At 48.2% G+C, this 72089-nt stretch overlaps 1 long non-coding RNA gene across 1 annotated transcript; it reads left to right on the top strand.

The window, feature by feature from the left end:
- Positions 1-49631: 49631 nt before the first annotated feature.
- LOC134477146 (uncharacterized) lies at positions 49632-65537 on the top strand. The gene is made up of 4 exons (XR_010049058.1): positions 49632-49819; positions 52669-52731; positions 56839-56975; positions 65367-65537. It is a non-coding gene; the product is annotated as an uncharacterized LOC134477146 (long non-coding RNA).
- Positions 65538-72089: the final 6552 nt, after the last annotated feature.

Raw genomic sequence — 72089 nt, 5'->3', positions numbered from 1 at the left:
GTGGCCACGAGGTTAATGGACGTATCTTGTACCCTCTATGCTTGAAGCTGAGGTCAGATCTAGGATGTCCTATCCAAAATGTGCTTGATTTTCCGCCAGAACTGAAGACAGGACTTTCTGATTGGTCCCAGATGCAAAGACTGGGAAGTGTTTTTCTGCACATGTGTCCGGCCCATGTGTGATCGACAGGTCGTGCCCACTTGCCCAGCCAGCTGGCCACATCCTGATCTCCTGCCTCAGCGAGGTACTGTCTGCAATGCTGCAACTGTGGAACCACACAATTGAGTTTCTTGTCAATGAGCATTGGTGGGGTGCTCATTTCCCTCTCCAACGTAACTGCTGAGCAGCTGTCAGAGTCTACTATTGCCGTAGTGCTCCATTCTGCATTTGAGTGTGCACTGCAGTGGTTGGTGTTCAGTATTCCATTGGTGTCCGCTATGCTGACAAGTTCTTCACTGCTCCTCCAGGCACAAGGTCAGAGACTAGTTCTCCTCCCTCAAGTGTGACTCACTGCTAATAGTGAAGGTAACGAGGGAGGGTAATCCAAGCAAAAGTTGTAAATGACCATAAATGTAGCTTCCTCTTAGCTATTTTTCACACCCATCACTTGCTCTAGAAGAAACCAGCTCCCGTGCCCTGAAGAAACTCAAGAATCCCTGTGTCAGTCCACACCATTAGGGGATGAGAAGTGAGGACTTCTGCTACCAAGCATGTCAGAGCTCTGACCTGGACCCCCCAGCTACTACCACTGAGATGACATGTTCCAGGTATTTGCCTGGGACCTCAGCTTACTCACAGTGTTCAACCAATCTGTCCCCAAATTCCCAATCTGTAGAAACCATGAGGTAATACATATTTATTGGTGAAGCCATGACTAGGGATGACTTGTTGCGTAACAATGCATGGCTAATATGCCTTCCTCCACCGATTAGTAAGACAGAGTTGTACCGAGGACCTGAATTCTACAAAAAGCTTTCACACAATCTGTGTGGCCCAGGAAGAGTAACTGCTGGCTGATTGCACCCTTACAAGACTATTCTCACCTCAGCATCTCTGTGCCCTTGCCTGGGGCAGCTTCAGTGGCTTCAGTGAACTCAGAGTTCTGTTCCTTTGTCTCAGTGCACCGAACACCCAACATCTGCCACACTGAGAGCCTGGAATCAAGCACATGGTGACATCTGCTCCCCACTCACCCACCAATCCTGCATTTGCAGAGGTTCGATCAAGCCCCAAAGTTTCTGCTGAAAATTTTTCTAAGCCAATGACTCCATACTGACTTCATAGTTAATTGCAGACATTCCTCACATAATGTGCAACATTTTTTCTAAAATATTGTCCCTTCTGCCCATTCAGAAGAGAAGCTGTCATTTAAAAGACTCAGACTCCATGCCAATCACCTCATTATAAATGGCTAAATCCAGTAGACCAAGCTACTTACTTTCTTTTTAAAAAAAATTTTTTTTGTTTTCTTTTCGCTAAACATGCGGGGGTCCTGAGAAGAGAAACAAGAAGCCAATACACCCTTCCTGTGAGCCAGCAGAAGCCATGCAGGTCCAGAAGGAGAAACAAGGAGCCAAGTCACCCTTCCTTTAAGCCAACTAGCATGCAGGCAGGAAGACAAGAATACTGCGCCCTTGCCCTACTACTGCTAGCAACTGAGGTACAAAAACAGTTAATTCTTATATTTCTGAGTGACTTTGTAGGCCTAGAGCCTGTAGTCTAAGCATCTAGTGAGAAGATGACACTATGCAACATGGCAACTATGGGGGATTTCCTTCATTTTTGAAATCGAACATTGTTCTTACTGTTTTGTTTTGTTCCATTTTATTGTTCTGTTTTCTTGAATGTTCTGTTTTGATTGGTTTTATTCTGTCCCATTTTGTTTGTTTTATTATGTCTGATGGTGTAAGCAGCAATTTTAAAGATAACAAGAGGCATTATGGTAACCTTTGTTGATTTCCTATTATCCTGTTTTGAAATCCTGTATCACTTACACTGTTTTGATTGGTTTTATTCTGCTTTATTTTGTTTGATTTTATTCTCTTTAATATAAAATTTTTAAAAAATGTATGCAGGAATTTATAAAACTTTCTCCCAGTTGAAGAAGACAGTGCATGGAAAATATTTATAATAGTGCTTGGGAGTGAGTCAGAGCTCATCAAAGGAACAGCCGGGTCCTACACACAAGGCCAAGTCTAGCTTCATCAATGGAAAGGTAGAACCCAATTCCAAGGGAGCTCTGCTAAGCCATAAGCCATCCAGGCCTTTGCTCTGGTGATAACCTGTGAGGAATGAATAAGACTTTGCTGGGAGACACAGAAGGCTGATGTATCACAGCCATTGAAGGTTTCACCCTGTTATAACTTGGAATAATTTTTTTCTTCCATGTAAGGCCAGAATGTAAATATGTCTGTCCTAGTCATCTGGTCATTGCTGAGGCAAATATATTCTAAACCCCTAATTTAAAGGAAGAAGGGTTTATTTTGGCTCATATTTTTAGTCCGTAGTTGGCTTCTCTGAGGCAGAAAGCACATCAGCCCTAAGCCCCTGTAATCTAATCACCTTCCAAGCGTGTGAAGCTCTGGGGCCATTTTAGATCTAAACCCTCATGTCCTGATTTTCCCATGGTTAGATAGTGGTCTGTATTCTTCATTCTTTCAAATAAAAAAAGTCCTGAATGAAGAAGGCCAACAGATTTGCCTCAGATAAATGAAAGCCATCACTATGAACCATGAATGGTGTACATTCCTAATTTTTAGGTTGCAAGGGTAAGAACTCTTACAAAGGCCCCATTGTGGCTTGAATTGGAAGCCGAAATGTAGTGTTCAGTGTTGATAATTTGAATCAGTCCTGGGATTCATATTCTCAAACGCCTTCCTCCTTTCCCTAAAAGCAAAAGGTGGTTCCTGGATTTTAAATTGTAAATGGATGGTTCCTGCGGGCATGGCTGAGAATGGTGGGCTGGAGTTTAGGTTGGATAACCTCAACTTTATGTTACTTCTCCTAGGACAAGCAACCCCAGGGCAGAGGACTCAAGGGAGAGCGGGGCTCACCCACCTCCACTGGTTCTCAGTAGGCCATGAGACCCCAGGACGTGGACCCCCAACCTGCTTTGTCTCCCATTCTCCCTCACATGTCAGCTGCTGGCTGAGAAGCACAAACTCAGAGCAGGATTGTGCCTGAGATGTTTGTTGCTATGAATCTCCGCGTCCCCTCCACGAAGCCAGGGTGGTGTTTGCTGCTTAATTGCTCAGGTTAATAAATTTAGAAATGGTGGCTCTCATAGGAAATTGAAATGGAATTAGAAACATTCTGAAACCCACATCCATTTTAGATGCTCCTCGCCTGCATTTTAGCCTGAGCGTTTTATGGGAGTGAATTAGTTGCTGCAGGCAGAGCAAGAAAAGAGAAAATGCGTTCGTGTTCTTTTCCACTGAGTAGCATTAAAACACATTAAAGACTCTCAGCTAAGCTTGCTTGCCAGCAGACTTCTTGAACCAGTTGTTTGAGGAACCACATTAAAAATCTAAATACTGCAAATCTATTAAAAACACGCCAAACAAAAATATTTTGGGGACCAGAGGAGATAAAATATATATTCAATTTATAGACTTGACAGATTTTGTGACCAAATTGGGTAATACCTACAGCTGAGAAGGAATATTACAAAACCATTGCATTATGGTGTTTCATACTTTCTACTGTCAAAGCAAACTGTTTGAGTTAGAAGTTAACTTTCCTGTTGCTATCCGTTTATAAAAGAGTTCAGTAGGTTTGGGTCGTGAGTAAAAAACTCCAAACTTAGAAAATTCATGAATATTTTCTTTTTACTGTGATAACTTCAATCAATTATCAAGGCTCAAAACAAGAAAAAGACATTCTCTTGGCAGTCTTTCCCGCAAACATAATGCTAAACCAGATCCCATTTGTTCCTAACTATTCCTGTAGCGTTGTGATACTTCTTCGATTGCACTTTGCCATCTGCTCTGAGACAGTATCTCCTCTTTTCTATTAAAATATTAGATGAGTCACGCAACAGAACCGCAAGTTTATTTTCTACTGATTGTCACTCTAGAAGATTTGGTAACTGGAAGGTGAATGAATTCCTGCGGCTTTTTTTTTTTTAACTTGGAAACAACAATTTAAAACAAACTTCAATAAAAATTTCAATTATTATCTATCACCCAAATTCTCAAAGTTCTTTCAAATTCTTCCTGAAGTACCTAACATTGCTATGATTTCAATTGAACATCGATTTGGAAAGAATCAATATATTCATAATATATAGTGTTCTTTCTGAGGTTATCCTATTTTTTCATTCCATGAGGGTCTTATTAGTTTTTGCTCTCTTACTTTTGTTATTTATGCTACTACTGGGTGTTTTGGGTTATTTTGGAATTATTAGTAAGTTAGTTTTCTGTTGCTAATGTGTGCTTATTGCTGAAACAGGCTATTTGTACAGTGTTTTATAATCTAGATTTTTGTTGAACTCTTAATAATTCAACAAATGGTTTCATTGCCTGTGGTTTTCCAGGTAGGTAACAGCACTAGCAGGTGCTGAGACCACTTCACCACATGGCCTTCAGCCAACCCGGCCCCACATGCAGTCACTGCTGGCCACACCTGGCTGCTGGCCGCCTGGTCCGCGCTGACACGGACCTTTGCCTTCATCGAGGCTGAAGCCCCCAACAGTTCTACCTGCTTCCTTCCCACTCACACCAGACCATCTCTCCACATAAACACTCCAGCCACCCTAATCCAGCAAAAGCTGGCCTCCTTCTAGTCCTCCAGGTAAAGAAAGTGCTCCTCCCTGCAGCCTGTTGCCCGCTCTGCTCTTCTCACCCACTTCTCCATCCGAGCGCACCTTGGAGCCCCAGCCTCAGTAACCTTTTCTCTGTAGTACTGAGCTACATCTCCAGCCCACTCCTTTTTATTTTCTAATTTGAGATAGAGTCTTCCTGTGTTGCTAATTTGCCCAAGCTGGATTTTAGAGAAGGTACCACAGTCCGCTGCTAACATAGATGCTCTTCTTTGTGCTAACTCAGTCTTCCCAGGTCTCAAATCAATGTGACACCACAGGGCTGCAGATGGATGCCCTATCTCAGGTCACCCATCTCTGGCTCCTTTCTGTCCAGTCCTCACCCACAATGCTGTGCTTCGGATATCTACATGGTTCATGGGGCAGTGTTTCACTGTGCATTCCCTTCTGCCATTGGTCATTTATTTTATGTAAATCTCTTTACTTGGGTGGAAGCTCTGAGTCACTTATTTAAAGTGGGCTGTGTCAGGAAAGAGCGTCACAAGAAGGGTGATGTCAGGCTTGAGGCTCTTCTGGGAGCAGACCCTCACGGCCATATTTGTCCCTTGCTTTGTGATGGCTCTTGGCCTCCACAGGTAGCCAATCAGGCACTTGCCACTCCGAGTCAGGCTTGCAGCCTGCTCCGTCCAGCCTGTGGGCGATGTGATTTCTTCTGGCTTCACAAGGTTACAGCTGCCTTTCAATGAGAGACTGAAATGGTTTATGTTATGGAGCTCTTTAGAGCAGTAGCTTTTCAATGATTCCAAAACAATGACCATTCCCCTAAGGAAGAGGAAGCCACACACTTTAATTCTCAGTGATAGAGACTCTCTCTTGAGTGTAGAGATTGAGGAAAAAAGAGCAGAAATCTCTAGAAACTTAGGGTTTACAGAAGAGGGAAGAAAGAAGAGAACTGATCTCACAAGCATGTATCAAGACTCTGGGACTCTTCAGTCAGCAGCTGGGGCATAACCTCAGCCTCTTTGCTCTCCAGGACTTGTGTCTCAGCCATGGAAATGAAATATGCAAATTTGCTTGTGAGACAGAATGTCTGCTCTGCTAAACTCATATGCCATCGACCCTTTAGGCAGCCGTGGTCCTGCACAGTATCACGCTGCCCTTCATTCCCTATCAATGCGGCCAGAGCACTTTGGCTTCCTAACAGGCGCTGACACTGAGATTTTACACTCTTGCTGTCACACATATTGTAAAAGTGTCACAGAGACCTTGGTTCAGGACAGCTTCTGTGAATTGTCTTTAAAGGACCCCGTGGGGAAACTGTCTCAGGGCCTCAATTCTGGGAACTGGTGCTTTTCCTGGGGAGTCGATGTGCTCTGGTTTTGTGTGTGTTTGAGGTGGGTAACTGATTGTCCTTCCACTCCCCTGGCTGCTGGGAAATTCGGAGTCAACACTGCAGATCAATATATACGTGGCCCCGCAGGACATTAGAGTATGTAAGTGAGTCTCATTTTGCAAGTCCTATTGTGCTGACAACCATGTGCCTTTATTGGTGTTCTATATTTATCTTGTTTTACTTTTTTCTTTCTTTCTTTGCTTTTTAAAATTTTTTTAACCTTTGTAAAGTATCCCAGATCCTTCTGGGAAAGTACTGAACATAAGTGATAAATAATCATCACTGTATCCCTCTAGAAGATACCTTCAGCAAAACCTAACCCTGGATCAATGTCCAGAGCCAGTTTATAGAGAAGACAGAACATCCAGAAGTGCTAGATTCCTAGCTCTCTGACTGTGCTTGTCACCCACTGTGATGTCATGCTCACCACTTTCAAGACAACCAGCTCAGAGATGGAGGACTGACAACTTATTGTTTAGTGTGTACGAGTATCTCCATCACCTTCCTGTCAGAGGTATGCAATACCTAACATGCACAACTTAAGGAGGAGAAATTTATGTCGGCTTATGGTTTCTAGAGGATTCAGTCCACAGTCAGCTGGCTCCGAGGCAGAAAACACAGTATGGAAGGGTCTGGCAGAGGAGGGCTGCTCATGTCCTGGCAGATAGGAAGCAGAGAAAAGGGAGGAGCTGGAAGAGAGATAGATAGAGTCTTCCAGGCCACGGCCCTCGTGATCTGTGTCTTCCAATCAGAGCCTGCCTCCTAATAGCAGGTCAGTTTTAGTGCCCCTACCATCAATCGACCTTCCAAAGGTCTCATCTTTGAGCACAAAACTTTGGAGGAATAGTCCAGATCTAAATCACAATATTGGATAAAGGACATAGTCTTGTGCCTGATAGGCAGTAGTGATGCTTGAAAACAAATTTTGAAAACAAAGTGTGGTCTCCACAACAGTCCTCAGGTTTACACTATCTTCTCCTTCAGAAGAAAGGCAACACCCAACACTACAGATTGGGCAAACAGCCATGCTAGGACCCAGGGCCAGTAATAATTCCACAGTCTGACCTCCAGTGCCTTTTCTAAATGATCTTTCATTCAAATTTTGAAATAAATCTCTACAGAAATAAAACAGACAGAGAAGATAATTCCTGGCTACCCACCTTTGCTTAGCCAGGACCAATGTAATTAGTCCCTTGGATGTGGTAGGATGTTGGAGGTCTCTCTGTGGTGAGCACAGCCATCTGCAGACATTGGTTCTTCAGTATTCACAAGCAAAACCCATGCCTAATAACAGCGCTCCTACCCATTTGAGATGTGAGGCCCACAGGTACCAGGTGAAGGCCCAGATTAGCACAACCCTCTAGTCATTGAGTTCCTGTACGATCTACCATGTGCCAGTCTGTGCCCTGAGAGACAAACAGAGTTGGGAGAAAATGTTACATATGTGCTTATATTTTCATTCATTTCATCTTCTGGGTGCACGTGAGTCACGTAATTCAACTTGGGTATGTCTAGATCTGCAATTGCAGTGTGATAAACAGGTGTGAAAAGCCATGGCTATGCATGGCGGATAGATGGTTCCATTCCAGGAAATACTTGTTGTGGTAGATTTGCTGCTACAGAACTAACCCCAACACACATTAGCTCAATATAGCTATGGAATTAAACTCTTACAGGTGTTGGAACAATAAATCAAAGGCTCTTTTAAGTTCCTGTTAGCAGTCCTGGGAAAATGAGTAAATACGCCTGGTTCTTTAAGTTTCCCCAATTTCCTCAGATATAACTCAAGCACATGGCCATACCTAAATACAAAGGATTCTGGGAAATGAGGTCTTGCTATGGCTCGAGAGGGTGAGAGTAAAGGTTTGGATGAACAACTAGACATTTCCTTTCTCAGGAGGAAAGCTTAGTCCCAGTGAATGTTAATGGAGGATTACTGAGCTTAATTTTTTTCAGTTTTGGGAAATGGACCCAGGGATCTTCACTGGTCTATAGTCCTCTGCCCCTTTCCTCAAATATCAAGACAGTGTTTCACTAGTTCATTAAGTTGTCCAGGCTGGACTCAAACTTGCTATCCTCCTGCCTCAGCTTCCTAGAGTGTTGGAATTACAGATCATAGAAAAGTGTTAATGCAACACAATGCCTTGGGACGTTGTGAAAATGTTCTCATCATCACACTGAGGTATGGTGTCTACACGGCACCATGATCCTTCCCACCTGTAGTACAGATTTTATCACAAAATCATGGGGCCAGCACTGCCTCATGATAACTTAGGGAACAAAGAATTTACTTATGGAAAATGACTTCATTCAAATCTCTAGTTACGTATTTGCACTCCACAGAGGCCTTCCCTGACCATCTTGTCTTTTAAAGAGATTCTGTCTACTCCGACATTATACCTGAGTTTATCACCTGCTGTGCAATGTTGTATCATGTTTCTCATTCTGGTTCTAGAATAAGTTCCAGAGGACTTTGTTGTTATTCCATGCCATTTCCCTATTCCTGGCCAGTCCCTGGACACAGATATTGTAAATATTGAATAAATAAATAGAACATAAAAGCAGAAACTTAAAGAATAAAACTATTGACTTGTAGCACAATGTTCACAAATACTTAATATAAAAAAACAACTGAAAAAACTTAAAATTCTTCTAATTCAGCCTCTTCATGGTTTCATTTTTTTTTTTTTTGTTCTTCCTCCTGGCACGGGGGGCTTGAACCCAAGGCTTTCACATGGAGCCCCATGATTTTGTGATAAAGTCTGTACTACAGGTGGGAAGGATCATGGTGCTGTGTAGACACCATACCTCAGTGTGATGATGAGTCTATTTTTTTTTTTTGAGATTGTCTCACTAAGTCACTAAATTGTCCAGGCTGACCTGGAAACTTTGATCCTCCTGACTCAGCCTCCCAAAGGGCTGGGGTCACAGGCATGCACCACCATGCCCAGAGCTTCATTCTCTCGACATAAATGTCAGTCAAGAAAAAAAAACCATCTGAAGGAGGAAAGAGGAGAGGGAGGAGAGTTCCCTGGGGTCTTTTGTGAAGGGGGGCCAACTACATGACCAAGGGCTCTGTGCTCAGGACATGATCACCTCCAGGGCCACCTCCTGGAATTGAAGAATGGGTTTAAGCTTTCAGCAGAGGAATTCTCAAGGGGCACAAACCTCTGGCCCATTACAGCAAGACATTAGCTCAGGAGCACGCGTGTGCTGATGTGAGGTCCACGGGACCCCTCTTGGGAGACCTCACACTGCCCAATGTGAAGGAGGACGTGCGCCCTGCTGTGAAAACAACCCCAGGACCGGAACCAACAATACTCGGAGCTCGCTTCCCTCTTGCAGCCATTGTGTGCACTGTGGGAAAACTTCTTCCCAGACCCTAGAGTTCCTTCTCTGCAGACCAGGTCTGTAAACTCTGCCTGGTGCTGCACCTCACGGCATACAGTACCCTAAGAGGCCTGGAGCGCAGGGGTAAGCTGGCGACCCTGCTCTGAACTGAAGCAGGTTGGGAGGCAGAGCCAGATACTTAGGAATCGGCGAGGGTGTCTGGTCTTGCTCCCTGACCCAAGTGCACCCAAAGCTGGTCGATCCTTGAGAAAGACCTTTCCAGAACTCCCCGCTGCACACACAGGTGGGTTGAATACAGAGGGACAGCAGCAGATAGCTCTTAATCATTTCAGATTTTATTAATCTGCTTTTTCTCAAGTTATCATGCGTCACTCCTTTGTTGTTTTGTGCGTTATCATAGACCTTATATTTTAAATGGATAAAAGCTGCCAGGCGTTGGGCACATGCCTGTTATCCCAGCATGCAGGAGGCTGAGGCGGGAGGATTGCTGGGAGTTCTAAGCCAGCCTGGGTACAGTGAGTTCAAGCACTACGTAGTGAAATCCTGCCGCAAGATAAAGAAGTGGTAAAATGCACAGGAAGACTTAGCTGTGTTACATCATTTAGTCCTAAGGTCCACTGTGAAAAAGTAGACACCTTTATCCCCACTGTTTGAGAAAGGAAGCAAGATGCTTAGTGGTTAAGTCACCGGCTCTAGGTAAGAGACTTTATTGGAGGGATAGAATAACCCCAACTGTACAGTGACTCCCACCTGCACCCGTCCTCCCAGAAGGACTCCCTGCATCACTAGTGGGGCACCGTGGGGACGCACAGGCAATCTTCCCTAGCCGGAGATGACAGGCATACTCCTTCCCAGGCTCCAGCACCATCCAGCCTGACCCCTGCCTGGGCAGGGCACGGCTCCCCAGCCTGCCTGAGATGCCACATGCTTCAGACCTTCCCAGCCTGTCTGCAAGAGTAGCTTCCTTCAGTTAGGTAAAAATAGTCCTGCACGCGGAGGGCCGGGGCAGGACACATGACGGCCTTATCTGGGTCTCACAGGCCACCCGGCCACCTCGAGCCCACAGAGTGCCTGTCTTGGAGACTAACATCTGGCTCGTGGGTGCCGGAAGCCAGAGCCCGGGTCACCCTGACCACCTCTTCCTGATGGCCGCAGCCCTATCTATGCCCGCCAGCATTTTCTTTGTAAGGGTGGAGGGCACTGTGGATTATCTGAAAGGATGCCTGCCTCGGATTTGGAGATTCATTCCCCGGAAGATGTTTATCAGGTGTGCTGACTTTGTCCATGGCTATGGGAGAAATTGGGGAGCAGAGGACCTCATGTTCCTGTCCAGGCAGAGCTTGCTTGTAGGAAATAAAAAGGCGCAGTCACTAATAGGGATCGCTAATGAGGGAAGACAGGCGTCAAGCTAAAGGGGACCTGTGTGGTGGTGCTGGAGGGTGCAGGACAAGGGAGCAGTGGTTTGCAATTCTACAGGCCAGATACCAGCAAACTGAGAATGTGCAGAAGCCAGTCTTAGACACCAGAGCAATCCATGCCGAGGTCCCGGGACAGCGGGGTGCCTGTACACTCGAGGCTTTGAAGGTCAGAGTGGCCAGAACAGGGTGAGGGGTACAGGGAGAAAGATGACGACGTCAGAGAATGGGGCCAGTTTCTAGAGAACTGAGTGGCCCTCAGGGCTCTTCTGAGGGTCTGGCTTTTATTCTGAGTGAAGTGGCGAACCACTGAAGAGGACTAAGAAAGGAGGGATATCAACTGACCCATTGGTTTGTCCTGGATGAAGTCAGACTATGTGGTCCCATTTGGACTTGAACTCATTCTCTAACCCAGATTGGCTCCAGATTGGCCAGTTGGCAGGAGGTCTTCCTGCCTTGGCCTCCACGTATGGGATTACAGGTGTGTGCCAGCACGCCCAGCTAATCTGATCTCTTTTACAATGAGTAACTGATTGATTCCTCTCTGAAGAAAGGACTGAGGAGATGGGCTAGGGTAGGAGAAGAAAGAGCAGAGGCAAAGAGACCAGTTAGGAAACCAGTCATGAGCAACATGGCAGAACTGGGGTGAAGGGTGTGGGAGCCCTGACCACATCGGTACCCCAAGAAGTAAATGTTGTTTATGCTAATTTGTCCCAGCAGCCAGCGCTGACTATAGCAAGACCAAGAACAAGGCTGAGCTCAGCAGGGGAAAAGAGGACACAAAAGGACCCATGACTGTGCCCCAGACTCTCCCAAGCCAGGCTGCAGGGGGAATGTAGGTGCAGAGCAGAAGCTCAGGCATGCAAGGAGAGGCCAGGTGGAAATGATGGCAGGGACCAGGATGGTGGTGACACCTGGCTCGCCAGCACTCGGGAGGCTGAGGCAGGGCAATCACAAGTTCATGCTGGTCTGCGCAGACCCTGTCTCAAAAAGAAAATAAAAGGCAAGAAGACAAATGAGGGAGAAGAGGAGAGAAAATAGGGAAAGGAAGAGGAGGAAATAAAAGAGGGGAGAGAAGAAAAAGAAAGAAGAGGAAGAGGAGAGAAGATGAAAGGAAAGTGGAGGAGGAAGAAGAGGAGAAAAAGATTAAAAGAGGAGGGCAAGAAGAAAGAGGAGGAGGAAGAGATTACAAGAAAGGAGGAGATGAAGAGGAGAAGGGAGAAAGAGGAGGAGCAACAGGGGAGAAGGAAGAAGAGGGAAAGGAGGAAAAGGAAGAGGAGGAGGAGGGAGGAGGATGTGGCCCAGAAGCCAGGGCGTGGGTTTAGATATGGAGCCACAGTTCATTTGAATAAACGGCTCTAATGCAGATCTATGGCGGGGCAGGCCACGCCCTTCAAGCCTTGCCATCCCTGGCCTTGCACTAACCAGATTGCAGACACCTCGAGCAGGGAACAATCACGGTCACCTCTGCCGAACCACCTTCCAGCCCAGGCCTGCACATGCATAGGAGGCGCCCTGTTTGGTATCTGTGAGATCATTACATGTGCAGTGCGGACTCTTGGTTGATAAAGCAAATGAAAACATGAGTCATTCCCTCCCCGACTCATTCCCCCAATTTCTCAGGTAAAATTAGGCCATCCCTGCTGCCCATTGAGAGGGACCGAAGAGCAGATATGAAGCTGAATGAAACGATGCTAATCACTTTTATTCTGCATGTCTTAGTTTCTTTCCTCATTGCTAGGACAAAATACTCGACACCCACAAGTTAAAGGAAAAGACGTTTATTTGGCCTCACAGTCTACGGAGATTTCAGTCTTTAGTCAGCTGACCCCAAGGCAGGGCAGCATGGCAGAAGAGAAAGAGTCCATGGCATGATAGACAGGAAGCAGTGAGCCTTCCTTTCTCTTTTTATTCCATCCTGGCTATAAGCCTATTGGTTGGTGCCACCCACATCCAGAGTGGATCTTACCATGTTCAGAACTGTGCTAAACCTTTAAAGTATAAAATCAAGTGAAAAGTTACTTAAAATGAAATTATCATTGGTTCAGGTACCGCTCTGTAAGAAAAGATTGTGTGTTACTGATCCCAGACCTTTCAGTGGACTGTAGATGTTTTGCTGTCCCTCTTACTGATTTCCACTGGGATGGAACTTATCACAGCCTCTCTGTCTTGCCTAATTGTGTCCTCTGGTCACCCTGCCACTATGTCACCAACCAGGTGATCTTGGGCCAGTCTCACCTGTGGCCAAGGCCAGGCTCTGAGACCTGGTTTGCTCAGTGCCCCAGCTTACATCCTGTAGGCCCTTTGTCCAAAGTCCTTTCATATTTTCCTGATCTATGTTTGGGACAGAATTCCCACTTGATGTTGAAATCAACTGGCATCAAAAACCCCACATTGCCTGCCCGCCATCCCAAGCATTTCTGACCACACTGGCAGGGTTTCCAGGCTCTTTGGAGACGCCGACATCTTCCCCAGCACCTCTGCTCCTTGCTTCATCTCACACCTCAAGCCTAAGAGCTGAATCTCACTCCTATGCCACAGCATCATCTGTGTTGCTCCCTTGGACTGAGACTTTTGCTCAGCAAACAACTCACGTGATTTCCCACAATGCCCAGCGTCCCGGCTACTTCACTTGGAGCTGCATAACGAGGTCAGGTCAGAGTGAAAAAGAACTCGTGTCACTTCTGGCCTGAAGCTGTCATGGGCTTCGTGTCTCTTGCACCACTTTCTTCCTAGCTCAGACAGACCTCAAGGCCAGCAGTCCCCACAGCGTGGCCACAAGTTAGGGTCACAATGCCTGGTTTGGTGCTACTTTGTAAGGCAGGAAGAACCAGGGCACACTGACGGGATGGCAGTTTTGATCTCTAGTTCTCTAGGTGGGTGGTTTTCTGGCTGGGTCACATTCTGTAGTTAGATTCTCTGGATGGAAATGATGGTGCTGTTTAACCATTTTGTGGCGATACTTCATTGCCCTGAAAAGCTCTCTAGTGTGCCTGCTCTCGTGGTTCCCTGCCCTAGCGGCTCTGCTCTAGGAAGACGCTAACCCTTCCTCAGATCTGTAAGCCTGACAAGGATCAGGCACGATTCTATGAAAGTGCTAAATAAAACACTGCATCTCAGAGAGGTCAGAAACAGAGCCCAGCAGACTACAGTGCCATGCTTTCGGCGTGAAGTCGTGTGCCTCCCATTCAGTTCTTGAACCCCTGGCCAGGTGACATGGAGACGTTTGGCCCCAGAGAAAGAAAGGGGCAGAGCAGGGTGCCCTACTATGTGCCAGGTCCAGGCGGGGGCCTCTCTCGGCTCACCCTGCTATCTGATCTCAACCCTGGTCATCCTGGGGATCCCTACCAGATCCCACGCATGCACTTTACTAATGTGATCCCTGCCACCAAACTTCTTTGTAATGAAATATTTGGGGCCATTCAATCAGATGTTCAATAAGAAACCGATGCCTCTTTATTCCCGGCTCTGCCAGGATCTTGGAAAACATCATGCTACGTCGCAAAATGAGGGGCGTTTAAGATTTTAGGGGTGGTAAAGCCTCAGTGATTTGAGAACTTCTGTGTCTGTCACTTGGCCTCCCTCCTTCCCAATGGGGCCACCACTGTAACAAAAGTGTCCCCTCCCCCTTCCTGGCGGCTTTCAGGAGTGGCTGGAGGAGGGATTCATAGGCTTTGGTGTGGAGGGTTTTGTTTTGGGGGGAGTGTTCTTTTTTTTTTTTTTCTTGCACTTGGAGAATAAGTTAATTATGATTGGTTAAAATTTGTGTTTTGCTTTTATCCCTGAACCACAATTAGAGCTCCTGACAGCACCCTGGCCCTCAGAAATTCCAGCTGGTATAATAATTGATAACCACGGTTATGAATAGATTGGAAACAAGACTGTGAAAGAATGCTCAGCCACTTCAGAGGGTCATTTATAGCATGCTGAAGGGAAGGCGAAATTCAGGCCTGCAAAGCTTAGAAACAGAACGAGTTTTTATCAGTTTCCTTGACACTGGCAGATCAAAGCTTGGGTTGTGCTTCTAAGGGTCACAGATAATGGGGTGGCCGCTAATTCATTCTGCTGCTGGCGCGGAGGCCTATTCAGAAGGGTAGGCCAGGGAGTTTTCATGGTTGCGCTTTGTAGTCTTTATCACAGCCCCAATGCAAGAATCACCTTTTTATTTTAATGAGGCATTTGAAAAGTATTTGATTCCCTCTGGCTAGGGGCTCTTTCCCCTGGCTGAGATGGTAAGAAAGCGTCGCCCAAGGGAGCCTCATTTGCTGAAAGCAATAGTATGTGTGTTCCACCCACCTGCCCCCCTTGCCACTTTAATAATTTCAATGCAAGAAAAAGCCCGGCCAGTGGGGAAGGAACACAGCGGCGAGATAGCCGTGAAATCAGAACTGTTCTCACTTGCTTCCTTTCTGAGAAGGAGGTTGGCTGGAGAGATACAAGTTCAAATCCCTCGTGACCACTCCCCATGGTGTGACTGTGGGAAGCCTGGTGACCTCCTCAAAGCTGCCCCTTTCTCTCCCATGAATGGAAGGAGCAGTGACCACCATGTTGTGTCTTTGCTGTCGTGTCTAAAGTCCCAAGGGTCTAAAGTGGAGAAACTTGAACGCATTTGGTGATTCACAAAATGAGTCATCTACGCTGTGCCTCCCAGAATTCCCCTAAGCACTGTATCATTCAGCTTTCTGTCACTGTGGTGGAATACCTGATGTGACGTAAAGGAGGAGACATTTATTGCAAATCACAGACTCAGATGGTTGGCCAGCTCCATCGCTCCCAGCCAGCGTGGGGCAGAAACATCATGGTCAAGGGCACAGCAGAAAACCTGCTCACTTCACAGCAGCCAGGAAGCAGAAAGACAGTAAGAGAGTCAGAGAGGAAGGGGCCAGGAAAAGACGTAGCCCCCATGGCCACGACCCAGGACCCACTACCTGCAACTGGACCCCATCTCTTGCATTTCTCTTCTCCCAGGGATGCCATTACCTCACGATCCCATCAGTAAATTATGAGCTAGTTCTTTCCCCCAGAGCCTATCAGCAACCAAGCCTTCAGCACCGTGAGTCTTCAGCACCACTGGATCAAGTAGATATTTTCAGTTTATCAATTTTGTTTAGTACTGTTATGGGCGGAATCCTCTTTCCCTGCATTGGAAACGATGGCTGCATTTAGAGGTTGGATCTTTAGGGATGCAACACGGCTAAAGTGAGCCACTGGCAGTAATGCCAAGTGAAATAAATGACACCACAAGTTAAATAGCACATGGTTTCTCTTATATGAGAAACCCAATGTATGAATCATTTAAAAAGCAAATTCAAAGAGAAGTGATGTAAACAGGGAGGTAGAGTTTGTGGAGGAAGTTAGGGGCTCTGAGGCTGGGGAGGCGAGGAGGAGAGAGAAAGAAGCAGTAAGGATGATTAGGATGCAGTGTGCACGCGCACCGATTCGCCCTGGTGTATTCGCTTGTGTATCGTAAATGTATACTAATAAAACTATTGTTAAGAGAGAAGAAGAAAAGTAGTTAGAACCTATTTTCTCTTCTTGGCCACTCATAGTCATTAGAAGAAGAAAAACGTTGGATAATGCCATTTCTGGTAAAGCGGGAGGCGAGTGTACAATTTAAGCGAGGAGAAGAGGCTTGCACCTACACTTTTTGCTCTGGCTGCTGCCTTGAAGTGTTGCCCCAGTGCCATGCCATCCTGCCTTGGAGTGAGCTGATTATGTACTGAAACCTCCACAAACAGTGAGCTAAATAAACCTTTCCTTCCTTCGTTTTGGGTGTTGGGTATTTTGTTCTAGCATCAAGAAAAAAGTAAACAACACACTGCTTCTGCAAGTCACAGCAGGAGGCCTCTTGAGAACCCCACTCTGCTGTCATTCTGTTCATCAGCCTCTGTTCCAGATCAGACTGGGAACATCCCGGCTGTGATTGGCAGGTCAGTCTTGTTGCTCAACCTCTGTTCTTATCAGGGTACATCCGGTTTCTAGCCTTCATTCTAGAGCTCTCTCATTTGACAGGTTACTCTATTTTGCAACCAGCCTGCCTTACTCGAATCTCCTGCCTTGTGTGGTGTGAGGCAGGGCAGCCCTAGTGGATCAGGACAGGCATCTCTGTCCTGTGTCGCTGTTTTTAGTTTACAAATTCTAGCATCCTGGGCTTTCCCCGGCTTCAGAGACTACTTTGTTTGGACAGAAAGGGAGAATTACAGAAGGAAGATGTGGGATGAGGGACCAGATTTGCCATGTGGGTCTCTGGAACCAGGGCACAACCTCTTGAGGTTTCTGTTCTCTCCTCTAGAAAATTCTGTTACTAAAATTGTCCTGCTACAGAGGGATGCAGGCTTGTTCTTGTCCCCGGATTTCCATAGGCCGGGTTTAGAGCAGCCAGCAGTCTCCCCAGCTTCTCTCAGAGGACCTCAAGATGCAACACTTGCCTGAGATTACACTTGGAATCTCAGCACCCCAGAATCTGAGGCAGGATGCTTGTCTCGAGTTTGAGGCCAACGTGGGCCACATAGTGAGTTCAAGACCAGCCTGAACTACACAGGGAAATGCTATCTCAAAAAAAGAAAATGAAGAAGAGAAAGAAAGAGCCAGCCCAAGAGCAGGTTCAAGGCATAAGACCACCAATAAGCCACCTCTAGCCACTCAGGCTTCAGGAAAGGAATTTAAAACAACAGGTTAATGACTGTTGCTTCTGAACCAGCAGGGGCAGATTCCCTGGCTGTGATTTGGCCAAGGCTAGGCCACAGCTGGCCACCCCCAGGGGAACTCTTTCTGCCTCCAGAGAGGGGCACAGCCTGCACCGAGGAGAGGTATAGACACACTTGTGCCTGTGCCCCAACAGCCCTGGAACCGCCCCTCTGTGGCTCGGTCCCCAGCAAAGCACCAGGTGCCAGCATCAATCAGAATAAATGTCATCTCCAAGCCCCTTCCCCAGGAGCCTTTTTTCCACTCATCTCCACCACGGCTCCGCTGCAAGCTGCCTATTGTGTCAGACCTTGCCAGCTCAGTCCAGAGCCCCGCAGGAAAGAAAGATCCCCAGTATGAAAGAAACCCAGCTTTCCGCCCACCCTATGGCAAGGGTGAGGAGGGTTAAGCAAACCCTTTCTCCATCACCCACGCCTAGTCTGGTGGCACAGAGCATGCGGGATCTAATCCTTCCCCTGTCCCGGTGCACCTGAGAATCAGCTTACTGCACATTCAGTTTCACTGGCCAAAATGATTGAATCAGTCAAAACCCAGAAAGTGCTTTACGAGAGTACACGTAATTACACGGATTCACATGCAAATCTGACTCCCTGTAGCAAGATCACCACAGGGTCCGGAAGTGGTAATTCTGCTTCCAGATGAGCAGCTGGTTACCATGGACAAATGCAGGCATCCTCCGATGGCTCTTGGGGGCTCTGATCCATCCCTCATACTGTCTCTGAGGTGGCCACACAAAGACACCAGACCCCCTCATCTCCCTGCTTAACTCCTTACCTGTTTCCCTAAGTCTCAGCAAACAGCCCATTTCCTCCACCCATCCACGCTTTGGTGCTCTTCTGCTGATGTTCCCAGCTCACTCAGGCCCCCTGCACATCTCTCAGGACTCTTCTCACCCTTGACCTCCAACGTTGCTCTTGTGCTTTCCACAGCTCAGAGCACAGTGACCTACACTCTCTGCCTGTCCACATTCTCCTCCAGTGAGGTTCAACTCAGGTTCAGCTCAGCTCAGCTTAGGATTCTACCTTGTGTCCTTTCTGCTGGAGTTTCTAGTTGGCTTTTCCTTCTCCACTCGTCTGAGTGACTCCATTCTCCCTTGCATATCGTATTTAGTGAGGTAGAGGGAGATGAGAGGAGATGAGGGGCAGAAGCAGTTGGACATGCTTCCTAGGTGGGTTGACTGGTTCCATGTAGGACTCTACAAATGTTGTAGTCAGGGTTTGCAAGAGAATAAATTTAATACAGGACACATCATTTATAGGATTATTTTATAATATTCACTCAAAGAGTCAAATGCAGAAGAGGGCAAGAGATCTGTCCACTCACTAGAGATCCAGAATCCAGCTGAGGACCTAAATCCCACAGCAATGTCCTGCATGAATCCAGCTGAAGACCTAGAACCCATAGCAATGTCCTCCACAAGTATAGCTGGAGACCTGGAGCCCACCACAGTGTCTCATGCAAGCCTGTATCAAGAATCCAGATTGAGAAGGCCCAAAGGTCAGTGGCAGAAGCTAGAAAGTCTGCGTCAGCGGGATGAGGGATCTGCCCTAGATCCAGGAAGCCATGCTCAAGGTAAGGACCAGAACTCCCCCCTCAGCGACAGCAAGGACCTGAACTCCCCTCATAATGAGAACAGCTGCATTCATATCAGGAAAACCAGTGTGACAAGCTTTTCCAGGAGCATCAAGAGCTACCATCTTCCCCCGCAGTTCTGCTTTCATGCTTTTGGCCTTTCACAGCCACGCTGATTCAGTTTTGCTGGGTGTTACAAGTTGACCATTAGTTAACTCACCACAAAGAACAACACCATGATAACAGATTCCTGCTTAGAGTTTTGACCTTGACATGTTGAGATTCTCAGAGAAATCACAGTAGCAGTCAAGCTAACTAAAAGTATAAAAAATTATAGGTAAATCAGAATGTGAACACATTCAGTGATACTGTGATATCCAGGTACAGGTGCTAAAATACTTGAAAATCCTAACAAACTCCAGTCCTCTGCCCCATACTAGAATCCTGGTACCTAAGAACTAAAATGTGTCCTATACACATTGCTTGGTTAGCATAAGTAAAGCAAGGTAGAATGGAAGTCACATTCTGAACTCCAGGAGATAAGATGCACTGAGAGTTGAGGCCTGTTGCGTATAACCCGGACTGTGTTAGGATTCGGACATTGAATCCTAACTCTTAACCCTGACCTTCTAGGTCTGTGATTCTTCTAGGTCGGTGTCTTTTTAAAATATATTAATGCTACATCTAAATATAGTCAAATGTTGGGTCTTTCTGGCCTAGAAACATTTCCTTCTGTGCATGGACTGTTTACTTCACCGCTCTGAGAGCTGTAGGTGGTCTTTGGCACCAGAACTATTCATTAGTAAACGATGTCTCGCAACCTTGACTGCATGCACCATGAAGAAAGGGCCGCGTTGTCTCTAACCCTTCTGCGCTGAGTTCAGCGCCTGGCGTGGTGAATAGGTGGCATAATGGATGGGTGCATCAGTGGTGGGATGTTTGGATGGATGAGCGGCTAGATGAATAGATAGATGGAAGAATAAATGTTGCTGGAGCCCTGATTCTATCTGGGCTTTAGAAGGAAGCTCAATAAAAAAACAAACGAACCAACCAAACACTTTGACATGTACCCGTGATGGATGTGGTAGAATTTCCCACAGTGATAAAGCAGATGGTTTGGAAGAATCTCATCAATGTCTTCGTTTTGCTGCCAACCACCTAACATTACCACGCGGTTACAGACTACAGGCTTAGCAGCTCTTCCCGGAAATCATGTTTCTCAGAGACCTGTATTTCTTGGAGGCTCAGCTGACATGCTGAGGAAGCTGGACCAGGGTGCCTAGCGTTCAGGGCACCCATACATGAGAACACACGTGGAGCTAACACTACACAGAGCCCAGGTGGATCTGCTGGGAGACTCAGAAGGTCCGTGTATCCCCATCACAGGGTAAAATTTGACCCTGTGCGTCAGCATTTGATGGCTGATGGAGCTGCATATTGGCTGTGTGACCTCTGGCCTAGCTTCTGCTCTCTGACACTGGTGTCCCCATCTGTCAAATGAGGATAATAATTTCTGTCCTGCGAAGCTGACAGGGTTGGTGTGAAGAGGGTGATGGCCACAAAAGCTTTTTGTGTGTGATAAAGTAGGAACAGAACGACCATACAGAGCAGGCACTATTGTTGGTCTGTCTCTGCTCTATGCTATCCCCATTCGAACTTGGGGGGGTCCAGATGTCCCTATGACTATAGCCCAATCATGTCACAGATTCAGCCTCACTCTGCAGCACAGAGAGGGACATCTGACCCACTCATCAGGGACCACAGAGAAAGACCCATTCCCTATTTGCCAGTGATCTTGGATTTGTGAAGCTTAGGAACACCAGCAGGCATGGCCTGGGACGGAGGCCAACAAGGAAGGAGGCACATTCCGAGGCTGGATGCCTGGGCAGGACAGGCAGCACAGGTACCTGCAAACCAAACCTGCGTGGAGCAGCTGGGGCCTTGACACTGTGCCTGCCTCACTGTAAATTTCTGAGATTCCTCCCCACAAGCAGGAGGAGAATCCTCAGGGCAGCCGTCTCGGTTCTGCAGATTTGAAGAGCTGAGCTTATCTTTATGGCTTGTGTTGGGCCTGACGGGCATAAGAAAGGTCCCAACCCTCTCTCCAGTCTCCCTGGGAGAGGAAACAAGGAAATGACGGGAACTGAGGGAAGAGAGATTTTCACCCCATAAACATAGCAGCTTCGTGGTCACAGAGCTCAGTTGGCCACTTTGGTGCTCAGGCATCCAAGGGCCCCTGCAATCCAGTCCTTTGCGCTGCAGGTGCCGATCCTGGACTCTCAAGAGAGGCCCAGGTGGGAACAGTGTGTGCGACCTCATGGTCCTCTGGCCTTGGGGACTCCCATGGAGCCCTGGCCCGGGATCCACGCTTGCTCCTGCCTGCAAGGACAGCAGGTGGGAAGCATGGGGCTGGCTACTCCACAGGGGACTCACTGAAGATGCAGGTACCCTGGCATAACTCAAACCCTGGACTGGTGTGGAACAAACACATGCTAATATTTATCATCACGAAGCCTACATGTGTTATCTACATACTTATTAATGCTGTGTATAAGACTTTCATTACATAGGCCAATTGGTGTCAAATGGTAAGGTGGCATTCAAAGTAAATGGGCATATCTTGAACCATTACATGGGTATATGCAATGTCTGTAGTTCATAAGGCCAAAAATAGTCCTGATAGGTAAATGTTTATAGATACATGTCTATTATATAGCAGGGATGGTGAACCTACCGCACACATGTTGTTTGTATCATTGAAAGTTCTAAAAGATTCACCAGTGCTGGTCTCTAGCATTCATGCAAATATTAACACCTCTGCATATAAACACTGACCTGTAACTTTATGTCTAATTTGTAAAATTTATGTCTGGTTTAAACTTTGAAATCTTGACCTATTCAGTCTATTTATAAAAGCTGATATAAATTTTTATATAAATTGACTATGGTAATGTGACCTTAAAATCATAGTAAGAAGCAACAAAAGTCCATGGTGAATTAAATTGAGACAAAATGGATAAAATAGGATCTCTCTGCATTATGTGATAGTTTCATTTTTTGTAAATTGTAGAAGCAATATGTTACATGAGTTTCAAATACTTATTCTCTAATCAAATGCAAGGTGCAGTTGATACAGAGTGAATGCTTAAATTTTAAAATTTTATTATAATGAAAGATACTTTGCGGTTACTCTCCCTCAAAATCCCTTTCTTCGCCGGATGCGGTGGCGCACGCCTGTAGTCCCAGCTACTCAGGAGGCTGAGGTGGGAGGATCGCTTGAGTCCAGGAGTTCTGGGCTGCAGTGCGCTATGCCGATCGGGTGTCCGCACTAAGTTCGGCATCAATATGGTGACCTCCCGGGAACGGGGGACCACCAGGTTGCCTAAGGAGGGGTGAACCGGCCCAGGTCGGAAATGGAGCAGGTCAAAACTCCCGTGCTGATCAGTAGTGGGATCGCGCCTGTGAATAGCCACTGCACTCCAGCCTGGGCAATATAGTGAGACCCTGTCTCTAAAAAAATTTAAAAAAAAATTTTTTTTTTAAAATCCCTTTCTTCATCCATGCTCATCCCACCATCTTTGCCACTTCCTGCAGCAGCTCTGGAGTTCTCTTTCCTGAGGGTCTTCAGCTGCGCTGTTCTGGCTGCCTGCATGTCTTGAATGAATTCAAAACATCTCCCTTTCCTAGTCAGGGTGACTTTGAGGAAGAGCCAGAGTCACACCGTGCCAGACTAAAGTGGATGAGAATTCAGCGTCACATTTTCACGAGCTGCTTTTCCTTTAGAGGGAGGTCACTGGCCTGCGTCTTGGAAGACGGGCTAGAATTTCTAGGCACATTTGCTCACCCTTTTTCACTGGTATCCTGCTAGAGGCTAGGGATGTGAGAGGGTGGACAGACCAGCAACACAGCAGACCTGCTCTGGAGCCAAAGACCCACAGCCACCAGCTCCCCCAGGCCCTTAGCTCCTAGCCTGCAGGGTAGGCAGGCTCCGCACCCAAACCTGCTCCAGCCACCTTCTCACTTCCTGCCAGCCACACCCCACTCCCTTACCCAGGGACTCCAAAGAATCCAGAATATGAGACAGATTATCCTGAAAATGCTGTCAGCACAATGTTCAAGCCAGCTTTTCCATGAAACAGCTGTCAAAATGTTCACAAACAACAATATGTCACCAGCTTTTTATTTTTAAAAACCCAAGGCCTTCACCATATATATATATATCCCTTTTTGAGTCATTAAGTTGCCAAGGCTGGATTCAAACTTGTGTCCTCCTGTCTCAGCTTCCCAGAGTACCGGAATTGCAGGCACGCACCATCATACCCCCAGCTTTGATGTCATTGAGCACTTCTGTGCCTACTTTCCTTTGCTTGCTTTTCACAGTAACCCATCTTACAGATGGGCAAAGGCCCGGGATAAAGAGATTCTTGCTCAAGCACCTGCCCACACCTCCCTCTCAGGTCTCTGTGTCCTGGCCACAGGACGTGTCCCCTGTGGACTGCTGCTCCAGGGTCTGGGGAGAAGCTGCTGCTGCCACAGCCTGTTTCCCAGTGCACCTGGCAACACTATCCTTCCCTCTCCCAGGTCTGGGCCACCGGGTGTGTGGGTTTTTCCATCTGCACCAAGTGAGCAGGGAAGGTATATGGCTCATGTCTCGATATCTCCCAAAGCCTCATACAGTCATAGCTGGGGCTTCTTCAGAGGTGGCTCAATCTAGAGTGCGTGACTGATTTATGGTGCAATGCTAGGATTATGGGTGCTAGTATTAGGGTGGGTGATTGCTGGATCACCCACCACCTAATCCTGCTGCCCTGCATGCAGTATAAAGCACAAAAAGAGGCTTCTCTTACTCCTGTCTTGCTTTGCTACCCCCTGCCCTCCATGAACTGTTTCTACTCTGTGTTGCCTGCCTGCCATGTGACCCTGCCTTGGAGCCAGCCAGTTATGGACTGAAACCTCTCCAAACTGTGAGCTAAATAAATATTTCCTCCCTTAACTTGTGGGTGTAGGATATTTTTCCTATGCAACAACAACAACAAAAAAGTAAGACAGAAGACAATGCCCTCTTCAAAGCAGAGGCTGTGTACCTGCCCAAGTGTCCATACGAACCTGCAGAGTGGAGCCTGGGACTATGTGTGCATGTGTGTTTGTGTGTACTTGTGCTGCACAGAATGGACATTGTGTGAGGGTCTCTCTGAGACATGTGTGTGCATGTGAGGTGTGCGCAGGCATCTTTGTTGGGTATGTATGTGTCTAAGGATGGTATCTCTGGTGTGTATATCAGCATGCATGTCTGTGTGTGCAGCCCCAGACTGTGTGTGCGTGCGTGCCCACATGTGCACGTGCATTCAGATCCCTGCTGACCTGGCTTTTCTGAGAGCTGTGCATACAGCTGATGCAGCACAAATGCAAGCAGAGAGAGAAGCCTGAGGGAGTCCCTCCAGGCCCGCTGCCATGCGCAGTGAGAGACAGCAGTGTGGTGCATCTCCCAGCTGTGGGTGCCGCGCCTTACTGGGCCAAAGGGCCCCACTGTCTTGAGGGCCTGTGTGGACAGAGGGCTGAGCAGAGAGGGCAGAGACACAGACAGCACAGGCCTGGAGGCGCCATGGGACAGGCAGCAAGACGCTGGGGAGGGCACCACACAGGACTGCATAGAGGCCCCCAGGAGCCACAGGGTGGTGAGGGCATGAGGGCATGCGTGCACGTGCTGTGCCTGCTTGCTGTGTGCATGCACATGTGCATGCACTTGCACTCTACACATATGTGTTGCACATGTGTTACACGTATGTTCTTGCATGGGTTGTGTGTCCTGTATGCATTGTGCATTGAACATGCGTGCTTGTGGTGTGTGTGGTGCATGATGTGTGGCCTGTACCTGTGTGTGCTTTGTGTGTGTTGTGGGTGTTTGTGTGTTGTGTATACATGGATTCTGTGTGCACATATCTGTTGCATGGTGTGTTGTACATATGATGTGTGTGTTGTGTGGTGTGTGGGTGTGTATTTGTGTTGTTGTGCACCTGTGTGTTGTGTGAGTGTAATGTGCTGTGCACGTAAGCCCTGTCCTACGGGCCACAGCCTCCGCCTTCTTTCTCATTCCACTTCAGCTCACCAAGCAGAGTCAGCCCTTGCTTCCGGCTCGAAGGGCAGCTTGGGGCCCCCCTGCCTCTCCATGCCTCCTGGGGAGATGACAGCCAGTTCTGTGCACCCCCATCTACTGTCACAGACTCAAGACATCAGCAGCTGTCCCTTCTCCAGGCAGGCAGCCTTTGTCCTGAGCTGCTTAACCTGCTTTGCTGTGTGGATCTGCTTTCGTGGTGCAGTCCTGGCTGTAAACCCAACTTTCAGATTAAGCTCAACCAGCCAACAAGGGAGGAAGAAGACAGATCGCTGTGCATGTCCTAAAGCCTCTCAAGGACCCCCAGTGCCCCCCACACACAAGCCTCTATCCCTCGTGGAGGGGCAGCAGATAAAGGCCAAGGGCACTTTATTCTCTCAGAAACTGCTCCAAATAAACAACCTTGGTGATTAAAGCAAAAGAAATCCCAGAAGATTGATGGCTTGGAAAGTGCTGGTGGGAGAAGGAATAACTTCCCCCTATTTCCAAGAGCTAATATTTGTCCACACTGGCTGCCTCACAGGGAAAAGTGCGGCCTCTTTTTGTTCTGTGTGTTGGTCCGAGACAAACAGTCGCCACCCAGTTATTACCTGAACTTTAAACCCCGCTCCATCCGTTAGCAGCAAGTTGCATGCCAGCGTCCACCCACTGATGGAGTCCGTAGGACCTGCCCAGCCAGCTGTGGCTCTGGGGAGGGGCTAGACACCAAATTACCTCCTGAAGAACTCAACCAGCTCCATCTCCTTTGCAGCTGCCCTAGGCCCCCTAGAACATTCTCCATGGCCACACTCATTCTGCATGCAAACAGCACTCAGCCTGTGACTACCAAGTGGTGATCTTCCACCAGTGGCAGCCTCGCTCAGTCCTGGCCAACCTGAGGCCTGTGGTTTCCTGACCATAAGACTGGGACCTCAGTGAGGGCTCCATTGGTAGGTAGATTTCTACCTTCAGAGGCTGTCCTTGCTGGGCAGGGGACAGGATGATTCCAGACCCACAGTTGGGGACTCTGGAAAGAATCTGGGTTTACACAGCCACACAAAGGTGCTGGGGGAGAATAGCACATTGCTGAGTTACTGCAGAGAGAGACTGAGCCCCTCACCTGCACACACGCACTCACACCCAGCTTCTTCCCCACACACAGGGATCAAAGCACCTCACATCCCAAGCACCCACTCTGATTCCATCTCCTGAACACTGTCTCTCCTAGAAGACCCCAACTCCAGCACTTTGGGATTGCTCTCCACCCCAGGGCAGCCAGCACTGCTGATCGGGCTTGCATGGCATTCTAGTCCTCCTGTCCCGACTCAGTCACCCACTCCCACAGCTACACGGGGGCCAGCCACTCCCCGGCATCGCTCCAGCTTGGAAATCCAGATGCGGACCTATCTCTGACCACAGCTTCCAAACTCTGCCAGCTGCTTCTTGGCTCGTCTCACTTGGCACTAGCACACTTATCTGGCTTCATGGGTATCCAACATTCTCCTGACTTTGCCTGTTCTTTGTACTCATCTGAGGACATGGAAACGCTGAGTCCGGCCATCTGTACCACAAGTGAAGGCCAGGTGTCAACATAGAAAAGGACAATGGGGTGGCTGCCATTGCCCAAACTGAGGCTTTCCCGGTCTGAGTCTGTGACACTTCCGGAAATCCTGCCCTACATTCAGAAACCCCACCACACTTCCTGTACCTGCGCATAGCTCACCTTTGCAGCCCACATCAGTTGTCTCCCGTCTCCCAGACCTTCGCTTTGCAAGCTTCCTTTGACTACCAGCAAATAGCATTCATGTCATGATGCACAAATCAGAAACCACCAGGAGAATCCTACATCACCTGCATCTCTGTGCCTTCCCGTCTAGAAAAGCCAGGCACCCTCTCACCCAAGGCCAAGCCATCTAGCCTTACAATTCTTTTGAAATTGCTCTGCCTGAGTCACCAACAACCTGTGTTTTGCTCCATCATCAAAAATATCAGCGCGCTGTCTGCTTCCTGGAATCCTGCAACTTCCAACTTCACTCTGGTCTTGGTTTCTGCACACTCAAGCTCTTCCTGTCTTCCTCCTGCTGCAGGGCTGACCTCTACCCACAGACCCTCCTCCCTCTAGCTGGTTTAGTTGATGATCTGTCCTCCTCCATGGGGCCCACTGTATGTACATGTGTGCGGCCCTGCTAATTCAGCTGGGACCTCTGTATAAACTCCCTGCAGACCTCTCACATAACTGCGTGGTCCCTCTCCTTCCCTCCATGAATTAACCCTCACCTTCCCGATGAGGTGAGACCCTTGGCTGCCTCCTTCCTCCATAGCTCAGAGCCTCCTGGCTAACTATGCTTTGTCCTCTCTGTTGTTCACTGAGGTTCATGAAGGTCAAGGTGCATCTGAGACACCAGGGCAGGTCCTTGGTGCCGGGGACCTAAAGACTCTCTATAATGTTATATGTATGGGTTACTAACACTGGTAACTATCATCATGTCACAGATGCCCAAGGCTCAGAAATCTTAGATAAGTTGACCCAAGTCCTATAGTCAGCTAGAAAAGCTGACCCAAGTCCTATAGTCAGCTGAACTTAATCTGTCTAAATCTAGAATCTGAACACTTATTTTTATCGGGCTTAAGGATGTGATATTTTCATGTGCCAACAATTCAGTTCATATTTACAGAAGTTGAGAGATAAGAAATTAGCATTGTGAATAAAATTTGGAAATAAACTTTTGCTTTACTCTCTCAGGCCTTAAGATGCTTTTTCTCTGCTGTGATTTCTTCTAGATAAGGTCTAAGACGCTCCAAGTCACTGTGACAGGTTCTTCAACCCCTCTGCCTATGGCTGGTTCAGGTCCTCCTGGCCGACTTCTTCTCCATTCTTCCTCCTCTCTAGGTGGCCACAGACTGTGTGGCAGCTGTGCCTGAGGGTCCCCAGGGCCAAATGTGCTCCATTGCTAGCAGAAGGCAGCAGAGTCCAGAGCTGTGCATTCACACACACTCACACGTGCACACACCTGTGTGCACACATAGAATGCAGATGCACGTGTACCACACACTGGGCTGTTCTGGTTGGAGTCCAAGTTCATGCCTTACTATAGCATGAAGACATTGGCCAGGGCTCTAGAGAGACCAGCCAAGATAGCCACTAGATCTATCCAGAAGTATAAACCTCTATGTGCTCAGTCCTACGGAAGGGAGAAATGAAATTTACTGACATGCAAGCGGAACCAGCAAGCATGGCAACACAGGAGTTAAACCCAGGGAGATCAAGACCAGAAAGATGAGAAAACACCTGACAGAGAGTCTAGGAACATCCATTTGGGACAAGAGCGGGTGACCAAGGCCTGTGGGTAGGAGGAATGGTCAGCAAATGAGAGCACTAGACAGTGAGCACCATGAAATGTGCCAAAACGTAGGAATGGTCTGGAAACAACAATAATGATGGGTAAAGAAAGAAGAAAAAGAAAACAAGTATTCTGTGCTTATAGCATTCTGTGCATGACCTGTACCAAGAAGCTTCCAACCTTATAAGTATTACTATCTACATTTTACAGGTAAGAAATGACTTAGAAACATTCACTGGACTTGCCCAAAGTACATTGCCAGCAACCTTAGCAAACTAAAATTTACTAAAGAAGGGGCTTGGGAGGTGGATTGAGTGGGCAGAGGGATAAGTGGAGGTAACCAGCGACAGAATATTCTTCCAAGAAGTTTGGCTGAAAAGGAAAGAGAGATTGCAGAGGCTGGGAAGAATACAGGGTCCCAGGTCCTGGGTTAGTGTGGAGAGGTGTAGGCATGTTTATAGTCTGAGAAGAGAGAGAGAGAGGTGATTTAAGATGCAGGCTATGTAGGCATGGTGGGAAATCAATGAACTTGCATGGTTAAGAATTCAAATCAAAGACATGGGGGGAAGATATGTCAGTATGCAGGGAGATGGGGATTTTATTCTCTGTGAAGAAGAGAGAGGGAGGGGATGGCAATTTCTCTAATAAAAACATTGACAGTGAAGCACCGCAGTAAAAATAGGAACTTGAAGAGAGAGGGAAATGTCAAAGTCTTCCAGGAGGAGAGGAGAGAAAGTGACCCTAGGAAGTTCTCTGAGGTCCCCTCTTGTAGGGGAGCTCATGAACGTGTAATGGTCCAGGTTTGGTTTTATCAGAGAATTAGAGCAGAGAGGCTGCTTAATGCCACCATCCTGAGTTGGAATATGCGGAGATGCCTTTGGTGGAAATATTCACACGCACCATGAAGACACACAGCGATAGTGTGGGTTGAAAGCCAACATAGCACGTGACACCCTGTACTCAACATGCACCTCCAAAGATTTCAGCAAAATAAAAACCTTGCATTGGCGATTTCTCACTGTGACACTTGGAACTCACCTGGCCATTCAGAGATGTCTAAATCCATCATTTCTCACTTCTGACCAGGGAGTTTCTAGAAATGTAGGCTTTGAACTGCTGTCTACAAAAGTAAGAATCTTGTGCAGAGCCAAGCCAAGAGACACTGTGTGGGAGGTTCCTCACATTCTCCTCTCTGGCTTATGCAGGAGCATTATTTGAGTGCTGACCCTGGCATTAGTTGAGAACAGATAGCAAGAAATATGAAGACTACGAGTAACTATGTTGATAGGCAATGACCAACTGAATTGCAAATACCTGAGGCTTCCAGGATGGGATCTAGTATCAGCTCTTCTCCTAGGTCCTTCCTGGTGACCTGGGAGCAGACTGCTTGTTTGCAGTCCCCTAAGTCCTGGCTTCAGCTCTTGTGCCTTGGATATGAACGTTTGTCATATACTCTTTGCCCTAACTTTGCCCTTGAGTGTTCTTGTTGCAGACTGTATGCCTTACCCGTGTGTCTTTTTACAAGGGGAGGATCCTGAGAGGAAGATCAACAAGAGCTCCTGTGATTATCTTTCATTGCATTCCTCTATCCCGTTAGAGGTTACAGAAGGAATTCTGCACACGTTATTCTCATATCACAGTGCTGGGGTTTATATCAAGATTCTAATTTCCATTCTGAATCTCATTAAATTCCACAATGATTAGGCAGCACACACACACTGTCCAAGCAAAGATGGTGGCAGAGTCTATAGCATGATTCTTTGTCTCCAGGTCTCAAGTTCTCAGAAATCTTTAATTAAAATCAGAGCAAGAACTTCCGATGGAACTCTCTTAGTCATGAGACTCTATAGCAACCACATTCCTGGGATTTTGACTGAATGCCACCTCCCCAGCTCCAACCTTATTTGGAACAACATGGTTGGTGGTCTCCAAACATCCTTGTGCTGCAGAGGTAACATCTCCCAACACACACCATCCTGATGATGCAGACATAACATCCCCCCACCGACATCCACACCCATGGCTTTTTCGGGACCCTTCCATCCTTCTCTTCCACCCCTGACCATGATACCGGATGGACTTCCAGAGACAAGGAAGGCCCCATGGGAGGAGGAGGCCAGGGAGAACCTGGCCATGTAACTTAAATGGTTGCTAACTCAATCGTTAACATCCCAAACCAATCCTGGAAAACTTTAGAAAATGCATGTGAAAAACTATTTCAGTGGCGACATTTTTTCCTGTCAGGCCCCCGCCCAGTGCATACTTTTGCAGCCCTTATAATTCCTTGAAAAAACTCTCTGCATGTTAGAAGTGCTGACAGACACTGAGCCAGGGCAGCTCAGCTAACAGCTCAGCTGTATTTACCTTTCATTAAACTTCACTCTAATTGGTGCCAGTTTAATCGTGGCTCACACCAGCCAGAACCTTTTCATTTGAACATCAGCCAGGGAAATTTGCCTTCCCCCTCCTCAGCACTTGATGTTAGCAACTTCCTGTATCTCTTTGCCATCAAACTATCCCTTAAGAAGCACAGGACTTAAAATAAGATAGACAGATACTGCACCGCAGGCTCCTCCACCAGGTAACCTCTGGGAAGTCATTGGCTGTCTGAGAAACTCAGCTTGTTCCTCTGCCTTTGGCAACTATTGTTCCTACTTGTCGGTGCAGTAGGACAGAGTAGATATGAGGTGGGTAAAGATCAGGCAGAGTTCCTGGAGCACAGTGGTAGCTTCAGATTTCATATTCTATATATCGTCTGTATTATCAACGTGATAATAATGACAATATCATAGAAGAACTATCTGGTCCTTGGGGGCTTCTCCACTACAAGGTGTGATATAAAACATTACTATAGTAAAAGCCACATAGCCACAAACCCCATCAAACTCTTCCCCTCACTTTGAACACGTTCATCCTCTCCTCTTTGCCACATCCTGCAGCAGCTCTGGAGTCCTCTTTCCTGAGGGTCTTTAGATGTGTTGTCCTGGCTGCCTCCATGTCCTGAATGGATTCAAAATGTCCCCCTTTCCTGATCATGATGGCTTTGGGGAAGAGCTGAAAGTCACATAGTACCAGATCCAGCAACTAAGATGGATGAGGACGCAGTGTTGTGTTTTATGAGCTGCCTTTCCATAGGAGGGCACTTAACAGCAGCATTCCCCACCTTATTTTTGATCCCACTCGGGAAAAATATTTCCAGAACTGCTACAGAAAGTAGCAAGAAGGATGAGAAAAGTGTTTTGGAATTGAGGGATTTTGAGGAGCTGCATAGAAAGTGTCTTTTACTGTAAAAAGTGCATTAAACGAACACTCTAACCACCTATTCTGTTCCTCCTTGTACTGTGATGGGAGCAAAACGGTGACTCACACCAGGGAGCCCTCTGGTAATCTTGCACGAGCATCCCTGTTTCCACCCAAAAGCTCCATTCTGGACCCATGCCGGGCCTCCCCAGCTGTCCTGAGATGTGCCAGTGTGGGATCTCTCCGAATGACTTCAAGTGACTTCCTGAGGGGCTAAACAGGTCCCATCAGATGCTCTTCTGCTGGCCTGAGGTGAACGCCCACAGCAGAGGTACCCGGGAAATCCAAACAGCAGCTGATGGTGCTTCTGTGGGGAGACAAAGCCAGGTGGATGTGGGTGTTAAATCAGAAGCCCCTGCCCCTGCGGCTAAAGCTGCTCTGGAATTCAGCGCACAGCTGCCCTCACATCCTGCCCCAGGGCTCCTGAGCCCCCAAGTTTGCTCAGGGAGGCCACACTTCTCCCTCGATACCTCTGTGCATAAGGACTCCACCCAGTGACCCTGACCGAGCCTCACACCTGCCCTCAGAACCAACGTGTCAGCTCTGTCCTACTGCTAAGGACCCAATGGCCAGAGGGTCAGCTCCTGAACCTGGTCTGTCAGAGCAAGGCCAAGAAGAAACCAACAGAACTAAAGTAAGCATTGTGACAGCCAAACTAGAGGTTCTAAGTTAAAAGACAGAACCAACAGAATCCCACCCTTATCAAAGCGTGTGTGTATGTCTGTGTGTGTGTGTGTGTGTGTGTGTGTGTGTGTGTGTGTGTGTGTTTTATCCTGTATCCTGGACAGATGGCACACACTTGTAATCCCTAGGACACTGAGGCAGGAGGTCAAGCTGGCCAATTTAGCAGCTTAGCTACATGCTCTTTTTTTTTTTTTTTTTTTTGGCGGTACCGGGGATTGAACTCACGACCTCATACTTGCCAGGCAGGCACTTATGCCGCTGAGCTAAATCCCGGGCCCATGCTACAATCTCTTAAAATTAAAAATAAAAAGGGTGGGGGACAGAGCTCAGGGTCAATGTCCTGGGTACAGTTCCTAGTAGAGAAAAAAATGTGATGATGTGAGAAAGCATGATTTCAGCGGGACCGTGCTAAGCACCTGCTGGATGCAGTAGCTCCTGGATCTGCATGGTTTATGCCAGAATTGGAGCACTTGTGCCTCACAGTGCAACGGCTAAGGTAACATCAAAGCCATCTGTCCCCTACCGGAGCATAGCATAATCGGGTTGCCGGTGGAGCGCACACATGTACACAAGGAGAGTTAAAGGCTGGCAGGCCATGTGGGCTGTCACCTCAGGGCGGGTCCTCACCAATCCATGTGTCAGCTCCTCCAACTGGCAGTGTCCTTTGAGTGGCGGTGTCCCCAGGTTTGGTGCAGGAAAGAAGGGACACAGTGGGGATAAAGTGCCCCCTCCCAGGTAAGCCCGATGAGGAGTGAGATGCCACTCCTTACATTTCCTGCTTGTCCAGGAAGCGTGTGTGTCCTGAAAACGCTACAGATGCTAAGCTCTCAGCAGCCCTCACCTGACCCTAACCAGTCACCGACACCGACACTGTGTGAGGAACAGCTGTGTTTTGCCTTGGTTCTGTCCTGCCTGTTTCTCTGTGACCAGGCAGCGCAGGCTACATTTATTTAGCTGATGCCTGTGCAGTTTTAGGCCCTCGCTTCTTCAGTTACCACTATACCCTTAGAATTTCCAAATGTTGTTAAAATTATGGGAAAAAAATGAAAAGGCTGCATAAAATCCCACATTTAGAAAGCACAGTAACGTAGTTAACCATTCCCCTGTGCTGGTTGCTTCCAAAATTTTACTATTAATATTAATTCTGGCTTTCAGTTCAAATAAACCCAGCTCTGCCCCTCCAAATGTGGGTCAAAGTAGATGAAGACACAACAGCCATGCTTGAAAACATGGCTACCAGATGCACCAGCTGATTCACCGCAGCTTTGTGGGACAGAAAATCCAGGCAGTAATAGGATCTGAACCGAAAAAGGAACGTTAGCCCACCAAGAAGAAGGCCATAGAAAAGTGTTAGAAACCATAGAAGCAAAAGAAATGCAATTCACTCACATGCACAAGACAGGTTCGTGACTAAAACTGTTAAAGGGCAGCAGGGAAACATAATGCCATGAAAGACGAGAGCAATTAGAAAGGAGTAATATTAATAACATTAATAGAATTAATTAATAAAATTAATTGTGTGCATAAGATGCGCACAATACCACCGCACCTACTGTGTTTCACATGAATTTGTCTCTTTTAATATTAATCAGATATACAGGCTTTAAAATTCAGAGAAACTAAAAAAAAAATCTCGGTGTTAAACAAAGCCTATTTGGAGAAAGTTAATAAAATTGCTGAAACTATGTTTAGAGTGGTCGGGAAAAGACCAACACGGACCGTGCATAACAGAAGGGAGGGAGCCATCAAAACTACGGAGTCTAAACACATTAACAATACGGAAAAATTCATACCAAAAAATGACATCTTAGATGAAATGAAAAATTCTTTGACAGTCCAAGTTACCAAAACCCGAAACAGAAGAGGCAACAGAAGGAGCACTGTGTCAAGGAAAGAAACTGAATTTGTAGTTTAAAACTTTCGACAAAGATGATTCCATCCTGGCTTCATATTGATTTAAGAAAGTCACCAAATTTTCTGCCTAATTAGAAGATTAATGTTTAAAGAGTAATTCTATGATAATTTTCTCAGTCCAGGTACAGACAGAAAATAAGGAACAAACCAAACGATGTTAGCCACATGCTTGTAATCCCAGCACTCTGGGAGGCTGAGGCAGGAGGATTGCAAATTCAAGTCTAGCCTGGGAAACTTAGCAAATTAAAGTTAAAAAGTTAAAAAGGACTGAGGGTGTAGGTCAGTGTGAAGGGCTGGGTTCCATCTCCAGCACTCCAAGAGAATTAAATAAATAACAAAAATAAAATAAAGAACAGCATAGTGGCTGATGAAAAGACAAAATTTATAATGTATATAAGGGCACATTTCATTTGCAAGTTGCATTAAAAACAAAAAGATTAGAATAACCTTTAACCCTATGGTGAAAGAAAAGTTGTAGTTATCTTAACAGAGGTGCTGTTTTCCCTAAGAGAAACTGCACACTGCGTCATAACGCATGACAACGTTTTAAATTCACATCTGCACTTTCCAGCACCATCAGATCATACATTTTTAGCAAAAGGAAAAATCAAGGACTTCATTCATTTCTCTGAGGGTTTTCATGTTTAAATGAATCTCCTTTGACATCCGTTTTGCCGTCACCCTTCTTAAATTTTCTCTTTTGCTTCAAGTGGGCGGTGTCAGCTGGTTACTGATTTGCTGACAGCTTCATGTATGACCCATGGTGTCCAATAGCAGCTCCACCTATGCCACGAAATCTTACATCTTTTTCAAAATGACTGCTCGTCTTTGGCAATTGACCTAGATGATGCCCTTGGTAATTGTACTAAGTAATATCGAAAAATGGCAGGCACATGACAGCTGTTAAAGCAATAGTTAAGACACATGCCAGTGTAAAGTACAGAAGCCTATTTGAGACTGATTTATACACTGCCATTTTAAACGCTATCATTTCCCTTTGAAATCTTATAACCATGAGACTTATGTACTGTATCCTGGCTTCCTACTTACATGATACACAGTAGTAATACACGTGCAAACTCTACTTGGTTATGGGAACATAGATTTATTAATGAAATTATCCCCCGTGTATTTCTTTTTTTTAAATATATTTTATTAGTGATTGTTGCAAAAAGTTTTCGGTTTCAGAGGTGGTATTTTCATGCATATTTTTGATAACGGACACCTTCCTCTACCCTATCTTGCGCCCTGCCCCGTGGTATTCCCTTCCTCCTAGTTAGATTACATCTTACATTGAATTCCTGTGGCCAAACATTTCCCAACCTTTGCACTGGAGACATCAGACACATCTTTAATGCTGAATTTACCTGAAAGAAAGCCCCAAACTTCTCTGAGCGTGTAGGTCAGTAGCTTTTAAACTCCTGCCCACAGACAAAGTGCCAAAGGAAAAAAATAAAAAGCAAGCCCCAGTGCTGCTGTCTGTCTCATGTACAGGTCCAAGAGCCTTAAGCTACCTTCTTTTCCTTTCTGGGGGGTACTTCCTGGGTTCCTATTTCCTTTGTGCAGTGTGAGTTCCTTTGCATCCAGCCAAGCCCCTATAGTCAAGTACTTTAAACCCAGGAATAGTGACTTCTATTGTTTTAAATAATATCTTAAGGCCTTGGTTTCCTCATCTCTAAAATTGTGTACCATTAGTAAGTACACCCTTCACAGCATTGTTGTGCAGATGGTGCAAACCGCGGCTTCCACAACACTTAAATAGTGCCTCATGCTTCATACAGGCTTCGTAGATATGGACCACCACACAGGGCTTGCAGCTGCTGTTAAAAAGCTGCTAAATTTCATCAAGGCATGCTGGCATAATCTGAAATCCCAGCACTCAGAGGCTGAGGCAGGAGAATCACCACAAGATCAAGACCATCCTGAGCTACACAGTGAATTCAAGTCTAGCTCAGACTACAGAGACAGACCCTGTCTCAAAAAAGAAAAGAAAAGAAATCTTTGACTCTTTTAATAACTATTGTAGTCAAAGCTAAAAGGTAGAAACCGTAGAGAGAATGCATAGCAGGAGTATCACTGGCAAAACAAATATCCCCCACGGGGAAGAGTATTTAGAGGAAGAGTTTCAGATACTTCCGGTTTGCCAGCAGGCATGCAGGGACCTCAGAGAGGAGACGCGCCTTGCCAAGAGCACCTAACCAGGAACAGACCTCGAGATTGGACAGTGGTCTTTCTGGTGTCTGCTCTTTTCCCTCCAGCACGTTGCCATGGGCTCCACCTTACCCTTCCTCCCCGATGCTGTGTGATGCCCCAAGCCACCAGCTGGTGGGTGCAGAATGAGCCAGCAGCCCTGAGCCCACGCTGCGAATGCCAAGGATGAGCCTGCAGATGCCTCCCATCTTGTCTCCTCTCTGCCTCCCAAAGTGGGTCTTCCAACTCCACAAAATGCCTCAGAGGAATTGCAGAATTCTTCTTTCACTGATCCCACTCCAGTGCCAGTTCTTAAAAGTGGGAATTAATGCAATTTCGGATGATTCAGGAAAACCATATAGCACAGCAGAAAGAACACAGAATTTGGATTTACATCTTGGCCTACACCACTTCCAAACGGGATGACACCAGGAGAGTCATATGATAACCCTGAGATTCATTTTTCTTCTTATGTGAAGCCTACAGGGAAAAATGAAACAACCCGGCAACCTCACACCACACAGATAGCAACCTCTGAACTCAAACTTCAAAGACAAAACTTTAAATTTTTGGAATAAAATTGAAGAGCAGATTTTTTTGGCATTAGCATAAATAAGAATTTTTCAAAGAACATAAAATGCTAACTGTAAAGATCAATCAACTTGACTACACTGAAAGTCAGTTCATAGAAATCCTCCTTTAAAAAGATTTTCTTAAAAATCAGCAAATAGACAACGAAACACACATAACCTATCAGACAAAGGGAGCAAAGTGTACATGAAGAATTTCTGAAAATCAAAGCAAAGAAAGACAATTCAGTATAAAGTAAGTTGGCATGAGAGAAGAAAAACATGGCCACTGAAAATACAAATGTGAGTTCAAGTTCACTTTTAATCAGACGAACACAAATCCAAACCACAGATAGATGACTGTCGCTGTTTGATTTTGGACCAGGCATTGAACTCACAACCTCACACTTGTCAGGGAGGCATTCATGTGAGCCATGCTGAGCTAAATCCTCGGCCCAGGATGGACCTGTTTTCTGCCCTAGTGCTTAACAAAAACTGAGAAGTTAGACAACAAAACGTGATGGAGAGATCAGGAAACAAGCAGCTAATAATGACAATACTTTGGGGCCGTCTTTTGAAGCTTAACTTCTGCGTGTTTTGTGGTTGCAGAATTACATTACTATGCCAAAGTAAAATCCGTATGTGTACCCTCAAGAGAGCATTCATAGAAACACTGTGTGCAGTAATAGCCCGAGGAACAAACTAAGCCATCAGGGACCATCAGGTAACACAGAGAACATCAAACTTCAATCAAACATTAGCTATAACAGGTGACTGGTTATTAAGAGCTACCAAGATCTCTAAAGAATACATAATTACTCTAAATCTATATATTAGATTTGGTAACAGATTTGACAATATTGGTTCTGCTCTCCGTGAACAGGAGACGTCTTTCCATTTTCTGATGTCCTCTTCGATCTCTCTTTCAGAGCAGTTCGTTTTTATCATAGAGGTCTTTCTTTACCATCCTTGGATAGGTTGCCTAATGCTGCCTAAGCATTTGATTTTTTCTTGAAGCTGTGGTATTGTTTTCCAAATGTCTTCTTCAGTGAGTTCATTATGGGAGTATAGGAATGCAATTGGTTTTTGTGAGTTGACTGTGTATTCTGCTAAGTTGCTGAATTTGTGGGTTAGTTCTAGAAGTCTTTTGGTGTAATATTTTTACATTTTCATGGAAAGGTCATGCACCTTTGAGGCCATAACAGGAAGTAAAATAAATGACGCATACGCTTAAATACCTTGTAACTTCTACATGAGAAACCCAGAGTATAAATAGTTTAAGGAGCTAAAGAAAAGACAGGCAGTAGAGAAAACATGAGTGCAGGGAAAGGCCTTCCAACAGCTGGCCAGAAGCAGAAAAGAAGCTTCATGTTCCCCCAAGTCCCCACTCCTGACCATGGAGAGACATTTCCAAGCCAGCACTGGAGAGTAGCCTGGAACTGAGGGCCACGGCCTTGTGGCTGTGAGGTGACAGACACAGACGCCATCAGGAGAACACGAGGAAACTCACACCGTGGGATGTCATAGCCCTGGAAGTGGATGCGCAGCTCTGAGCAGCAACACTCGTAGAAAAGGACATGGCTGATTCCTAGTGAGAAGCAGAAAGAATCACGAGAGACATTTAAATGGCCAAAAGTTAGTGGAATTGGCTGAATTCCCGGACACAGTGGTCATTGGTGAGCATTTATCATATTTACATCATATCATAGAAGTACATAAATTAAAAGACAATCACACATGATGTTGAAACTGCATCGTGAACGATTTTGAGTCTGTGGGGTGTGACTGCAAAAGACAGTGAATATTTAAATTCTAAAAAACCTATTCACTGCTGTGAGTTCCCCTAAAAAGCCCTCCCTTTGCTTCAAACACACTCATCCCATCATTCTTGTTACTTTCTGCAGCAGCTCTGGAGTCCTCTTTCCTGAGTGTCCTTTAAAGCTAAGATTAAAGAAAAACACACAATGACTGCTGCTTCCGAGCGCCCTCCCATGGAAAGACAGCTCCTAAAATCACGACACTGTGTCCTCTCCACCTTAGTCATCAAGTCTGAAAAACCTGTTAAGGGCTGAAAAACCTGCTTCCCATTGAGATGTGTTCGGCTCTGGTCTCTTTTTGTGTCCTTTGTTCTCTTTTGGAATAGACAGAGTCATTTAATTTTTTGCCATTTTTCATAAATAAAATGATAAAAAAATATTTAGGAAAAGGATTGTGAGGCAGGCCTGGGACTAGAGTGAATCAAGCACCCCCTTTTGGGGTGCTTTGAGATACAAAGTAGAGCCTCAGACTTTGCACCTGAGTTGCCTCAGTTCCTCACTATTCTGTGGAGAAATCCTTAAAACAAGACAAAATGCTCCAAAGGTGCCTACTCCACAGTAAAATCCCCAATAACAATGCTGATCTTTGGATTCAGGCTCAGATGTAATGCTATGTTCAATTATTTTTGTTGTGTGATTGTCATCACCAGTCTGATATCATCTTTGTTAACTAACCTGAAAACATAGCAAAGACTTCTTTGGAGTAAAAACGCTCCCATGGAAAAAGTCCACATTAATATTATCTCCTTCGTTTGCTCATTTGACAGTGCTTTAGAGAGTGCCTGTCATATGCCAGAACGACATTGTCTACTGAAAAAAGAGAAGAAATAAGTAAAGCCTGCCTCCTCAGAGGATGCCATGCCTGGGTCAAGAGGGAGGACAGACTCAGGTACTGACAGCAATCTGGCAACTACTGTCCGTGGTGAGACTCAGTTGGAATCACTTGTTTGAAGAGATCGAAGATTCTCAGCAGGCAGGGATCATGGCAGCTTGGGTCACCAAAAATGAGTATTTTATAAGACTTCCAAAATAGAATGTTTCTCCTGCACCTTCTTCCACAGAGTAAAAGTAACACTAAATGCTTCCCAGAGATGAAACCACCTACAGAGATAAGCAGGTATCACTGGTAATCAGCCAGAGGTAGTACTGCCCTCTGGGGGACATTTGGAAAGTACAGGGGTGTTTTTCCCCTTTTTGTAAGTCAATACATAATAAACAGGCCCAGCATAGGAATAGTCCTTGGCCTTCTTTCCTTGCCTCTCCTCCCCTCCATCCCATTTCTCCCCATGATCAGACCCCCTTCTCATCTCTATGTAGTCTGTCACCCTGTTTCCTTTTATTTTGCTCCTTTCACTTACAGTAACAACTATAGTTAGGTTACCAGCATTTTGCAGGCAGTGAGCTGAAAACGGGAACCTTCCTACCATACCAAGACAGCCTAACACAGGAAGAATCCACAAAATGCTACAGTGCTTGCTTGGAAAAGCTTACAAATAATCTACCCATTATATGTGATGTTAAAAGAGGCGAAATGCCTAAGCCATTTGTACCTTACCATGACCCAGGCCTTTCTAGAGCCAGGCTGAGCTGTCCCACCTCCCCGTGCCTTCTCCATGAGTCACAAGCTCTTCCTGCATGTACAGCAGTGTAGACTGTGGCTGAGGCCGTGGGCCCTTTTCCTAGAGCACGCGGCCCTCCCTGTCACTCTACCACCAAGCTGGACTCGCTGAAACACGTTGATTGGCAATTATAAGTCATAACTTAGAAAAATGTCTTGTGGTCGTCAGTTTAGCATCTCTGCCCTTTCTTCTTCCACAGCTGTCTTTCTCTCTAATACCCCCAAAATACCCTCATTTTCCTTCCGCCATTCCTGTTGCTCTTCAAAGATCCACACTGAGGCTGCTCTGTGAATCTAAATGGGCATATTTTTAATTTGATTTTTTTCTTCCTGGAATACGTAAGTTAAATGATCAATAAAGAAAGAGAAACTATTCCACAGGTGGATTTTTTCTTTTTCTTTTTTTTTCAAAATCAGATTGTATTGCAAGAGGAGTGAATTTGCATTTGGTGAAGGCCCCTGACTCTCCAGGAAACTTTGTACGGGATTGTGGGATTTTGCATTCACTGAAATGTTACTATAGAATTTTGACCTAGAAAATATAAATCCTTTACTACACAATATTGAGCAATACTTACCATAGTTATCTACAAATCGATACTAACTTTTATGACTACAAAAAAATTTACTATAAAGGGTCAGTATTATAAAAACTCACTCCGGGTGGAAAACTCAACATGCTCAATATGATTTGTGTTTTATTTCAGGAATAAAACAAATGAATGGAATCATTTTTTAAGATTTTGCTACCAGAGGATAGACCCATAAAATTTTAACAGCTTACACTAAAAAGTTTATGTATTTAACCAGTTTACTATATTTCCTGAGACGGCAAACACTGGTATGATGTATAGAAACTATCACGGTTAGTAATCAACCAGCTTGCAGTTTGATCTGTTATTGTGTGTCTTATATATGATTTCACAGATTTGCTTGTACAGTGATTGCAACAAGATCTTACTTGATACCACTGAAACAAGAAAAACCAAGGCAGGATCAACCCATAAAACTGGGAGGGAACTGGCAGTGGCTTTGGCTTGAAGCATGGTATCGGTTGCTTTGCAGCATATCACAAACACTTCTAAATAGTGTAGAGGTGGAAGAGACTAAACTTCCTCCCAGCTGGAAAACCGGTTTCCCAGAGCTGAAAGGAGCTCCAAAGGTATCTTTCCAATTGAGGCCCATGTACAAGAATGAGAACCAGGAAAAATAATGCCTTTGTGAAGATGCACAGAATGAGGCAGTGCAGGGAGCCACAAGCAGAAGTCAAATTAATCTTGTGAAGTTGTACAATCAGCATTAGCAAAGCACTCCAGGTCACATGATAGATAGCACCACCAAAGCTGCCCACAGCCACTCTCCGAATTCTGACTCCGAGTCCAAGGGGGTCGAACAAAGCCCAAAGTCCACACTGGCAATGATCTCTGCCTATACATTGAAAGCACTTTTTAAATTCACTTTTCTTCCCTGAAATGTCAAAAATGAAATTCTTTGTTTATTAAACCAAGAAGAGCAAGCAATCGAAGCAGGTAAAACATCTCGCTAGGCTCATGCATGTCCCTCCTTGTCTTCCAGGACCCATGTGGAGCCAAACAACGACTTCTCTGGGGACCGTCTGACTACACGGATCGCCAAGGAAAAGCAGAAAAAATAAGAAGCGACAGCTGACACTGGAAATCTGGCCATGAGCTGAGACAGGAAAAGCAAAGAAGGCAGAGACAGATATAAGGCATAGAATCGTGACTGCAGTGGGGAGGAAACACAGCCAGCGTCGTGCAGGGGCCGGAGACAAAACACACCCTTCAGAGCACACCCTTTGACACGCCACTTCCTCCAGCTGGGCCTCCTTCCTGGCAGCCCATCAGCTCTGAGCTCAGCCATAGTTAATCTGCTTGAGGAGGTCAGTTCCCTTGTGACCCGGCCACCTCTCAGGCCCCACCTCTGAGCATAGCTCCGTGGTGGATCTGATCTTAATCCATGAGTCTGTGGGGCTGTCTCATATTTAAACCATAAAATGGGGCTTATGTCCCCGAGGCCTCTGAATTTCTTACACAGTCTGTGGACACAGTCCTACGAGCTATCCACCTCTTTCCAGCTCTTCAGGCTCTAGCTCTTCATGTCTCATCACCTTCCTTACTACTGTGGCTCTGGCGACCTCTGCCTCTTGTTTGATGGCTCCGACCCTGCAACACCTCAATGAACGCTGAATGATTGAACCAAAACCTACAGGACTGAAAGAGCAATTGAATGACACATTTCACAGAAATAATTCTCCAACACAAATGCTGTCAGGCCAGATTCTTGTGGATATGAGAATAATAAGGTCTCCCCCTGAGAGAAACACGGAATATTGATTTCTTTCAACAACAGAAGGCTGTAGGTACAACCCCAAGGACACAAGGGAACACCAATGTCCCAAATAAAGGGACTAAGAGGCAAGGTACAGAAGAGATTTTGTGGAGATGACAGTTTTTGAGCTGAAAACTGTCAAGCAGGTGAGGCTGAGACCCTGTGTGGTGGGCAATGGGGATAAAGTGAAGTTCGGTTCAAAAGCCACCGTGGTGACATGGAGGAGTGTGGAGAGAGCATGTGGTCAGTGCTGTATCACCAGACACATCTCTTGTGGCCGACCTGTCCTCCTGTCACATGGGTCCCTGTGCCCCCCAAATGTGTAGTGTTTGCCCCTGCCCTTCTCTGCAAGACCCCCACCTTCATACCCCCATTGCCCGACCCCCTGTCCTATTTCCTGGACCTGTGGCTATTTAAGTTTTGGTTGCAGAAAATAGAGATTTGCTGAGTGGGTCGGGAGAGAAAGAGAGTGACTGCTGAGGAACAGAGGACCAGAGTCCAAAGAGATGCTGAGTATAGTGTAGCTGACTTCAGTTTGCCCAGCTTTTAGACATCAGTGTGTTGTGGTTTCAATATAAAGTGGCCCCCAAAGACTGGTATAGTCTGGGCTTCATCCTCAGTGCCACAAAGCATTGTCAGAGGTCGACCTAGAGGGCAAACTGAGTCACGAAGGCACTAGCCTGTAAGGAGGCGGTCCAAGCTAAAGAAAGCAGGTTGCTGGGGGCATGCTTGTGAGGGGTACATCTTGGTCACTGCTCTGTGTCTTGAGTTCTTTTCTTTCTCTGCTTCCTGGCCGCCGTGAGGCAAGCGGGTTTCCTTCTCTGTGTTCTTTCTGTTTCACCTCAGGCTCCCAGCTACAGAACCTGCCGACCTGGGGCTGAAACCCTGGAAACTATGAACCAAAATAAATCTTTTCTCCTCTGAATTGACTTTCTCAAGGACTAGATCACGTTGATGGGAGCTGTCGAAAATATAGTCCGATAGCTGGAGACTTATCCAGTCTTTCAGAGGGGATGAGAAAATGAGGGCGACACTGGCATCAAAGATGGTGGCCCAGACACATGTACTCCACTTGGGCACTTCCGCAAGTCCCAGCAAATGCCAATCAATGGCTCATCTCAGGTGAAGATCAAAAGAATGGGCATAAAAGACAATTACAAAGAAACTGCAATTGGTATATGGAAAATAGAAGGTTGAGTAGAAGGATCACGTAGCTGTGTCCTAAGCCAGTGATGGAGACAGCTTCTCGTAACAGAAAGCATCTCAAAGGGTTCCAGCATATGCGGCTCCAAAAGTAGGGGTAAAGGTGATGTGAGGCAGGATGTGCTTAAGCTCCATGCAGTGTCCTGGGAACCTCCTCTCACCACCAGCAGAAGAATAAGATTCATTCTCTGATGACTGCAAAGGACATGTGAAGAGAGGCACAGCTGAGACTGTGTGACTGCGGGACTCCTGGCCCCACCTCAGCACTGTTCATCCTTCTCCCTCTCAGCCTGACACGAAGCCACGTTTTCAAGACCTACTGCTAATTTAGAGGAGTCTCCTCTGGGGAAGCCAATCAGGCCAAGAAGGAATCTAGAGGCACTGATGTGAAAGGCTCCTGCACGTAGAAGGTCACCCCAAGAACCAGGGCTGCCAAGCCTCACATTCCCCGCACCCATCCCACAGCTGCCAACCCCTCTGCAGGAGCCCAGCCTTGATGGGAATGGACATCTCCACCTCCACTGCCTAGAACATTTCAGCTCTGATGATCTCCCAGCTTCTGGCCAGTGGTGCCCTCCTGCTGGCCCAAACAGATTTATGCCTCTCATAAATGCTAAAGCCACCGGCAGCACCAAAAGGCAAAGAAAGCAACCACGTGACATGCCCATGCCCAAGCCCATTTTGCAGCCACAGCTGAGACCAAGAAGGGTGACCTGAGAAGCCACAGGGTTTTAGCCTCAAAGTTGTGCCTTGACGGTCTCTGGAACAAGACTCAGTCTTCGAGTTGGAGCTGTACTCAGCTTTGTGAAATTCAGCAAACTCCAGAAAGAGGGCAGGAGGCACGTGCTGCTCCCAGGTTGGTCCTTGCACCCCACAGTCAGGCCCTAAGCAGGCTCCCCTGATTCCATGGCCCATGGTCAGCAGGACCTTAGGCACTGTCTCTTCTTGGCATCTCTCATGAGCTCTATCTAAGTGGGGCGTAGACCTGTTGCTCCTGGAACCTCTCTGTAGCTTCATAGCAAGGGGACATCACAGAGCCAGGTAGGGCAGACAGGAGGCCAACAAGACCACAGCTGATCCTTATCCTATGCCATGCCATCTTCTTCAGTTGGCGAACAGTCTTTCTCCTCTTCTGTCCTGTTATCCTTTCCCCAGATTGCCAGCCAGACCAATGTCACTGGTATCTAAAATCAAGCAAATTGCATTGTAGGGACTCCCCAATGATGTGAGAGTGCTCCTGGTTCAGCTTCAGTGTGGTAGCCAAGTGTGGAGCATGTGGGACAGGCCAGGTGCTGTTTCCAAGCTCGGCAAGACCCCAGCGTGTGACTGATACTTGGCACACAGTGGCATTCTCTCTGTTTGGCATCCTGAGTCACTCTGCAGGAGTCCTGGTCCCCGTGCTTTGGGTAGACTTGGGCAAGACCCCTTCCCTTTATAGTTAGAACCGCTGCCTTCACCATCTCCTCACTGTCTGTGCTTCTGAGATTTCTAGAAAAAACAGACTTACTCACCAAATGGCCACCAGGAAGGCAGCCCAGAAGGTGTCTGTGTGGTGACCTTTTGGTAATTACCAACAATACCTTTCCTCTTTTGTACTTTCCAAGAATTCTAATGGACCATCAAGTATCAAATCAGGCCCACTGGACCGTCCTTAAACGAGCTATCTTTAATCTTCCTCCGTGCCTAAATCCTGCCTGTCCTCTCAGTGCAGCCAAAGTCTGCATCCTCCTCTGCGGTTTGCAGAGGAGCCCACAGTGGTTTCGTGTCCTGGTTTCAATTTAGGGTCCTCTCTCCTCTAATCACCAGATGCCAGTGTGTTTTCTAATAATTCCCGTTTTGCCAGTTTCTGAGTTAACAAACTTCCTCTGCCCCTGGGTCTGAAGCCCTGCCCAGCGTGGTAGCCGAGACACTTGAGTTTTAATGAGGAGCCTTCTTTCTAAGCCATGAAGGCAGCTGAAATAACAATTACCTTCACGGAATCCCCACTTTTGTGCACTCTGAAGGTGCCTAGCGCCTGTGCTGCTGAAATGCCCGGGCATCCGATGACTTAATTCCTTGTGGATGGTTGTACTGTGTCCCCCAACTGGGGCTCCTGAAGTGGGGTCCCTCTGAAGCGGTCCTCACCATGCAAGATGCACTGGGTGGGATGGCTCGGCTGCAGTGGTTCCGGCCCTGCCCCCTCCCCAGCTGCTACGGCACTGATTTCTGTGTAATATCCGTGCCACGGTTCATGTCTTTCTGCAAAAACCACGTTCTGTGGGCTCCTACAACTTCTTCCCTGCGGGCAGCTGCTACTCTCAGAAAGTAGCAAACTGTTTGTTTTCAGAAATGAAAATTCCTAGTTCTGAGTTGGTCTTTGGGCTTAACTCAACACGGTGAAAACAAGTGCCTGGGTTGTCTGTGCCCAGTGGCTCTTGCTCAGAGCAACCTGCTTGCCTCCTGAGTCTTGGGTACCAGCTGACAGCCTGCTCCCGGACAGGGGCTCACACTGGGGTGCAGCTATACCCCGCCATTGTCCTCATGGCTGCAGGTCCCTCACTCACGAAGTCCTGCAGAGGAATACTCCCAACTCTCGCCTACCTCCATGCTCGCCTTTGTCTCACTGAGTCTTACTACTAATCCCTAGAATGAAACAAAGAATAGGGGTGACACACTGCCCTGGGGTGGGTGCTCCAGAAGCAGCTACCGCAAGGGAGTCTGGGAAGGAGGCATATATTAAAGGCCAATGCTATGAAGGACCAGAGGAGAGGGAGGACCATCCAGCAGGGGACTCATCTCTTGAACGCTTCTCCTTGCGATGAGAGATGGGTTCCTGCACCCCTCTGGCCGGCAGGGCACCTGATACAGGCTGTTCCCTGGGTTGTGGAGCTGCACAACTCAGCTGCAGCAGCCCTCAAAGGAGCTGGAAGTTATCCCCTGAACGCACTTCCTTCCTCAAAGCCCCGGGTGGCTTCCTTCCACGCCTGCTGCCTGCAGGGATGTGGAAAAACCTCACAGTCCGTGACAGCCTTGACCTCCCAAGAGCATTGCTTAGCTCAGTTAAAACCTCTCACAGTCAGGAGAGTGGCGACTATGTGAAGAGGTGAACCCCACTTCTTTCACCAGATGCAGTGCATGCCAAATAGGGCTGGGAGGGTGCACATTTTCAGTATCTGTAAGCAGGCATTGTGTGATACAGAGCAGAAGACATTTGCTTCCTTAGCCTTCTGCGAGAAAGTGTTTATTTTTACAAAAAGAGTCCATCAAACTGCAAATTAGCATGCATACGGCCCTTCCTGTTCCCTCCACCCATCTGGCTCCCGTGAAGAAATTATGCCCCTTCTCAGCTTGTCCAAACTGTTAGCACACAATCCAGCTCCTGTTTGCTTGGTGTCAATTTAATGTCGCATTAATTAGACAGCAAGAGAGGGGCAAAGAAGATGTTAGGGGGAGGACCTTTGGTGTGAGTCAAGTTGATTAAAAATGGTTCTTTCCAATTGGAAAACAGTTTGTTTAGTTTTGCCCCAGCGCAGAAATTCTAGTTGATTAAAGTCTTCGAAGCTACCTAATGAATTTACTCCATGAGATGTAAGTATTTACATCAGTGCAGAACTACAAGAGAGATGTGACTCCCCCACAGTCACTGTGAACATTCTCGAAGCACAAGAGGACCCATAACTCTCCTTATAACATGCAAAGCAATAAAAAGAAGATGAAGAGTAAAACGTTTAATCTGATGAACCAGGCATGGTGATGCCTATAAACCTGGCACTCGGAAGACCAAGACAGAAGGATCTCAGCAAGTCTGAGGCCAGCCTGAGCCACTAGTGAGCTCAAGGCCAGCCAGAACTACAGAGAGCGAAACCCTGTCTCAAAAACCAAGCAAACAAACAAACAAAAATTTAGTCTGATAGATGAGGCAGCACCACCCATGTGACAAGTTTGGGCTGTGGTTGAGAGGCCTGGGAGGGCCTGTCCATCACCTGGTACCACACTCAGCCAGGTGCCACCCAGCATTCTGCAGTGTGAGGCTGGGGTTTCCTCGCCTGGGGAAGGCGCACATGCCCCTATCTCAGGCTCGACACCAGGATCGGCTGGGAGGTTGGTTCTTAGAGACCTGGAATGTTCAGACGGAATTAAACAATCAGAAAATGACCTGGAACTTGATAAAAACAGGCTGAAGCAAGGCGGTCTCGCCTCTGCTTTTATTCAAATCTTTGGCAACCTGGGGACTATTATATTTAGTAATAATAATTGAACTATTCCATGTGTCCTGGCACTCATGATATCATGCAACATTCACTCTGGAATGGCTCTTAAGGCTAATCTACTCTAATAGCTTCGACTGAGAAATGCTCGAAGGGACCAAGGGACTTAGCTGCACATGGAATGCGAGGACAGAAGCCTGGGGGCCCCTGCTTACCCAGCCAACACTCTAGCCCTGGGCAGGCTTTTCTCCACCCTGTCCATGCCTCACAACATGACTAACAGGAGCTTGTCCTGGGAATTCCTTCACGGAAATAGCATGAGGTTTCCTGCATATATCAGATAAAGGAGCTGGTCTGTGGTCTGCCCCAGACCTGTTCCTTGGGCCTTGGCTTCTCTGGCTTGCTCTCAAACCCTTAGTCGGCCAAGATCTCAGAAACAAACAGCAGAATCCAACAGCTCTCAAGCCCTAGGTCTTCCAAAGGAGTTTTGAGCCAAGGATTTTCAACTTATCTCAGCCTGCGACCCTGCTCAAGCCTGAGCTGTGGCCGCACCCACGAATGCCTGCAGATGCCCTGGCCTGTGATGCTGGGCAGGGATGGCGAGCAGTGGGAGCCAGCATCTGTCCAGTGTCCCCTGGAGGGGACAATGTTCCTGCTGTCCTGCTTCCAATCCAATCAACACTGGCACTCCCCCCTCCTTTCCTGGAGACTCTAATGATCCCCAATCACAATACATGAGCTGTGCCATTCTGTTCAGAGCAGGAGCACCTGACTAGTTGGATAAATGAGTGAGTGAATGAATCCCCTAGAGGCGGAGTAACCGAGCCATAATCCCAGTTTCAAATGCAAAGGAAGAAGGAAAGAACTGAATGGAGTTGTGCTGCTTTGGATTTTGGGGTTTGAAATTTTCATCTGGACTTCTGAAAGGGGTCTTTCCAGAGCCCAGCACCTACAGAAAGTCAAAAAGCCATTAAGAAATGAAGTTATGTGGGATCATGACAGAGTTGATGCTTCCAAGATGCCCCATGAGGCAGGTACTTTGCTGTCCTCTCTGCCACCACCCAGAAAGATGAGACAGCCTTTGGGGGCCAAACAGCCCCTTTGAGCCCTGAGCCTTGGGCAGGACCTTGGAGCACAAATCCAGGTACTAGAAGCCTTGCAGGTGATGGCAACCACCCCCTTCTACCCTTTTGCATCTTGGGGTGGGGCTATTTCACTCCATTTCCGGCCCCAGCACACCCTGCACTTTGTCCCCAGCCGGAAGCTCAGCTTGCACACCCACCCTCGCCACCCTGAAGGCTGTCTGATGGGACTCCTTTCCCTTTCTTGGCTTCCAGGGTGCAAGCTGTAAAAAGGAAGAGGTGAGACTAAAGGGTTACACTCCTGGCCTCAAAGGAGATGGAGGGACATTCCTGGGGAGTGACACAATCCCAAACAGGCAGATCAAAGGGGCTGCGCGGGGGCCCAACCAGGAGCTTGCAGGTCTGGGCTGGGGTCGTAATTAGCTCCTGCCACCACCTCCCTCCCGGTGGGGCCCCCAGTCCTTCCTGAGCCCAAGCAGTGGGGGAGGGCAGGGAGAGGCCCGCCAGGAGCCGTGACATCTGGGTTGAACTTTCTGTTAGACATATGCAAAGTTTAAACATTTTAACAAAAAGCAGTCTACTCTGACTCTCCGGCACCACTGTGAGAACTGCCCTGTGCGGATCGCTCTTAAAGTATTTGATGAGAGTCTAAAAGGCTGACAGGCTAACACTTCACTTCCTTCCAATTAGGGCCCTTTCACATCAAAGGCCCAGGCCCCACTCAGCCAGCCTACTTGAATGAATTAGGGGACAGAATGAGTCCCGGGGCTGCTGCATCCCAGGCTGGGGCTCTGGGGGCTTTAATAAGATGTTGGGGGTCAGCGGGTCAGCGCTCTGACTGGGAGCTCCAGGAACTGCCAGAGTGCTTCAATATGTGTGGTGTTTGTCACGCAACCAGACCCACCACCGCCCCTCCCGCGGACCCTTCTGGGAGTACTCCGCACTGCACGGTGTGCAGCAGGGCCTGGGAGGCCAGGCCTTGGGGCGCCTCGGCTGTGCAGAGGGCACAGCGGTTCCCAGCCCCCCGGTGGATCTGAGCAGGCTTCGGGTGCACACTCCTTTCTCCCACGAGTCGTTGCTGCTGGCAGAGAAGAGCTTCTTTTGGTTCCAGGAAGTTTATCACCAGCAGCCTCCACATCCACCCATGCTTTTAACTTGACTTGTGGAGTCTGAACAGGCTTGGGTGCCTGCTGGCCTGCACTACTAAGAAAAGTGCCCTCTTACTGAGTGAGGAGAGGCCTCCCTGCTGCGTGTAGCAGCCCAGGCCTATCCTCCCTGCACTCCGGGAGGCTGAGGCATGGGGGAACACAAACACAAGCCCAACCTTGGTAACTGCAGAGAGATCCCATCACAAAATAAAAAAGTTTAAAAGGGCTGGGATGCAATTCAGTGCAAAAGCCCTGTGTTCAATCCCCAGTAGCTCTACAGAGAAAAACAAGAGAAGATCAAGGGCATAGACTGGGGTTCACACAGGCTTCTAGGGTCTACATGCATAGGCCAATGACTTCACATCTCTAAGCATCTACATCCTCTTTGGCAAAACAGAGTGTGAGCAGGCACTGATTTTGGAGGATGAGAAACAATGTCTGTAAAATGCCTATCACAGAATTGTACACAGTAGGTGCTCTGTGACAGTCACTTACTCTGCCTATTATGTCCAGTCTGTGTCATTTTTCTTGTCTCTGAGGCACAAAACCCGAAACCTACAAATCAAAGGAGAAAAAGGTTGCCTTGGGTCACAGTACTGAGAGGTTTTAGTCCATACCCAGTGGGCTCCAAGGCCAAGGGGTCTGGTGCAAGAGAGCTGCTCAGGGCATGGAGCACAGGAAGTGGAAAGAAGGGAGGAGCCGGGAGGAAGATGAACTCTTTCATGCTCCTGGGAACATCTTTTCTGCAGGCCCTGCCTCCAAAGCCCCTATCATCCAATCAGCTGCCAAGCATAGGAGGCTCTGAGAGCTGTTTTAATTCTAAACCTTAACATGCCAAAGAATTTTCTCCTCTCCTATTACCTTTTCCCCACTCCAAAAGGTTTTTCAGATAAAGCAGGATGAGAGGGCCTGTGGAGGCAGAGCTAAGCAGATTAGGATGCTGTGTAGGGACAGGGACAGGGCCAGCAGTTTCACAGAGGAGGATCTGGAGGGGACAGGTGCGTGCAATTCATCCCTACCAAGGAAGAAGGAATGTTGGGGGCCACAAAGCCAGAGCAGGACCACACTCCCCACACAGCATGCAGAGCAGCTTCGACCCCCATACCTGGGATAGTCCTGAACACAAGCCTTTCCCATGCCAGGAAAAGCAGAGAAGCAGGGTTTGTTTCCCCATCAGACAGGCGTGGCCACCTGTCCCTGTCACTGCAGTAGTGCAGAACTCCCTGGGACCTGAGTCTTCTACCATCAAATCAAGCCGTACAAAATGCCCTAGGATCTTGATGAAGACAGGAAAGCTTTGCAAACAAGTAGTGAACTGGACAGAAAAGCTCAGGCTGGGCTGGGCTGCCCAGAGAAATCTTCCAGAAGGGTGCATCCTCCACCGAGGAATTCATGACAGCAAACTCTTATTACACATAAAGCGTCCAAGGACAAAAAGCCAGTGCTCAGAGTTTGCCTTTAGAAATGTGTAAGAGATCCACAAAATCTGTTGGGAGCTGTTGAAGCCGGAAATTGACCACACGTGCAGAGCTGAGGCATGAGCATCCCAAGAATAAACAGTGCCCAGGGCAAGCTACAACATGCAAGAAGCTGCTTCAACCCAGAGAACACCTAACCCCAGGACAATCCAAAGAGTGTATTGCTAAGACAGGAGGGCGGCATAAGACATTAAGTTGCTAGAATGTATAAATAAATACCCCTACAGTGAAGGAGCAGTTCTCTTCCTCATTCAAGAGAGAGAGGTCCCCACCTGACCCCAGCTTTGGTGTTTTCTTTATCTCCTCACCCTTGCCATCCTTCACCCCAAGAACTTCAAGAGCAGTAGGGATCATAGCAAAAATCATGGAATGTACGTCATGGGGAAGGTAAATCCAAAGGGCAAATGAATATTCATTGTTATCCTAGCAGCTTTTCTGAGAGTGCTCTAGCTCTATGGTGGTTTCTGTCTGGCTGTTCCCCTAATGCCTCATGTGCTCATAGGTGGGATTTCAGGAAGGTGATTGGATCATTGGGGCATGATGCTCATTACTGGATTACCGGCTGGTGAGTTGATGGCTGTGCTGTTTGGAGGTGGGGCCTAGTGGAAGGGACGGTCCTGGGGGCGGGGCTGGAAGGGCTCCTCTCTCTCTGATTCCTCCCTTCTCCCTACTTCCTGTGTGCCATGCCCAGAGCAGCTCTCCTGTGCCAGACCCTCTGCCCCGCTGCCCTGCCTTGGAGCTGTTGACCATCCTCCTTTAAATTGTGGGTGTTTTTGTCCCAGAAAAGTGACTAAGGCAAGGTCTGTCTCCGTTGAGTCTGGAATGGTACACATTTTCATCTCTGCTGTCCAGACAAGAAGGTAGGCTGACCAAAGGTTTAGTAGCCTGTTCCATAAGTCATACCTGTAGTCGAAGATGTATGTCCCTTGCCCTTCAAACTGTGGGCTGTTACTGTGCCACTTATCGCCCTGCTAAACCTACCAGTGGTGCTTTGTTAGGTTTCACATCATGGGTCCTGTGCCTAATGACCTCATAGCATCAGAGTCTGGAAGAGGGCACAGAGTGACAGTCACCTCCTTCTACCTTCTAGACTGCAGCTGAGGCCACACTGCAGCCCACTCTTGTGTAAGCTTGATTCAGAGATCCTAAGGGTTTCTCAGGAACTCTGCTACCATTTGCCATTAATTAACTGGTCAGTGTTTGCAGGCCCCATCTATATTTCCCCTGTGACCAGGTCAGCTTTGACTCAAACATTCACATGCAAATTGTGACACATCCCTCACACTCAGAAGAAGCCGTTCCACTCAGAAGAGCCCTGGGATTCCTTTGCTCCTTCTCTTTTCATAGACAATGAAAGAGAAAACCCAGAGCATATGGAGCCCTATGATTTCCAGGGCCCCAGGGTCCCTGGGGACTCTCAGCCCCAAAGAGCTGCAGTTAAAGAGGTACCAATAGGGACGAAGACAGAAAGGTCTGCCCGTGGAGGGCATCTCTGGGCGCAGCCACAGCACTGGCTGCTTTACAGCGCTGCACTTCTGAGAATGCTCTGGCCATTTCCATATTCGAGAACCAAACGGGGTTCCCTGACTGCTGCAGCCAGCACGAAGCTCGGCCTCAGAGCTACCACACTGCCCAGTGTCAACGTGGTCAGACTCCACTAGCCTTTCTCCTGGCCACCACAGCCACATCCTCAGATTGGGACTTGGGCTTTGGTGCAGTCTGGACCTGGCGGAGATGGCAGACTCAACAGGTGAGAGCAGCGGGGAGCCAGGGAAGAGAACGCACCTCGAGGGAACGACCTTTATGTGTAAACATTAGCATGTGTGGCTGCCATGAGCCTCGGTACCCTGGAGCCGCTTCACTGTGGCTGTTGATGGTATCGGGTGGCATGAAGAAGGCCCAACCACGGGGCTTCCTGGAGGAGTCGGGGCTTGGCCAGAGCCCCTCAGCAAGGCAGGATTCTCCAGGGAAGGACTCAAGAAGTGAGGAGGACTGGAGGACGAGGGTTGCTGGTGCACGAGGAGGGTGAGGTACAGATCCACAGAAAAAGAGAGGTCTGGACTTCCTGGAGCTCACGTGGGTGCACCCCGCTCTTCTCAGCCCCAGTGCAGTCTCCTTTAGAGGCTGCTCCATCTCGTGTCTATTTTCCAAGCCTCCCCTTGTTCATTTGTAAGGTGGGGACCCAAATGGCCTTCCTCCAGACTCTTGAAAGGACCCTGCTGGGAAGTGGCCCTGGTGCTGGAGGTCTTGCAGAGCCCAGCCCTGCCTCTTCTGGGGCAGCCTTGGAGCCACACAGGCATTACCAGCAGAGGGGCCATGGTGCCCGCGTCCAGGAGCTTCAAGGAATTTGGGAATCCTCTTGCCACTGGCACCAGCCTCTTTCCCTGTCTCCCTCTTTCTCTCTGAAAACTGAGCCACACCCCATCCAGAGTCACATCCTGACCATGACTGTGCTGGTTTACAGCTCCCAGAGCTGCCCCTCAGGAAACTGTGGCTTCCAAATTTTCCCCAAACTGTGGGGGCTGACGACTGACCCCCTTGGAACTTGGGCTCCCTCTGTGCCCTCCCTGGCACGGATGCGCTGACTTCTGTGGCTGCTGTCAGCCCAACCTGGAGCTCACAAAGGTGGCTCATCTTCCAGGGCAGCTACACTCCAGCAGCTACCCTACAAGTGTTTGACCCCAGGTACCTCCAGGTCACGGGGATTTGTTAGCTGGACTCTGTGGGGCGGATGATGTTTTAAAAGGCATTTTATTGCTCTGTGACCTGTATGCACAGAGGGCAATTCTGTGGCTTTGTTTCTACAGAGTCGGGCTAAGCTGCAATGTCTCCAGCAAGCCACGGCCCACCTAGCAGACAGGAGGGGTGAGCCGGGTGTGCCCCCCCCCCCCGCCCATCCCATCGGTACTCTTCTCCCAAGGAGAGGTTTCCCTGCTGAAATCCTGCTTGGATCAGGTACCATTCTGCAGTGCTGTGACTGAGCTGATGTCAGGATTGCCCGTCCTGGGTGGGAGTGTGGGGGTTGCTTTGAGCAGCAATGGACGTGTTGGAACAGGCTCCAGTCCTCAGACAGTGCGAGGATCCTCAAAACACAGTGCAGCCTTGGTCTGATCACACACGGACATGACAGGCACACGTTTGGCTATTTTGTCAAACCCCCAGCCTCTCTGGCACCAGAAGCCAGAAGTGTGGAGTCCTTTATTGGCTTCCACTCCCAAGAGATGCATCAGACAGCCAGAAGAGAGGAAAAATCAGTTTATTAGCGTGCAGAGCACAAGACCCCTGCCTGGGGTGCAGAACACAGAAGTATGGCTGTGAACTTGGGTGGCCACGATGTCCTCAGCACCAGGAGGGTGGAGAGCAGTGGTCTTGCAAGAACTGGAAGCCACCCCGGGCATGAAGCAGGAGATGAGAGGCTTTGTGTGCAGGGAGCACTTACACTGCTTACCTTGCCATAACAAAGAATCCACGTTAGAAGTGGGTGACCCAGGAGAAGGGGGCAGAGTGCCCATCAAATGCAGTCTTGCTTGCTAGTGTGGGATTATTTATGTTGCAGGCAGCTGGGATTCATCATCAACAGGCTTCAAATACAGTAGATGCCCTGAAGGTCCCTTTGGTCACTGTGGATTGAAGTTAGAGGAAGTGATGAAAGACAGACAGGAAACAGGAAGTGGACCTGTGGAGGTGGGAAAGGCATGGAGTGGTGAGGAGACGGGAGGGAGAGAGAAGAAAGTCAAAAGGATCAAGGCCCAGACCTGGATGTGCATGCCCATAATCCTAACACTCAGGAGGCTGAGGCAGGAGGATCACTGTGAGCTTGAGGCCAGGCTGAACTACATAACAGCACCATGTCAAAAACAAAACAAAACCGACCACGACGCCATGTGTATAGGTACCAGTTCCACCATGACTGTGTTCACTAGGTGTAGCAAACATATGGTAATAAAAAGGAGGGTCAAAAAGTTTGCCAGATTTTTCTTTTTTTGATGAACGTAGGGCTGGTGGAGGGAGGAGGTCATTTTGGAGACAATTGTAATGCTTCATAAGCGTGATGGCGAAAGCCCAGCCTCAGGCAGCGGGGTTGGGTGGATAAGCAGAGGGCCCGTGGGAAACCCGGGATCCCCTGTAAGAAGCCACTGCTGGGGGGCCGCGCGGGCCTGTCCCCTGGACCGACGGAGAACACAGGACTTCAGAGGGCAAGGGCAGCAGCCCCACCACGGGGGAAGAACAGCAGGGTCATAAAGATCACATGTGCCGCCTGGCAGGAACCTCGGCCACGGCTCCTGCCCCTCTAGAGCGCACTGTGGTTATGGGCCCGGCAGGATTCATTTCATTGGCAGCCTTTGAAATGTCACTGCCCCCCAATCTTCATAAGAAGGAAATGAGGACTGCGGTGGGCAGACGAGGTGTTGAGCTGTTCTGGCCACAAGGTAAACGCCCCAGCCTTTGAAGGCCCTGCAGTAATCAGTAGCACATGTGCCTAACACCATGAATTGCACAAGACTCTGGTCAGGCTGGCAGGAGGAAGGGAGACCAGGACACTGGCAGGTGGCTGCTGTGTTGCCCAGCGGCGTGGGTGCCCACCAGAAGTAGAAGAGGCAGTGAACCCTGGGATCTGGGAAGAGGTCACCCTGAGCTCCTGGGCACTGTGCTCAATCCTCCGTTTCTCCAGGCCTGCTCATCACTGCCAAGTGGGACTTGGTGACAGCCCCAGAGCCGTGCAGAGCAAAGGTTGAGAGGCAGCAGTTCCAGGGCTACCTGGCAGATGCTTGCACCCCCATCCAGACTTCAGAGCAGCGCAACCATTGGGTGAGTCCCCTCACCTTTCTGAATTGACATCTGTGCTTCCACAAACACAGGAGACAGCTAGCATGCACACTGTAGGATGGACGCCAGGGCTGGAAGACACACAGCATCTGTGCACCGGGGCTACAGTAGCACATTTCCAGCACTCTGGGAGGCTGAGGCAGAAAGGGTGCACATTTGAGCCCAGTCTTGACAACAAGTGACTTAGCAAGACCTTGTTTCAAAATGAAAACTAAAAGAGGGCCAGGGATATAGGTCAGTGTGAAGGTGCTGGGTCCCAAAACAAACAAACAAACAAACGACACGGTGTGAAAGCTCTCCTCGAGCCAGGACATCCTATGATCTAGGGAACTGGACGCTCTGCTCAGAGGAATGAGGCACTGATAGCAGGAAAAGGACAGGGGACCGTGACCCAGGTCCATGGGCCACTTCAGACTTGGGATTTTCACTGAAGCCCTGCGCACCCAGTACTGCACCCATTTAGGACCAGACTAGGATATGAAGACCTTGACCCACCAGGATTGGAGCTCTGAACAGTTTCCCCAGACCCATGCTCCTAACAGCATGAATCCAGGTCACAGGATCATGACAGCCACCTACACCCCAAGGGACGCTCTAGCCTGTCCTGCCAGACGCCCTGAGCTTACTGGTAAGCTACGGGTTAGCAGCACCAGGTAGTTATGGTCTCTCTGTAGCTCCATCACCACTTGAGCCAACTGAGCTGGCCCTGTGCTTATAGGGACCCTGGAGCTGACCAACCCAGCCCTGTGCTTATGGGTTCCATCGCCTGTGGCCTTGGGGTTGGGACTCAGACCTGGCTCTCATTGCAGGGAGCAGCATGAGAAGGGCGGGAAAGGAGTCCAGCAGGCCACCTTGCATTCTAAGACAGTTTTCTGGTTCCTTTCTTTCCTCCACAAAGCAGGTATTGTCACCCTGGCTCTTTGGGACAAAACAGAATAAACCCTGAGGCCACAGAGCAAGACTGCAGTCCCTGCCCTTCTCCTTCTTGCAGGAAACACAGAGGCAGCATTTAACCTGCAGCCCTTGCCAACAGGAAGCCTTTTTCTGGGTCGTATCTGGACATCCAGGTCCCACTCAGAATTCGTTGGAGCTACTTAAGAGGGACAGACCACGTGACCCAGCAAGGAGATGCAGCGGCCCCTACCTAGGGCTGGCAACCAGGATGCTGCTTTAATTAGATTGCCATGGTAACAAGCAGGAGAACAATAGACAGTTGTGGACTCCAGGACCCACAGCTCCCGGCCCCACTCCCAGTGACTGCACCAGTGGAGGCTGGTCTTCATCTCAGGGAGAATAAAGTCCCCCAGTTTTCAGAGCTGCCTTACCACATTATCTGGACCACAGGGCTCCAGACGTCAAGCCCAGGTGCAGTTTGTTTTTGTATCCAGTGATGCTCAGGCCCCTGTCAACCTGAGCCTCTTCCAGCCTGAGTTTGAGGTGGCTCATTCTCAAGGGCAGCAAGGGTGAGGTGGATATGGAAGGGGACTGATGGTCTCAGAGGTAGCTTTTAGTTTCCAACAAGCCCTGTCCACCAGAGCCATCAGCATGCCTGTCCTGCCCAATGCACTGTCTCACCCAAGCCCCAGAGCCATGACCGGGGCTGTGCCTGAGCCTTGGGGCTCTTCAGGGACAACAAACCTGGCAGACCAGCGGTCTGAGCCATGACAAAACGTGAGGTTTCCCTTTAGTCCATCTGATAAGATGCAGTTCACTGCGGCCATCAGTGTCTCTGAGACCCATAAACAATGGAAAGATCATTTGAAAATAAATGACCAGTGCGCAGCAGGGAAAGCACCCTTGCACTGGTGCTCTCCAGGCCTGCCATAAACCCGCTATCTTCTCGGCTCGGGTGGCCTGGGTCACAGGCCATAAAGGGTTTCCTCAGGGAAATCTTCCGATGGAAGACTCCAGCGAGACGGACTCAGGGCCAGTGGGGGGCCTCAGAGAACAGAGCTGAGGCTGGCGGTGGCGCGGGGCGGGCGCATGCAGGGGAACCATCTGCTGCCCACCCGCCATCCACCGCCAGGACCGCAGGTCACTGCTGAGCCCCTGCCCTAAACAGACTGCAGCCTGACCCACTTTCGCTGATGGAAGAGGCTGCAGTCCCCACAGCAGGAAGCTGCATTTCCCTTTGGAGAGGGGACCAGTGACCTGGATTCATGTGAAATGAGGAGACTGTGACTTCAGATTTTGTTATTTCCAGAGAAGTCAGCTGCTTGAGAAGAGAGGGGCGAAGATGGAGTGGTAGAGGAGGCACAGGGGCCTTGGGGCCAGAGACAGTGGTGGTGGCAGACAGGGTGTCGGGAAATGAGCCCAGCTCCATTCTGCCCCCACTGCTCCTGGAACTGCTTGGCACTGCAGTGGCCTTGGGCTACCTCAGCTGGGTGTCCCCAGAGACACAGGGGTGCTGGGGCTATCTGTGAGCTTCCCCCTCCTCCAGCTGGGGGTCCTCTCTCAGGTATGGGAGGACCCCTCAGACCATAGGGCCTTTGCCCGTGGCTTCCATTCTTCCGGCCACTCAGTCTTCTACCCTTCACCTGGGTTCATTCTCTGTCCCAGCGCTGTCACTGTCCCATGAATCCTCCCCCAAGGCAGTCTGGGTCCAATGAGGGCCCACCAGGCTCATCCCACAGGGGCAGGACTTGATACTGGGAGGCTGTTATATAGGTGAGAAAGGGATGAAAAGGTTTTTTAAAACTAACATGGGGTTTCCTGGAGGCAGAGCCCTCCGGGAGCTGGAGCAACCCCACCACAGATCCAAAGGGAAGAAGGGCTGGTACCAGGGGCTGTAGGGGGACTTCATCCCAGTGTGGCAGGGGTGTGAATCAGCCATGCGCGACCTCCCAGCCCCTAGCTGAAGTCTGAGCATGGGGAGGTGTAGGGTGTGGCTGTGTCTCATCACCTCCAGTACAGGTCCAGAACTTCCTGCCACGCCCATCGTGCACCCCCAAGGCCAGGACCCAAGCAGCTCACACGCAGTATGGGGAAACATCAGAGTGGGTGTGGATTTGGTCAAGATACCAACTAAGCAACCATACAAACCCACACCCAGTACATTGCCGGGTGGCTTTTGTGTGTGACCGGGTACGCTCCATGTCTCAGGCCTGGCTCAGAGCCTCGCCTATCAATTCCAATAAATATGCATCAGCCAATGGAATGGGAAGAGTGAGATTTCCAACCTACATCTCCACAGTTGCAAAGTGGATCAAATTCCTTCTAATATAGGTCACCTGGGGCGACTCCCCCAAAGGCAAGTGACACCCAAGGTCAACTGCCCCAGCCCTTTGTCCTAAGGCCAATACCCAGAGGCAAAGAAAAGAAAAAAACAGACCACTGCACAACAGGACACAACCACACCAGGCCTGGATTTGACCGGCAGTGGCCTCTCCTCACCTGCAGCTCCCCGGGGGCTCGTGCACAGGGCGCTGCCCCTTGAGCATCGAACTACACCAGAGTGGATTATGGGAAAGGACATGCATGGTAGACTCTGATTCAGCGCCCTGTCAATCACACTGTCAATCACATTTGCTCTGCGAGACCCAGGAGGAGGGACCTCCACTCAGGAACAATTTAATTCTTAACCACGATCCATGCCCTCCGTGCACCGCCATTTTCCTTCCTGTGGGCGCTATCATGCTCTTTGAGAGCAAACCATCGCCATCTCCTAATTCGGCTTCACTAAACTTCTTTTCTCACAGAAACACATCTGGGACCCCAGCACCCAGATGTCCCCGGTTTACAGGGTTCTTGTCCGATACCCAGATGGTGGACAGGAAAGCTCAAAGCCATTTGTACTCAGTTGCCGTAGGACTCAGGAGCCCTGGGGTGGCATCTGCCCCTGGCTGTGTCCCCTGCTGCTTTTCCAAGGCTCGTGAGGAGGTGGAGCAGAGCCCACTCAACACCTATCTCCCCCTGAAGAATTTCAAAAGCTCCTTCTGCCTATTTTTGTCCCGCGCTGCTGAGTGACTACGTGGGTTATCACGTGCAGCAGACAGCTCTGTAGCAGTGCTGACATGCCTGGTGTTTTCTGATAGGACCACATTGCCTGCAGAAGCCATTGAACACTGTGATCTCAGGGTGCCGGGGTGGACACAACAGACAGATGGGGTGCTGGGCCTGGATTCTTCACTGGAGACCAGAAACCACAAACATGCTGTTGTAGTCACGGGTTGTGAGGAGAACAATTACAATCAGGACACAGAATTTATAATATTTTATGATGGCCACCCAGAGTTAAACACAAGAAAGCGCAGGAAATCTGTCCACACTAAAGATCCAGAATATTCAGCCAAGGGCCTGGATCCAACAGCAGTGTCCTGCATGAGCCCAGATGAAGACCTAGAGCCTGTGACAATGGCTCCCACAAGTCCAACAGGGGTCTAGAGCTCACAAAAATGACTCACGCCAGTCTGTCTTTCGGGTCTGTGCTGGGAAGGCCCAAAGGTCAGTGGTGGAAACTAGAAAGTCCATGCCAGCAAGGTGAAGGAAGGTTGAGGTGCTGGTAGGTTGAGGATTCTATACTGGAGCCAAGGAGTCATGCTCAAAACAAGGACCAGGGCTGCCCTGAAAAACACCACAGTCATCCTCAGCCCCAGTGAAGTCCTCAGCTCCTCTGACGATGAGAACAGTTGAGTACATGCCAGAGAGCTAGCATGACAAGCTTCTCCTGGAGATTAAACAGCACACATCTTCCCCTCTGGAGCCAAGAAGCGATGTTCATGTAAGGACCAGAGCTCCCCCAAAGTGAACCACAACCACTCTCACCAACAAGGTCCAGAGCTCCTCCAATGACAATGGTTGAACTCACACTGGGGAAGCCTGCACGACGAGCTCCTCCAGAAGAACCAACAGTTCAAATAGCAACACTTAGGAGACCCCACAATGCCTAGCTCTTCTCCATGTCTCTATTTATGCTGGTAACTTTCCCCAGGTGGGCCAGCTACACTCAGCACCATGCTGATTTAATTCGGCTGGTGTTCAGTTGACCATCAGTTTTTAATCCATAACATACGGGGTCCTATGAGCTGTTCCCACAGCTCCCAGGCAGTGCAGCCCAGCCAGTCTCAGAGACGACTCTGCATGCTCTATGAATCTGACTCAGGGTATGTCCATGCCCACATGCCCAAGAGGCAGCCTCCCACAGGTGTCAGTCAAGGAGGTGGCTGTCACCCCTCTTCCAAGTGACTGAGGGGTCAGGAGCCTCACTTCTGCCCCTTTCTTATCAGCTCCTCCTGGGCAAGTCTCTCCTGCATCCATCACGACTGGTCCTCAGATCAACTGTGCATTTGAGTCATGGGTCTTCATGAAGTTTCGCCAGTGTGTATGAGAGAAGATGGAGCTTCCTATGAGCCGCCAGGACAAGACCACCTTGCTGTGTGTGTGCATGTGTGTGTACGCAGGAGCATGCTGGAGTCGGGGTACTAGGAACTGAACCCAAGGCATTTCCACTGAAACTTTTTTACTTTTTAACAGAGGCTCTCCCTATGGCACTCAGTTGCCCAGTCTGGTCTCAGACTTGAGATTGTCCTTCCAGAGTGCACTGCCATGCCCAGCTGCTCTAATATTCTTCACTGCTCATCAGCACCAAGAATCATAGCTGATCAGTCCCACAGCCTGAGAATGAGCATCCTGAGGAGCCCCAGGAGCTACCGAAGGGACAGCATGGGGCTCCGTGGTGAGAAGTCCTGCTCTGATCCCTAGTTCTTGGGGCAGAGTGACTTGAAGATGCTGCCTGGGGACACAGCCATTTTGCAAGTAGAGAAGTGGTGCTGGACTTTCTGCAGTGCACGGGGCACAGTCCCCAAGTAAACAATGATCTATTCCAGATGTGCATAGTATCAGCACTTCTGCAATTTTAATGCATATATGAGTCAACCAGAGATGGAGTTGGATTACAGGTTCTGACCCATGGCTCCAAGGTTCTGCATTTCTGAGTCCCAAGTCATCCTCAAGGTGCTAGTCCTCCACAGCTGAAGTTTCTTCCACTCCCTACACATCCTCCTGTGCAGGGATAATGTCATCATGTGCCAGGCTTCCTCAGTGCTTTTGACGGTGTAATTGCTGATGCAGGAAGCACTGGGTCTGGTGGTGCACATCTGTAACCCTAGCATCTGGTTCACACCCCACCTAGGTGATGTAATGACTTAGGGAAACCCTAGCTCTAAAAAACAAAAAAAGGATTGGAGGTGTAGCTCAGTGAAAGCTCTAGGATCAATAGCCAATATTGCAACAAATAATAATACATGGAAAGGGTGGCCCGATAGGAGCTGAGCTGCACAGTCAGCGGTAAACAATAAGGGAGCAGAGCTTCCTTTGTGTCTTCAGCCACCGCCCGAAGCCCACATCATTGCCTGAGTTCTGCCTCCATTATCAGCAGGGCATTGCATTCCGGGGCACTCCAAGCCCCACTGTGAATTGTGCATACAGGGATCTTGGTTGCTGTTCCTTGCGAGACTCTACCCCTGATTGTTTCAGGTGAAGCTGAGGTGGTGACGCTGGTGCTGAAGAGCAGCTTCAAACTCAGATGAATTTCACAGAAAGATGTGACTGCAGACCATAACAAGTCAGTGTTTTCAGACTCATATCAAAACGTCAGTCAGTGGCAAGGGACAATCAAGTGCATTTGGTGGCCACCTCAAGTCAGAATCTGATGCTTGTCTTAGTCTGTGTGTAGCCTGCCCACTATTTTGTTTACCACTTCCATCCCTGCCTCCTCCTCACACTGTGCCCTTGGCTCTGCCACCACTTAGGAAAGCCCACAAACTAACCCTGGCCAAAAATCCAATTTCACTTCTTTGAAAAGTAGGCAAATCTCAATGAAGATTTGGGAACACAGCAGAACTGCCTGCCAAATAAACAAGCTTCATGTAAAAGAAAGCTTCAAGAGTCCTTAAATTATGGGTTCATTGCAGCAGGCAACTCACACTGTCCAAGTCTGTCCAAGAACAGTATGTGGCAACAGGCTCTCTCATGAAGCCACACAGCCTTCAAAACTGCTTTGTCACCTGGAGACCAACCACCTGTGGAACTTTTCAAAAGAAAAATAAATGAAGACAAAAATAATGAGCAACTATTAAAGACCACCATTTCAGCTAATGTGTCTACACCAAGAGCGTCATTCTTAGTGGCTGAACGCATTGCTAACACTATGCTGCCCTTTACTGCTGGTGAGCATTCAATTGTGTCCACTTCAAGGACATTCATCATGAACATTGGCCATGAACTCTTAGGAGATTCTGCAGTTCAGAAGGTGGCATGCGTTCCTCTCTCAGCTGGTACCGTGGTTGAATCGGTCAAAGAGCAGAAGGCGATTAATGAGTCCTCACAATGCTCGATCCAGTAAGCTTAGTCCACTGATGTTGAAAGTAAGGGAACAGAGCTTGTCTCTGTGTGACATAGTTTTCAGGAGGTTGTACACGCAGATATGTTATGTGCTCTTTTGCTGTCAATCAGCACCACAGCCGCAGAGCTACTCTAGTCTTTGAGTGATTATGTATCAGGAAAGCTGGACTGGTCCCTTAATGTTGGCTCATTAACAGATGAAATGGTCACCAAGACTGGACAGCTGTTTTCACTGATCAGAGAGGTCACTCCTGAGTGTGAGTCTATGTACTGTGTCACCCAGAGAGCAATGCTGGCTAGCTGAAAATGGTCCCTGAGATGTTGTAAGGTGTTACAAGGTGGGGTTAAAATCATCAACACATTCACTCATGCACTCTGGAAGGGGATGGATGAAGCACACATACATATTCTCTTATCCACAGAAGTAAGGTGGTTTCTAAAGCAGATCACTGGTCAGAGTTTTTGAGCTACAAGAGTTGCCTCAGAGATTTCTTTCAGAAACCAGTGACACAGGATAATTCATAAAACGTGCTTTATTGGTGTGACATGTTCAGCCTGCCCAACTAACTCTGTCACTCCAGAAAAAAGTGACAACTGTGTTCAATTTGGCAGATAAAGTGGCTGCATTCAAAGCCAAAAACTAGAATGATGGGGGTGAGGAGTGAACATTAAGATTTCTGACACATTTCAAACATTACCAGAGATTCTGAAAGAGACTGAGCCAGGGCCTGCTTTCTCCCAGCTGCCGCATGATCACCTGTCTCAGCTTTCAAAAAAGGCTGAGCATTGCTTCCCAACCATAAGACTGTTAAATTGAGCAAAAAATTACTCTGTACCCTACCGTGAGTAAGCTGGGTCCAACAATTTGGTGCATTCTGAAGGAGGAGATTACAGGTGAGGCGGCCTTAAAATTGTGTCTGAGACAACTTCAAATCTCCATGCATTCTGGATTAAAAAGGTGGAATACCCTGAGATTGCTACAAAAGCACTGAAAGCCTGCTTCTGTTTCCAACATCCTGTCTTTCTTCGCAGTGACAGCAACCAGAAGGAGATTATGGAGCAGACCGGACGTGAGAACACATTCCAGCGTAACTGTCTCCGTCACCCAGATGCGGGAAGACAAGCTCAGAGCTCCCACTGGTTCTGTATGGTGGTGAATGGTACAATTATTCCATTAAATATCACACTGTCAAAATAGAAATAAAGTGCACAATACACATAATGTACTTGAATCGTCTTGACCTCCCTCCCTCGTCTATAGAAAAATTGCCTTCCAGGAAATTAGTCCCTGGTGCAAGGAAGGCTGAGGGCCACAGGGGTAAGGTGCTCACCCACCCATGCCACCCATCAACAAGGACTCCCGAGAGCTGGCTTCCTGCCTGGAGCTTCCTGCACAGCATGTGGCAAGTGTCAGGAGCTCCAAATACGTCTGTGGACAGAGTTAACCGGCCGCAGTAGAAGACGGCTTTCTTGTAATGGAGAAAATCATTTCCCAAGCTTCTTTGGTTCACCCTCCCTTCAAACTAGCTGCTGCTTTTATCTGCAAGGTGCTTTTGTCTGCATTATCTCGATTGATCTTTATCACCCGTGGACAAGAAAAGCCAGGCTCAGTTCTACTTCTGGATGGAAAACTGAGGCACAGAAAACCTCCATGAGCACAAAAGCCAGCAGCCCTGGGGCATGCAGGGCCGCCCTCTGCTGCTTGCTTCTCCATACAACGGCATGCTGCCTGTCTCTTCCTGTCCCATTTTCTCTGTCTTTCAGCTCCTGCTTTGTACACCAGGGAGCCATGTCCTCTGTCTAACTGGCTCACTTCTGAGCCCCAAGGACTGGGGCTGCCGTGGGTGGGTGAGGACCCCCAGGAATGACAGCTTGAGATGTAGGATCAAGTTAATCAAGGTCCCCTGAGTGCTGGGTGCTCTCCACCTGCTCCACCCCACCCCACTGAGAACCCCCACTATAGTTGCTCCAGCTGCAGGGCTACACCTGGACTCACCCCAGAGGTATGACTGGCCCTGTGACAGCCAACAGCAGAGAAGGAAGCTGCAGTCCATGGCTCCTTCCCTCAGTGTGGCACTGGAAGATTTCTAGCTGAATTCCAAATCTTGCTTCTCCAGCCATGGGTGGCCCCTTTACTTTCTTTCCCCTCCTGGGTTCTCATTTCTCTCTCCTGATAGTCAGCCCAGGACACCACCTACTAACTGTGCCGTCTCAACTCTGCGCCTAGATGATCTCCCCAATCTCCGTCTCACCAGCTACTCAGCAACTTCTGTCTAAACATGCACCTCTCCTCTGACGATATGTGCAACTGCTCACTTAGAGCTGTCGCTCGGATGTCTCAAAGGGAATCTCTACATCCAGAGCTAAATCCTCGAGCGCCTCCTAAGACACCAAACCCACCCCACCTACAGCTGACCTCACGGCTGCAATGCCGACTTTCTCCCACCTTTGGAGAAATCCTTGCTGCTCATCCTTCTCTCCCAAGTCTCACACGTGTTTCTCTTGTGTTTGAAATGTACATCACTTGTCTAACTTTCTTTTCCCCATTCTGGCTCCAAGCCACAGTTATCTGTCAGCTGGGGACTATGTGTGCACCCCAACTTCTCTCATCACTTCCATGCTTACCGTCCTGTGGACTACTCTCCACAGAAGTTCATGTGACAGACTGTGTAGTGGGTTGTATGAGCACCCCAAAACACTTAGGCCCCACCTTCTATAACTTGTAACCCAGTAAATGTGACCTCACTTGAAAAACACATGATGACTATTAATCCTAGTGTGTTAAACTCCATTAGATTAAGAAACACTGGTAAGCGCCCCTGGTGAGGGCCAGGAGGAGAACCAGAGCTCCTGAGACCTGGCCATGGTGGGACTCAGGCAGCTTATTCTTCTGCCCTCTTGGTAAGCACCCCCAGAGTGGGCCAGGAGGAGAACCACTGGCTCCTGTGAGCCTACCAGCTCTTGGGATGAAAATCAAGCACCCTTTGTCCTCCTGCCCTGCCCCTCATAGCTACTGGGGATAGATGTCTCAGCACCTCTTGGGAGGATGACTATATGCAGTGTAGCAAATATGGGGGACTTCCTTCTATCCTCTGTTTGAAGGCAAAGGTTGTTTTCATTGTTTTGTTTTGTTATGTTTCTTTTGCTCTATTCAATACTCTCAATTGGTTGTATAATGTTCTGTTTTTGGTTTGATTTTGCTATACCTAATTGACTGGACAACTATTGTGAAATTAACGAGATGTACTATCATACCTATTACTACCATCCAGTATCCTACTGTGAAATTCTGTACCAATTTCACTGCATTGTCTCAATTGGCTTTGTTCTGTCTTGTGCTGTTGCATTTTTACTACTTTCAAAATAAAATTAAAAAAAGAAAAGAAACACCTAGCACATTAGTTAAGCATCAGCCTTGCTGAGTCATAAAGAGGTGACCTTGCTACTTTATCTGGTTCCCTGTCCCTTCCCTTTTTGGCTCATAGTTCTAGCCACCATGAACTAAGAATCTTTGCCCCACCATCCCCTTCTGCCATGATGTCTCTGCCATGGAGTCAACCAATCATGGACTGAATCTCCTAAAACCATAACCCAAACTAAACCTCTCCTTCTTGAAGCTGTGGGTGTCAGGTAGCACGCCCAGCAATGGGAAAGCTGAATAATGCCAGTCTTTGCAGATGCTATTGAAGACCTTGAGATGATGTCATCGTAGATTATCTGAATGGCCTCAAACCCGAGGACAAATGCCCTTAGAAGAGGAAAAAGGAAAATCAGAGACACAAAGGAAAAATCTGTATGAAGTTAGAGGCAGAGACTGGTCGTATGCAGCTACCAGTCAAAGAATTCCTGGAGGCCCCCCAACTTGGGAGGCACAAGGAAGGGTTCTCCTCCTGCAGCCTCAGAGTACCTGTGGCCAAGGAGGGGGAGCCTGAAGGAGCGGCAGGGAGTTCCAGTTCCTGAGGGAGTAAAATAAGTAATTCACACTGATGGCAAGGGTCACAGCCTCAGTTCAGGAGGCAGGAGACTCTCCGGGTAGGGAGAATTTCCTGCTTTGTCTGTTTTATATAGACTTGGATTCAGGTATATCAGAAATGTTTGACACTGATGTATTATGGAGCTGTGGGTTTTTAGGTATGATCATAGCATGCTGGTCACTTTTTAGAAGCTGTATTTTTTAAAGTTATGTACTGAAACATTCCCAAGAGAAATTGTACAGTGTCTTGGATCTGCCCTACAACAAGCTGGTACAGAGGGCTGGCTGGGTGTACACAGTGAGGCTGGCTGTGAATTGAGAGTTGCTGAAGCTGGAGGTCAGATGCATTGGAGATCATTATTCTCTTTTTTCTTGCACTGGTTTGAAATTTCTCATAATGACAAGTTTTTTAAATAAACAAATAAACATATGCTCCCAGAAATGAAATCACCAGCTCTTGAGTGCTTCCAAAGCATTTAGAATGTGTTGTCAAATTGCTTTGACAAAGGCTGTGGCAGTTTCTAGTCTCAGGAGCAGGATGTGAAAGTGCTGAGGATATAGTGTTTTAAGAGAATATAGACTCACCTGAGTGGACGTAAGAACGTGTGCCTCTGCATGGCCCACACAATAAGAATAACAGCCTACAGGGGGACCTGATGGATAAGTCGTGGTAGAACGCCTGCAGCTTGCACCAGGGCAGCAGGAACAGCCATCAAAGGGGAACTGAGTTCAGCACTCAGGTTATACGAGCCCGAGCTGCCCTGGAGAGGGGATCCTGGAGCATTTCTGGCACCGTCACAGAAGATCTCCCCGAACATCGACGGAGGGCAGTGTTCAGTGGGAAAATCCACAAGCAGCACCTTGGTAAAACCTGATTGTCTTCGAGAGGCTTCCTTCCACTGAGGGGGCCAGACCAGGGCCCGGGCTTCTCCACCCAGCATGAAAGGAAACTGTTTGCAATCAAGTAATTCCGCGCTCCTGTAATTTTCCAATTAAGCATGATTGATGAGCTGCATTCCTGTCTCGGTATTAGACAGGCAGCACCTCTTGGCAGCCACAGCCAGCCTGCAGCAGAAGCAGCCATGTACGTGGACAGTTTCTTAACAGTCCTCAACTCTCGGGCACAAGTCACATCGTCACCCTCCAGGGACATCCCCTGGCTCTCAACGCACCAGATGGCAGGTGTAGCAGCCCACAGTATAGGTTACAGGTGCACCAGTGCACGGTCATATGCAAGCCCAGCCGGCCTCCATCCCACAGGCACTGAATGGCAGACACCAGCCCGTAGCCTGGTACCAGACAGATACCTACCTGTTCCCCAAAAATAAGACCTCACCAGAAAACAAGCCCTACCATGATTTTCCAAAATGCTCATGACGCCAGCCCAACCCGAAAGTGCGCCATAGTTAAGACTGTCAGCCAGAGTGACCAGTTAGTCAACGAGCAGCCTGTGTGAAAGGGAAGTGCTCGTCCGGGAGCGCTCTGCTGCTGGACAGGGGACAGTGGGCTAGTGGTTCCACAGGAAGTGGAGTCCCAGGAAATGCAAGGCCAGGACTTGAGGTTTGAGAGTTATGAGGACATGCCAGAAGAAGATGACTGGACTGTATGTGAATAAATGTGGATTTTTATACACAGATAAATGTAATTTTATACAGGAATAAATGCAGATTGTTGTATACAAACAAATACATTCCCCTACTGAGCATTTTGGAGCAAAAATTAACATCAGACCTGGTATCATTTTGAGGGAAACAGGAAAGTCAGAACCTCTGCATCAAAGCGCCCATGGATAGATAAGGAGAGAGACGGAAGAACCACTGCATAACCTGTGCTAGCGCTGGGGAAGGGGTGGCCACCATCAGCGAGCGAGCTCAGAGCATCCTGGGGGAAGGAGGCTGTGGCTGAGGCTCAGGGCCATTCGGAAGGGGAGGAAGGCAGCCAGGGAAGGCGTGGGCACCCAAGGGGCCAAGACACATGGCAGGTGCTGGAGAGGAAACCATAAACAGCACTGGTTCGGTTCCAGCCCTTGTCTCCCAAGCAGAGCACTGCCCTGCTCCCAGAGGCTTCATGCTGGACCTCGGTCCCAGACAACAGTGTGCTAGGAGGGGACAGTGCATGGACTAGACAGTGAGTGGGGGTGGACAATGTGCAGGGTGGCCAGTGCATGCAGTGGACAATACATGGGGTGGACAGTGCACAGGTGCTCAGGGTACTTCACAGCAGAAGTGTCTGACAGGTGCACCTGTACTGGCCCTATTAGTGTCAGCAGGAACAGTCACAGATGTCCAGGCCTCAACCCATGGGCACCAGGAGCCGGCTCAGGGAGACAATCTTCTCACTGTCAGATGGGCAGGGGTGGTCTTGGGGTGATTCCAGGGTGTGATATCTACCATGCACTTTATTTTCCTTATGATGACATGACAGCTTCCAGAGGAATGGGCAGCCCAAGTCCCCTGTGTGCGAAGTTAGGCTGGGCTGGAGCTCCCAAGAATCTGACACAGCCAACCTCAGATGTCATGGGAGGAAACAGCAGGCCACAGGAGGGTACAGCAGGTGATAGGAGTGACACCAGGTAGCAAAAAGTGACAGAAAGTGACAGGAGGCCACAGCGGGCAACAGGAGGCCAGGCACCCAGTGGGAGGGCACTGTGCCTGCTCCTAACCTTGGGACTGAAGCCCACAGTGTGCTCTGACACCACAGGGTGAGGCTGTCACTTTACCTTTGTGATCTTCATTCCAGTGACCCCAAACCCCAGTGCAATTGTATGAAGGGAAGAGGTCAGACAGACAGAAATCAGACAAATTCCACCAGAACAACAGTCTACAGAGTACCAGACCTGTGCTCCTCAGGCCATCAAGGTCATCAGAAAGCACAGCTGCAACAGGGGCCCAGAGATGCACGGCCCAGTGGGGTCCTGCAGGGTCCCACTCTCAGAAACTCTGGGTGAAAACAGTGCTGATTTATTAGTCATAAGAAATATGCCAAACTATTGGGAACCCTAGGGGAAACTGCAGTCAGTTAGAACTCTGTACTATCGCCTCCAATTTTCTATAAATCCGTATCTGTCCTAAATAATGAAGTATGTTAATTTTTTAAAAAATGAAACCAAGAGACATGGGCTTGATCCCAAGTAGAATTTCTGGTAGGAGCGGTAAGGGAACCTAAGGACACAGGGAAGGTGCGTTTCCAGCCAGAGGGGAATTGGTGTGGGACCAGGACTCTGAAGTCCCTGAGCATGGGTAGCTAGAGAGGGAGGTGGACCACTTAGCAACCTGGAGCTGCAAATGGTGAAAGGGCTCAACACTAGTAGCCACTGATCAAAAGAATCCAAAAGAATCCTCAGCTGGACTTTACTTTAAATGACTTTGTTTGTTGTCAAGTGGAGCTGGATGAAGCCACTTTGATTCACAGGGTGATGATCAGGAGAAGAAGGAGGTGATGTCCAACAGCAATTTCTATACTCTCAGAACCCAGTTTTAAAATACTACTATTGTTTCCAAGATATGGGTCAACAGGTGAATGGACAAAGAAAATGTGCTGTCCACACACTGTGAGCACTGCTCTGCACGTAAAGATGCATAAATGTGAGTCCAGTGCAGGAAAATGGATGCATCTTGAAACCATAATACTCAGTGAGATAAATCAGACACATGGGCTTAAATGTCACATGGCTTCTCTTCTATGAGAAATACAAAGTACGGCTAAAAAGCCAAATAAAAGTTAGATAATAGGAAACAGGGAGACGTTTCCTCACAGAGAAAGGAGGGGGAAGGAGGGACAGG

This window comes from Cavia porcellus, unplaced genomic scaffold (genome assembly GCF_034190915.1).
Source record: "Cavia porcellus strain 051 isolate PalLab524CR breed Dunkin Hartley unplaced genomic scaffold, mCavPor4.1 scaffold_8, whole genome shotgun sequence".
Lineage (NCBI taxonomy): Eukaryota > Metazoa > Chordata > Mammalia > Rodentia > Caviidae > Cavia > Cavia porcellus.
Note: the sequence above shows the minus strand (reverse complement) of the source record. Positions and strands in the feature narration are given on the sequence as shown.